Source organism: Chenopodium album, chromosome 7 (genome assembly GCF_948465745.1).
Source record: "Chenopodium album chromosome 7, dcCheAlbu1.1, whole genome shotgun sequence".
In the NCBI taxonomy this organism is placed as follows: Eukaryota; Viridiplantae; Streptophyta; class Magnoliopsida; order Caryophyllales; family Amaranthaceae; genus Chenopodium; species Chenopodium album.
Genome location: NC_137840.1, coordinates 2642961 through 2715049, shown reverse-complemented (window position 1 = coordinate 2715049; position 72089 = coordinate 2642961). Strand labels below are relative to the sequence as shown.

The 72089-nt window shown below is 35.8% G+C and overlaps 3 protein-coding genes, 11 non-coding genes and 1 pseudogene across 14 annotated transcripts; 1 reads left to right on the top strand and 14 right to left on the bottom strand.

Moving 5' to 3' along the window:
- Positions 1 to 26603: 26603 nt before the first annotated feature.
- On the bottom strand, positions 26604 to 27893 carry LOC145640793 (cyclin-J18 pseudogene; annotated as a pseudogene).
- Positions 27894 to 28097: 204 nt separating this feature from the next.
- LOC145641384 (small nucleolar RNA snoR114) lies at positions 28098 to 28187 on the bottom strand. The gene has a single exon (XR_014115415.1). It is a non-coding gene; the product is annotated as a small nucleolar RNA snoR114 (small nucleolar RNA).
- Positions 28188 to 28196: 9 nt separating this feature from the next.
- TRNAG-GCC (transfer RNA glycine (anticodon GCC)) lies at positions 28197 to 28267 on the bottom strand. The gene has a single exon. It is a non-coding gene; the product is annotated as a tRNA-Gly (tRNA).
- Positions 28268 to 28781: 514 nt separating this feature from the next.
- Positions 28782 to 28873, bottom strand: LOC145641382 (small nucleolar RNA snoR114). Its single transcript, XR_014115413.1, has one exon. It is a non-coding gene; the product is annotated as a small nucleolar RNA snoR114 (small nucleolar RNA).
- A 1080-nt stretch (positions 28874 to 29953) lies between these two features.
- On the bottom strand, positions 29954 to 30043 carry LOC145641386 (small nucleolar RNA snoR114). The gene has a single exon (XR_014115417.1). It is a non-coding gene; the product is annotated as a small nucleolar RNA snoR114 (small nucleolar RNA).
- A 9-nt stretch (positions 30044 to 30052) lies between these two features.
- Positions 30053 to 30123, bottom strand: TRNAG-GCC (transfer RNA glycine (anticodon GCC)). Its single transcript has one exon. It is a non-coding gene; the product is annotated as a tRNA-Gly (tRNA).
- Positions 30124 to 30281: 158 nt separating this feature from the next.
- Positions 30282 to 30372, bottom strand: LOC145641383 (small nucleolar RNA snoR114). The gene has a single exon (XR_014115414.1). It is a non-coding gene; the product is annotated as a small nucleolar RNA snoR114 (small nucleolar RNA).
- Positions 30373 to 30882: 510 nt separating this feature from the next.
- Positions 30883 to 30974, bottom strand: LOC145641381 (small nucleolar RNA snoR114). Its single transcript, XR_014115412.1, has one exon. It is a non-coding gene; the product is annotated as a small nucleolar RNA snoR114 (small nucleolar RNA).
- Positions 30975 to 31185: 211 nt separating this feature from the next.
- Positions 31186 to 31276, bottom strand: LOC145641388 (small nucleolar RNA snoR114). The gene has a single exon (XR_014115419.1). It is a non-coding gene; the product is annotated as a small nucleolar RNA snoR114 (small nucleolar RNA).
- A 2301-nt stretch (positions 31277 to 33577) lies between these two features.
- LOC145639866 (uncharacterized) lies at positions 33578 to 34213 on the top strand. Its single transcript, XM_081691192.1, has one exon. The coding sequence runs from the start codon at positions 33578 to 33580 to the stop codon at positions 34211 to 34213; it is 636 nt and encodes a 211-aa protein (XP_081547318.1).
- A 9519-nt stretch (positions 34214 to 43732) lies between these two features.
- LOC145641385 (small nucleolar RNA snoR114) lies at positions 43733 to 43823 on the bottom strand. The gene has a single exon (XR_014115416.1). It is a non-coding gene; the product is annotated as a small nucleolar RNA snoR114 (small nucleolar RNA).
- Positions 43824 to 44804: 981 nt separating this feature from the next.
- LOC145641380 (small nucleolar RNA snoR114) lies at positions 44805 to 44894 on the bottom strand. The gene has a single exon (XR_014115411.1). It is a non-coding gene; the product is annotated as a small nucleolar RNA snoR114 (small nucleolar RNA).
- Positions 44895 to 44904: 10 nt separating this feature from the next.
- TRNAG-GCC (transfer RNA glycine (anticodon GCC)) lies at positions 44905 to 44975 on the bottom strand. Its single transcript has one exon. It is a non-coding gene; the product is annotated as a tRNA-Gly (tRNA).
- Positions 44976 to 46053: 1078 nt separating this feature from the next.
- Positions 46054 to 58420, bottom strand: LOC145638803 (uncharacterized). Its single transcript, XM_081689840.1, has 21 exons — positions 58249 to 58420; positions 58069 to 58142; positions 57877 to 57954; positions 57608 to 57739; positions 55612 to 55662; positions 55357 to 55497; positions 55153 to 55275; positions 54900 to 54977; positions 54179 to 54271; positions 53960 to 54082; positions 53309 to 53392; positions 52495 to 52587; positions 52151 to 52330; positions 51225 to 51297; positions 49054 to 49157; positions 48697 to 48956; positions 48517 to 48603; positions 48188 to 48418; positions 47143 to 47221; positions 46932 to 46995; positions 46054 to 46526 (listed from the first exon to the last, which is right to left on the bottom strand). The coding sequence occupies exons 1-21, from the start codon at positions 58337 to 58339 to the stop codon at positions 46408 to 46410; spliced, it is 2358 nt and encodes a 785-aa protein (XP_081545966.1). The 5' UTR covers positions 58340 to 58420; the 3' UTR covers positions 46054 to 46407.
- A 2444-nt stretch (positions 58421 to 60864) lies between these two features.
- Positions 60865 to 63757, bottom strand: LOC145640792 (protein C2-DOMAIN ABA-RELATED 7-like). Its single transcript, XM_081692025.1, has 3 exons — positions 63493 to 63757; positions 62103 to 62198; positions 60865 to 61308 (listed from the first exon to the last, which is right to left on the bottom strand). Exons 1-3 carry the CDS (start codon positions 63598 to 63600, stop codon positions 61000 to 61002), a joined length of 513 nt encoding a protein of 170 aa, XP_081548151.1. The 5' UTR covers positions 63601 to 63757; the 3' UTR covers positions 60865 to 60999.
- Positions 63758 to 72089: the final 8332 nt, after the last annotated feature.

The following is a 72089-nucleotide window of genomic DNA, read 5'->3' as shown; positions in this document are numbered from 1 at the left end:
TACTAAGAATGCGTACCAAGGACAACTGCATTTTGGGGATGGTGGCCAATTTATCAATCCTGGCTTTGTCCCCAACGCGCCCATACAAACTCATTCTAATTTATCTAGGAATAATAATTGATTAATTACTTAATATGCTTGTAACAAATTCATTTCACAAGCTATTGAGTACTATTAGTACTGACATATTGTTATTGTACCCTATTTATGGCTTGGATAGTACTGACATATTGTAATTGTGCCCTATTTATGGCTTGGATAGTATGAAATACAAAAAAAAAAATAGGATTTTTGGACAGGAAGATGGACTTAGTTGTATGCAGTAATTCAGGTTTCATTAACCATTCACATTGCCTTTATCAATTTTATTGCCTTCATCTGTAGTTATACAATTTAATTACTCCTAAATACCAACATAAGGTGTAATGGTATAAAACATATACCAATATATTGTGTGATGGTATGATGTGGTATGATGTAAATACCAACATATGGTTGACGTTATGATGTAAATACCAATATATGGTGTGATGGTATATGATTAATACCAACAATAGGTTTTTTATTACCAACATACCGAGGCATTATTAATTACCATATTAGTTGTGGTTGTATTCATTTGAATTTGAATCATGTAACAAGTAAGTCTTGTGATGGTTGTATTGAATTTAATCACATTAATCACCGATTACCATAGTAGTACTAGCAATATATACATTATATTGCATTCTATTTTGGTATACCCATAAAAAAAATGGCATCACCTCTACTCTTAGGAAGCATCCATGGGTTGAGCTATATATTAACAAAATCATCAACCCATGGGACAATATACCAACTGAGCATCAAAAAAATACCATCTGTTCTGTCACTGGGATACTAACGTAACATGAACCCATCATCATCTAATACCATGATGTAAACCTAATAGCCTTCATAAACTACAAATGTATTGGCACCAAAAATAATTATAGGCTGCACTACACTAAGGAAATCAGTTTCCTACGTTGGTATCCCAATCTTGCACTAACTTCTGAACCTCCGCACGACGTTCATTCGACGAGCAACAAAGGTCACCCAACAAAAGTCTCGCTCTACCAATTTCTATTGTCTCCTACAGAGCATTTATAGACAAGTCAAATATTATGTTACTACTCCTATTTTGAAATATTAAGTTAGTACTCCTACTATATAATATACATGGACTTGTATAATCTTAAATAAGAGACAAAAACAAACTATTAGTGACTTACCCAACCAAACTTGGTTTCAAACCGTTCCACATAGTTCTTTATGCAAGCTAGCATTAATGGGCCGTCACTGAACCTGTAACATCGGCACGCGGGAATGAAATAGTAACATTAGTTGGCGTCAATAATCAGCATACTTAAAAAGTTAATTGGTTAAAAAATACAAAAAAAATTCTTACTCATTAGTAGGTTCTTGGATGTTAATAGGTTCTACGACCCATTCCATCATAAGTCCTTCCCAGTCGTCGTCCAAGTGCTTGAGAATTTTGTCCATTCTGCCCCTCTGATTTAATGAAAAAATGTTAGTTACCATTTCAATATAAAAAATTGAAAGCAATTAAACCATCCCTTATATACACACCAAATCATCTAGGACGTCATCGTGGATGAAAGCCGGTTAAAAATGAGAGGAATCTATAAGCCATATCTTTTCATCCTTCAGGTGAAAGGCTGCACACCACCAATGATCTTCCTCGAGAACATGAACAAATACCTTTTCCAAATGTCAGGCACATGAATCTCTTCATATTAGGTATCTTAATATGGCATATAATAATTCATTTATAAGAACTATAAATAGAGTATACAACTCACAACAAAGATATTCTTTGTCAAGACACCACGAAAAGCATCACAATATTTGTCAGTAATGTCTTTAGCCGAACCAGACTTATCCATTATGGTCATCTGCAAAATTGATATCCAACAAAAACAACCTTATATAAAATTGTGAATATAGCAACAAAATAAACGTAACAACATATAGAAATGCCACGTACTGCAACCAAAGGATCGAACATCAATATGTGACTACGCCCCTTGAACTGCACAGACCACTCTTTTGTGTACATCTTTGCAGCTACCCTTACATACTATGTCCCCACATGGCTGGATGGAGTAATAACACCATGGCAGAACTCCTTGCATACCTCCTGACCTTCACATACAATCAAAGTAGGACACTGCAAACATAGGACGCATTTATATTTTGTATATTAAGTGTAATGAAAACATACATCAGAGTTGCAGAAGTGGTCCAATACCTTCCCATATCTGAAGTCCATGAACGGACATAACTTAGATATCGTCGATCCTCCTTCGTTAGCACTTGACCCTTTCTACCAAACTGCAATCCCTTTTCAGAGGGCTTGCGGGGACGTTTTGCTACACTATCCCTTTTCCTTTTGGGGCGTTTTGTTGAAACATCCCCAATGTCCTGGTCAACAGGCCCCCCTTTACCAGTACTGATATCATCCTCCACACCACCAACACCACCCGCACCCCCAAATACGGCACTGAAATCTATTGTCTCAAGTACCTGGTTCTATAGACATGTCACCAACACAACACATACCTCAAATATTAAAATATTAAAATAAAAACAAAACTAATAAAAGGCACCAAACAATCAAGATGTTCAAGAAAAAAATCATTCCAGACATTGCTAGAGAGACATTTAATTGCAACTAATAAAACAACCAAGGTTATGTCTTTACAACAAGAACTTAAAAACCAACACTAGAGTATTTCAGTGTTACAGTTGTGGGACCTCATTCTAGTTGACTCACCATATCTGCAAGTGGTTCACTCATCTATTGTTCTACAATAGGCTCTCCAGTTTGGCCACCACCTTCAGCACGGCTAGCCTCAATAGGCTCTCTAGTTTGGCCACCACCTTCAGCACGACTAGCCTCAATAGGCTGTCCCCCGCCCATTTCAACTCCAAACTGAGCCTCTAAGTTAGCAACACCATCACCGACCCTTAAAGATCCACCATTATCCTTTGCATTTGCATTATCTTGGTTTTGTTGTTGGTCAACATTCTGATGATCAAGGTGTCCATCAAGAGTTCTCGTCTCTACATTGTGCTCATTGTGCTCATGAAGTTGTTTTTCCTCCGAAGACACCGAAACTACTATATCAGTGGCTTTCTTCTCAGAGGGTGGCCGAATAACCACCCGGTTCCCACAGCTGTAAAGTTGCTCAAGCCGAGTAAGCCACGGTTTGAACTTCTCCTCAAACCATTCAGGTGTCATAGCCTTCAACACCTACAATAAAATCAAGTAAACACAAGTACATGAAGAGGGGGGAAATCTATCTGCAGCTTGGAAGGCCCATTAAAAAGAGACTTATTGCTCCAATATGAGCCTCAAAGATGCGCCAAAACAATTCATAATTCCAACTCATGACTATCTCAAATAAATATATTCTATTGTCAATATTATCATAATGAAATATATTAAAAGGTATCTTTCTGTTCAATACTTAGAAGCTAAATTAATTACCAACATTTTCTGCAATTTGATGAAAGAGGAACAAAATCCTTCTACCTAAAACTTGTAAGTACTTTAATTGGACCAGATCAAGATCAACCATGCCCATTAATTGTAGCCCTAATCAAGATACCTCACATTTAATTAGCCAAAAGCCATCAGCCAATTTTGTTGTTGCCAACTACAGATTCTCATCAGATACCTCCCATATAATCTTCTATGGCTAATAATATTTTATTTTAAATTATTGCTAATTTATTTTTTCAATAAGTTTAACCACTTTACAGATTTTTAAAAAATGAAAATTTGGAAATCAAAATAACTTAATAACCATATGGTTAATAGAAGACGAATAAACCAGCAAGGACCCCAAAAATGTACAAGAAACAGAAATTACAGCTTATAAATATACCCCCATCATGTCCTACTACTAAATATAGTTTGCCTACCTCATTTGCAACCGTGACTTCAAAGGGCTCCACACTGTCTCGCGGGACCCAAGGATGCCTCTCCCCATAAGCCACATCCAATGACTACAAAAACAAGTGCACCACAATCAACACTAGCGGAAAACACATAAAATAACAACATATTACCGACTTAATTACAAACGAACTACTTACGTTCATCAACCCATAGTCTTTGGTTTTCTTCACATCCTTCTCATATCCTTCTCTAATCTTCTCCACGGTCCATACCTCAATCCTCGGATACACGCCCCACCTCATCGGAGTCATACAAAGCCGATCGAGGTAGAAAATATGAAACGAATTTACAAAAATCTCAGCCTTTAAAGAGTGTGTGATATAAAATAACGAAACCCAAAGACAGAGAAAGACCATTTTCATAATCATGTACATTTAAAAAGTAGCCTTACTTAAAAATTTACCCATATTGAAACATGTAGCCTTCACTTTAAAAAATAGCATGTACAACTTACTTAAAAAATAGAATGGTTCTAGTAAAACATTAATAAACATATAACTTAAAAAAAAAGAACTTAATACAGGAGCATGTAACACACTTCAAATGAGACATGGAGATGGAGTTTAGGACTTTAAGTCTCTCCTATCCTAATTCTAAGAACATAACTATTCTCAATACACTAACACAGACCACTGTCATTTTCACACAAACAACTATCAGTTGTAGCATAATCAAAATCTTTGACAGCAGTGAGAGAGTAAACCATGAAATGTCAACGTAAAACCAATATATAAACCAAATAAACTACTATATAAACAATAACTAACCATGAGAAAAAGAGAACAACCACTCGCCCCAGGAGCATAACCATAAGCTTCAAATCTTGCAGCAAAGTCCCTAGCACATGTCATGAGCCACTCATGCGCCAAAGTGCACCAATCATAATCCCGTGCTTCCACTCCAACACAAACTGGAGGACCCAGGGAAGCTACAAAATGTTTTCCTCTTGTAGTCGGGCATATCAGCCCCCCCATCATCGCTACCAAAAAACCAATCATGAATTCATATTGGTCCTTCCGTGTAATTACTGGCATTGTCAGAATTTTCTCAGCAGCCAGGTCCACAGACATTCCACACCTACCATTCTTGTCTTTAACACCATACAATTTATTAATTACAAAAGAAAATTTTTGTTCCAATGCCAAACCACCATCACTTACTTTCCTTGGAAGATCCTTACTTCCGGCAGGAAGACCTAAGATGCAACGCCATTGTGTAGGGCAGAGCAGCACCATCATTCCGTCACCCATTTCAAAAAGTCCTCTCTGACCATCAACCCTACTCATTAGCCAATAAGAAAACCCCCAACAAAACTTTCCATTCTACAACTTAATGACATGGAAAAGATCACCGAAGCCATATCTTTCGATTATAGAAAGCCTATCCTTATCCTTTTTCAACTTTTCCAACAATCCACCCATTGCTTCAACTTTGCACATGAAGTTTGCGGACTGGAACAAAATATTACAAATGCGTCATTAATATCACAAGGCCACCTAAAAGATCATTAAATTACGAAATTAAAAAAATTAACTTTATACCTTCCCAGAACAATAAGTTTTTTGTGTAACAACAACTATGCCTTTTTGTTTCACCATTTGACCTTCAGACTGAACACCTTGGCCTTGTGGCTGAAACACTTGTGGCCAAAAATCTTGGGATTGAAAACTTTGAGACTGGAAACCATGTCATTGCTGAAAAGATTGTGGTTGAAAATCATGTGGTTGAAATCCTTGCGGTGGAAACCCTTGTGGTTCAAACCCTTGTTGTTGAAACCCTTGTGGTTCAAACCCTTGTGGATGAAATCCTTCTTCCTGCAACAGCAAAGTGCACACATTTAAGGTTAACTGAGTCATATGCAAGACAAGCAAACAACTAAACAAGTGTTGTTTGCTCCAGTAGCAATCACAAAAGAGGTGGGGAAGGACTAGAGCTTTAGTAAGGGACCTAATAGAAACATAAAGACAACTCCCATATTATCCCAAACAATAACCTCGATGTAAGTAATGACTATAAATAAAAAAAACTCAATTTAAGTATTGTAATTGATCACAAGCAATTCAATATCAAAAGTAGCAAATAAAAGCGTCCACACATTTAGTTTCTAACAAAAATAAACTGGCTTAAAATCATCGATACTGCATAAACAAACAAACAATAATGTACAGGTAGTTCACACACACCTCGCTTATCAACTGGTGTGGGTGTACAGGAACTTCAGCCCGTTTCCTGCTACTAGACGACAGCGGGGCGGGAGATGTCGTAGGTGGTGCCCTTGGTCGTGGCCTAGATGCTGCCTTAGGTGGTGCCCTAGGTGGTAGTACAACATATTTTTTCCGACCAACACCCCTCCGCGTTTCCTCAACATTTGGAATGCGTCTTCGCCGGATCGGAATAATTTCCCTCATTGCTTCATCATCATCGAATATAACATCCTCACTAGTAGCGACATAATCCTCATCTTGAGAAAAGTCATCCTCACTGTCGGATTCCATATCATTATCATCATAAACAACATTTGCTTCCGGCTCCAAATTAATTTCATGCTTTCTTTTGCGAGGAGCAGGATTGCCAGAACAAGCAGGTTGATCCCTCATTATCTCACGCACACTGGCCTGCAAATACACAAATCAATAAAGTTGTACCCTAAGGGACTAACAAACAAGTTAAAATATAACAAACAGGTTAAAATTACACATAATACCAATAAAATATAACACTATCCAATTTACTCACCCCAATACTATTTCGTGGTCCAAATGAAGAGTCGCCCTTCTTAAACACCATGGCTGCGGTTGTATGACACACACACACACAAGCCATTTAGATGTTTTAGGACGATAACCAACACAAATACACAAATCAAATATAAATACACAAATAAGACAAACACCAGCATCTAATAGAATGAATATCAAATTTTTTAATTCACCCCGCCTAATCATACATAATAAAAAACAACACAAGAAAAACTCCAACATACTTGTTCCATTACTTTTATAAAATACTTCGTACATCTACATTAAAAGGTATTATAATAAACTCTTCTCATATAAACTTTTCTTACAATTTTTCGAAATATAATTCAGAACATACCAGCTATGATTAAAAGCGTTGTTGATGGTACAGATTACTATACCATACCAACACAACATAATTACCATACCAACACAACATAATTATATGTACCATACCAACAACATAATTATATACCAACACAACATAATTACCATACCAACACAACATAATTATATGTACCATACCAACAACATAATTATATGTACCAACCACATTATTAATGGTACAACAATAACTTTAATTACATATTCACCAAAAAAAAGGCACTACCAACCAACAAAAATAGTCCATGTATAACAAAAAATTCAATTTGGTAATGGGAATAAAGGGTACTAACAGTTCGAGAAAACCAGAAAACTTATTAAATTAAAGCTTTTTATTATTATAACAATAATAAAAAAAAATAACTAATCAAGAGTCCGAGAAACCCTAAAAACATGACTAATCAAATTGCAAATCACTTACTTTTCCATGAATTTGGGTTATATTAATACTATACTCAGATCAAACCTTCAAAAATACTCTATTTTAATACCACTGTCCACCATTTTACGACAACAACAATTTTCCCCCAAATTTCAAGACACCACTTTAAAACCCTACATACAACTATATAGCATAAACACGCATAATAGAACACAAAATTACTAAAATTCCCCCAAATTACCCATAAACCCTAACTTCGAAATTGCATGTAGAAAAACTTACAATTAAGGAGGAGATTCGCATGAATTAAGTGGTTGTTGTCCTTCGCCGTCGACACGCCGTTCACCGTTCGCCGTTCACCACCATCTTCGTTGCTTTCTTTCTCACACTTTCTTTCTCAGTCTTCTCGTGTTCCCCTCTTTTCTATGGGATATTCTCTCTCTTCCCTTTTTGTTTCAAATTTCAAAACCTTTTGTTACCTCTCTCTCTTCCCTCTTTTACTCCCTTTTTTTTAATTTACCTGCTGTGGGCCCCACCAGTCCTTTAGGTTTATTCAGATAAAACAACAAAGACAAGGGACAATTACTACTTTGTCCTTAGTTGAGTCCAAAGTGGACTCAACTTAGTAGAGACCAAGAAATGCTCCTGGAGCACACATATGACAAAGTTCGCTAACCATTGAGGAGCCTTGTATTTGCTCTAACTCTCTAAGATGGTAGAAATAGGACAATATAACCCTCAAACATTCTTAATGCAGTCAAAGTAACAGATAAAAAGATTCTCAACATTAGTCTAACAAACTATTGCCAAATATCAGAACTTAAAATGGGAATTCAAAGCACTTGCACATAATTTACTACGAGTTTAAAATAAAGCTACTACAGAAGAATTCGGCGGTAATTTAAAGTCTAAACCCAATCTTTTTTGGATATTTTCTCGGCAATGAAATCATCCCTTAAATATGCAGGAGCCAATGCCACGGACTTACCAAACACGTCGAGCCACTCCAATGCTGCTAACCAGTGTTTCTTCCTACGAAGAAAGGGATTTACCCTGAGCATGCGAATGACCTCCTTAAATCCAAGAGGAGGATGAGCAACGCCATCAAAAGGAAATAGACCCTCCTCAAAATGAGAAGGCCTCAGCCCAAGCCACCGGATATTCAGAAAATCAACATTACAGGCAACAAAATTTTTGAAGTCGTCCCTGCTCAGATCCCACCCATAGCATATAGGTATTGTAACACCCCAAATCTCCCTCTACGAAAATACTAGTATAATACGTATAATTATACTATAGAGATAGACTTGGGCGTATTACCGCCCCGTGATTACGCAAGGCTACTCAAAATACTTAACTCAACAACAAAACTTGCAGCAGTACTCAACTTTCTTTTATTAATACTTATAAAAATAGTAACATTGTTATGAGTGCTCAAAAATAAAGACAAGACCAACATTCCTAAACTAGGTGAAGCAAATCCCGGGACTCCCATATGCTCATTCATGACTCCACCTGAAAATAGTCAACACTGCTTACCATTACGGTAAACAGGGCGAACCAAAACAAATAAGAAATACGGATTAGCAAATTATGCTAAGTACGATAAGTGCAAGATAGTGTAAACTCAATTTATTTGCAAACATGCTTTTAAAACCAATTCCAATAATTAATCCAATAAATTCAAAACTCATTATTCCAAAACCGATTCCAATCATTCAATATTCAAAATAATAGTTAATAAAACCAATTCCTTTATTAAGAACCAATTCCTTTTAATCCAATTCCTCACCCAAGTGTGCACACCCCCCAAGCTAGTCTCCTTATATTACAAGGCTATTCTTAAGGAAAGACCCGGTCATACAAAGTCCAAGGCCTTATCAATAAACCAAATCCGCATAGTGGGATTACTATCATGCTTATAAAGCATTTACAATAATAATAATAATTCAATGGTTCAATAAATCCTTTAATATCCAATAGTTCCCAATATTATATTATTTAAACACGATAAGTAATCCAAACCATTCAAAACATGATTTAAAAATCAATCATTCAAATACTTTTGTTAAAATAAATACCTTCAAACATAATTTATTTCAAAATCAATTTAATTCAATCACCAATCAAATCATGTAAAACATGTTACGCAAACCAATTACTTTCAAAGGTATCTAGCCACCCAAACGTACCTTGATCCTTGCTAGAAAAACCACACAAAAAGAACCTCAAGAACCTTGATTGAACACACCCTACAAATAAATATTACCTTAATCAATATAAGGTTCACAAATAATTAAATTAAAACCTCTCAACTATATGTACATGAACCTTTCAACATAAATATTATTAAAAAATCTGATTTTATATAATCAAAACTACTCATAATAATTATTTATAAATCCCCCATAATAATAATAATAATAATATTTGAATAGAAGAGAATAAGAAAATATAAGAAACCAAGGAAAAGAGAAGAATTGGATTTGCGTTGGAAAGAATAGGCAGAACTTGCAGAGGCTATAACTCCTTCGATATAACTCCGAATTGGGTGATTCTTGAGCCTAACCTCAAGGATTTTTCGAGAGAAACAATATTCAGTGAAACGTAAATACCCCAAAACTGACCAGAAATGCCCGAAAATTGGCTTCAAAGATAAACGGGATGATTTGTGTAAAAAGAGGAGAAGAAAAGTAGAGAATTGGTGTGAATAAGTGGGAAGAATTAAGGGTCTATTTATAGTGTTGAGGGTGTAGAAAGGATAGAGTTTAAGGTGTGATATGATTACTAGAAAATGTGATAAGTTTTTGGGGTTTTTAAGGTACTTGAATCAAATTAAGTCTAGATTAATAGTTGGGTTAAAAGATAAGAAAATTTAAATGGATATACATATGGTTGGGAGAAGAAAGACAGGAACAAAATGAGATAATGAATAAGAAATTAGAGGTTATTATAATAATTAACAAACTAAAGTGATAACAATCAATAATAATAAAATAATTGAATAAATAAATATTTTAGATAATATCAAAATTAGTTAAATACATAATGTATATTAAATATTTCTCTTGAAATAGTTAGTAAAATATGGACCGACCTTAAAAAGATAATTAAACCTATATTATTAATTTAGAAATCCGAAAATAATTAATTATTCAAATGATTAAATACTTATATTTGGCGCCAAAATTCAAATATTATTTTGACCCCAAATAATGAATTTACTAAAACACCCTTTTTATAAAATAATTCTTAATTAATTAATTATAAAATACGTATGAAAATACGGGGTATTACAGGTATGTTTTCGGAAGGTGTGTCTAGGAAGGTTAGCAAGTCAAGGTGATGAGGGTCTAAGTCAGTGACAGCGACAATGGGCATTTCCAGGTATGATGCCCTAAGTAACCGGAGAAAAAAGTAGGACAATTTGTCCCAACTAACACGAACAACAAGGTATTCAGATTCACTATTTAAAGAGATTAGATTCTTATGAATATCATCATTAAGTGCCAAAAGGATTACATTCACAGGGGTGGAGACAAAGGCGACACGCCTAATCTTAGAGAAAGATATGGATCTGAATTGGTCGTTAACTAACACATATTTACCATTTATGTCTAGATCAGGCAACTCAGCAAACGGAAGCGGAGCTTGAATGGATTTTGGCCTCTTTACAATCGAGACTGGGTAGCCCGTGTAGTCATCATCCGTACCCATGTTTTCCTCATGTGCTTCCTCTCTAAATCGTACATACTTACATATCGACAACCAGTCTGTCTTCTCCTCCTCCTCCTCCTCCTCGATGACCTCCTCCTCCTCTTCTGCTATGGGTTTGTAACACATGGTGATAGTTAAGTATTTGCATCCATGATAAAAAAAAGGAACCAAGAGTCTTGTTGTCCTCTAAAATGTGTGGTGCCCAATACATTACTCAATTATCAAGATCAATTAAAACAAAGCCAAGGTCGATTGCTTTCTGGCAGACCCTTGCCTTGACATCACTAATAGTATCAGTAGCTTTACATTCTTCCAAAGTAAGCAATTGAATTTTAGAAGGGTGATACACATCTACTTCGACCTGCAGGTCCCAAAACAGATCATTATAAGACTACATAGAAGAAGTGCTTACTTCCCACTCAAATCGACGAATAACCAAAGGAAGCAATCATACATCCCATAATACCAAGTTTAAAAGGTCACAAGCAATTAAAGTTCAGGAGTTCATCAAATAATACTGAAGAATTAACTAAAACGTTTTAACATTAATCAAGCAATCCTTCAATCTATGACTAGACAATTCGAGCTGATAAGCAATGACCAAGTTTAAAAGAATGGAAAAGAAGCAGGAAGTTGTTTCAAGTATTATTGTATTATTATCAACAAAAAAGAAGCAAAAAATGACAAGAGAAGTGTAGGAATATGTTCCGTGACTTCTCATTGCTTAGCATAGGAGTATATAAACAAAGTACCTAGGGAATGATTACACAATGATAGTAAATACAACTACACATTCACATAGATTGAATATAACATATGAAAGTCATAAATTTTAATACCACTACACATTCACATAGGCTAATACACCCCCGCAATCATAACGGGAGGTGATCGGATGAATGCTAAGGCTGGCACGAAAGTCTTCGAATAGGAGTTGTGGTGTAATCCCCCATATTTTTAAAATATATTATAAATGAAATTATATATTATTTATAATATTTATTTGTATTTTTCCGGAATTTAATTTCAAAAGTTTCAATATTTTAATTTGGGTCGAAAATTATTTTGGTACAAATTTTTATACATACCTTCATTCTATAATTCATGTCCAAATAAACAAAGTCAAACTCATCTTACTTAATTGGCCCATTAATTTTATGAGGCCCAATCTTACTATTTACCCTACACCACTCTCTCTCCTATAAATACCCCATACATCCATGTAGACACCCATTTGTGTCTCCCCAAAACCAAACCCAGTGATAAGTACCTTTCACGTCGAATCATAATCGAATGAAACGAAAGTGTGGAAAGGTCTAGTATTGCGGAAAGTTTTAATTTCTTTTCTCTTCTTTCTGTTTTTGAAAACTTTATTTTAAGAAAACAGCCAATCCAGTTTGTTTGGTCCATGATATGGGTCCAATAGTGGTGTAGTTGGATGGGGCTTGCAAAGACCTTTCCGACAATATATTATAAGCCCAATTCCGATGAATATTGAGTAAATTATGGCCAAATTACCAAACTAGGCCCGGTTTGAGCTTTATGTACGGCCCAATGATCTTGGGGAGGGCCTAATATGATTTATCATTCCTAATGCAATTAGGAATGGTTTTAGTCTTCTAGAATCTTCTAGAAGGTTCTTTTCATTCCTAATTGTAGGGAATAATTTCAAGCTTTTAAAATCCCACTAGCTTGAACCTCACTGTGATCATACACTAAAGTACGGTGGCGTCCAAAAGGGAAGAAGATAGAGAAAAAGAGTCGGCAACAAGTTTTTTAGGAACTTGTAAATCGTTCACAGGATGAAGGTTACACCCCTTAACGATCCAAGAGATCGTCAACTCCATAAGGTCATGAACCAAATAAGGGTTCGGGGATGAAGGTACAAATCCAACCTAAAAGAGATTGAACCTGCCCTAATAATAGACCTCTACTTTATTCTGCTCGTATTCATGTGCGCTTTCTGACTAACATACAATCAATAGGATTAACCCTAAACCTGTTTAATCTATGTTGGTTGAATTTAATGCACAAATAAACTATTATTGGCGACCACTTGAATTATAATCATATAAACCCTAACAAGATTATTAATTATCTTATTAAGCATGATTATAGGTACCAATTCCCTTTAACATGCATAAAAGGCGTGATCAAGCAACAAATAAATATCAAGCAACATAAATAATAATCAATATCATGAATAATAATTATAATCATCATAATAAAATAATCATCATCAAAATAAATTATAACAATTATAATCACAATCATGTTCATGTTAATATTAAAGCATAATAAAAATAGCAAGATCCTAGGCATGATACTAACAAGATTAATAACAAACCCTAGCATGTCACTAAGCAATAAAAATCAAATCTTTAACCCTAGCTAACATGAATAAATATTAGGAAGAATATAGTAAGCATCATAACAATCATATTCAATATTAAAAATACCCTAGACATGATACTAGGAATATCATAATAACAATGTAAACATGATTTCTACATCGTAAATCAATAAATCAATTAAAGAACTTACTTTGATGCCTCGTACCTCTTTCTAATAACAAAATACACACGTTAGTAACTTCAAGGAAAATAATAAACAAAACAATTAAACTAAATAATTGAAATAGAGATTTGGGACCAAACCCTCAGAAATTAAACCTTTCACGTCTAGGGCGAAGGCAACTTCGAATATGGCTAGGTGTTTCTTGATCTTGTGAATGCGGAATTTTGTATGAGAAAAACCAAGTTTTGGGAAAGATGAATGAAAGAGATGAATGATTAAGAGATTTAAAGAATGCTAATGCATGAACGATTTAACTTGCATATTCCGCATACAAAATTCCGCATTCGCAAGATCTAGAAACACCTAGCCATATTCGAAGTTGTTTTCGCCCTAGACGTGAAAGGTTTAATTTCTGAGGGTTTGGTCCCAAATCTCTATTTCAATTATTTAGTTTAATTGTTTTGTTTATTATTTTCCTTGAAGTTACTAACGTGTGTATTTTGTTATTAGAAAGAGGTACGAGGCATCAAAGTAAGTTCTTTAATTGATTTATTGATTTACGATGTAGAAATCATGTTTACATTGTTATTATGATATTCCTAGTATCATGTCTAGGGTATTTTTAATATTGAATATGATTGTTATGATGCTTACTATATTCTTCCTAATATTTATTCATGTTAGTATCATGTTAGCTAGGGTTAAAGATTTGATTTTTATTGCTTAGTGACATGCTAGGGTTTGTTATTAATCTTGTTAGTATCATGCCTAGGATCTTGCTATTTTTATTATGCTTTAATATTAACATGAACATGATTGTGATTATAATTGTTATAATTTATTTTGATGATGATTATTTTATTATGATGATTATAATTATTATTCATGATATTGATTATTATTTATGTTGCTTGATATTTATTTGTTGCTTGATCACGCCTTTTATGCATGTTAAAGGGAATTGGTACCTATAATCATGCTTAATAAGATAATTAATAATCTTGTTAGGGTTTATATGATTATAATTCAAGTGGTCGCCAATAATAGTTTATTTGTGCATTAAATTCAACCAACATAGATTAAACAGGTTTAGGGTTAATCCTATTGATTGTATGTTAGTCAGAAAGCGCACATGAATACGAGCAGAATAAAGTAGAGGCCTATTATTAGGGCAGGTTCAATCTCTTTTAGGTTGGATTTTTACCTTCATCCCCGAACCCTTATTTGGTTCATGACCTTATGGAGTTGACGATCTCTTGGATCGTTAAGGGGTGTAACCTTCATCCTGTGAACGATTTACAAGTTCCTAAAAAACTTGTTGCCGACTCTTTTTCTCTATCTTCTTCCCTTTTGGACGCCACCGTACTTTAGTGTATGATCACAGTGAGGTTCAAGCTAGTGGGATTTTAAAAGCTTGAAATTATTCCCTACAATTAGGAATGAAAAGAACCTTCTAGAAGATTCTAGAAGACTAAAACCAGTTTTAATTCATTAATTCTCTCATTCTCTTTAATCATTCACCATCTCTTTCTTTCTTTTTTCTAAACTCGCTTTTTACATACAAAATTCCACATTCGCAAGATCTAGAAACACCTAGCCATATTGAAGTTGCCTTCGCCCTAGACGTGAAAGGTTTAATTTCTGAGGGTTTGGTCCCAAATCTCTATTTCAATTATTTAATTTAATTGTTTGTTTTATATTTTCCTTGAAGTTACTAACGTGTGTATTTTGTAATTAGAAAGAGGTACGAGGCATCAAAGTAAGTACTTTAATTGATTTTATTGATATTATGATGTAGAAATCATGTTTACATTGTTATTATGATATTCCTAGTATCATGTCTAGGGTATTTTTAATATTAAATATGATTAGTACGATGCTTCCTATATTCTTCCTAATATTTATGATTGTTAGTATCATGTTAGGGTTAAAGATTTGATTTTTATTGCTTAGTGACATGATAGGGTTTGTTATTAATCTTGTTAGTATCATACCTAGGATCTTGCTATGTTTATTATGCTTTAATGTTAACATAAACATGATTATGATTATAATTGTTATAATTCATGATGATTATGAATATTATTATTGTTATGATGATGATTATTTTATTGTTATTATAATAATTATTATTGATGATATTGATTATTTATTATGTTGCTTGATGATATTTATTATTTATTGCTTGATCACACCTCTATGCATGTTTAAAGGGAATTGGTACTTGTAATCACGCTTAATAAGATAATTGATAATCTTGTTAGGGTTAATGTGATTATAATTCAAGTGATCGCCAATAATAGTTTATTTGTGTATTAATATTCAACCAACATAGATTAAACAGGTTTAGGGTTAATCCTATTGATTGCATGTTAATTAAAAAGCGCACATGCATACGATCAGAATAAAGTAGAGGCCTATTATTAGGGCAGGTTCAATCTCTTTTAGGTTGGATTTGTACCTTCATCCCCGAACCCTTATTTGGTTCTAGACCTTATGGAGTTGACGGTCTCTTGGATCGTTAAGGGGTGTAACCTTCATCCTATGAACGGTTTACAAGTTCCTAAAAAACTTGTTAGCGACTCTTTTGCTCTATCTTTTTCCCTTTTGGACGCCATCATACTTTAGTGTATGATCACAGTGGGGTTCAAGCTAGTGGGATTTTAAAGGCTTGAAATTATTCCCTACAATCCCCAAATTTTTCCCCACACAAAAAGGTTAGTCTTATTTTCTCTCCTCTTTATTTTATTTTCTTATTTTCCTTTTATTTTTCTTTTTCCTCTTATTTTTCTTTTTCCTTTTATTTTCTTTTATTTTATTTTCTTTTCTTTTCTTTCTTATTTCTCTTTTCCTACGTGAGTTTCACTACTCACCACCACTGCCGCCCAGCCACCTCCGGCGCACCCCCCCTGCCGCCGCCGCCGGCGACGACCCTGCCGGCCCACCAGCGGCCCAGCCGTGGCCTTCCTTCCCCTTATTCCTCCTTTGTTTTTACTACTTGTTTAATTATAAATGTATTAGTTTTGGGTTTTGATTTTTATAGTATAAAGTTTATATTTTTAGTATCAAAATCATGTCTTTGATGTTTTAAACTAATAATTTCAGATTATAATTCTGTTATAAATTTTCAGATTTTATAATTTTAAAACCTAGGGTTTAAATTTATTTAAATTGGGATTTTAGGGTTCTTATGACTAATTAAATTGGGGCTTTTGTTCCTATTGTAATTATAATGATTAATTAACCATAAAAACATGTTTTTAATGGAGTTTTAAGGACTTTTAATCTAAATTATATTGCTGGAAATTTGGTTAAGTATTAATTTATTGTTGTTGCTTGTTTTCTAGGAAGTGATTATTTCTTAGGAGACTTTTAAGTGATTAAAAGTGGCACAAAGGATTGTTTATACGAGGTACGTACATGTCTACTTCGTTGTAAGTAGTATCATGTTTAGGTACCAAAGAAAAGAACTTAGTTTCATGATTAGAGAACACTTGGATGGAAATTGTTTGGTTATACATTTGATTTATGCATGTGCTTATGTTTATGAGACATGTTTTGGTGAATTGATTATGTTTGTATGGAATTATGGATGCAATCATGTTGAATTATATTGGTTTAATTGTTTGTATGGAATGTTGATACAAGCATAATTTTATTGGATTGGTTTGTTAACCACATTTGGATTATTAAAGGATTGGAATTGAATGGTTTAATTGGAATGAATTTATTAATTATTCCACAAGGTTGGTATTTATTTTATTACTCAATCATGAATTGTTAGTATGTTGAGTAAAGGTGGATTAAGCCGAAATGGCTAGGTGAGTTGACTATGTTCAACAATTTGGATAATTTGGAAGTTTAATGGAACTAAAGGTCAACTTGTGATGTGATCACCATTGTCCTAAATAAGATTAAAAGTGAATTGATGTATGATTGTTATGTATGGTCTTCTTGAATGAGTCGGCTATTAATTAAAATTGTAATCACGTAAAGTGAAACATGGATGAGCAATAAAACTCTGGAAAGCGTGCACTTCTAGAGTATTGACAATTATGGGTTGGGGTACACGATGGTAGCCCGTGGCTTTCCGAGGCTTGTTTGATCAACATGTCCTCTTTTCTTTTGGTATTTACATTTTTATTTTATAATGAAAGTTAGATGGGATCCTAGACTAACTTTGTGAGAATGGAGTCGCGCCCATTCTTGCATCGCGCTAAACTTTTATTTCAAATGGTCATTTGAGACCAAAATGATTTGGTGGATTGGACAACCTCGTCTATTGCTTACTCCAAATTAAATTAATTAATTAAATATAAAGAGTCAGATGTTTAGAATTGGTCAGAAAGTATGTTGAGTCAATTAAATTGTTTAAGTGTGGAGTCTTGATTAATGAATTCGTGTTGTATGTTTATTTACTTTAATTAGTTGAGCATGCTAGGTTTGGTACGTTGTAGCTTGTATGTACTCAGCTTTGCTGATTGCGTGCTTTTGTGTGTTTTCTTTTGGTCATGGCCTTCGCCTTTCAATGACCCTGTGATGATCCAATTATTACACTTGTATTATTGGGGAGCAGTATTGCACAGGTTAGCTTGATGATGTGAAGTTCGGGGATTTGACATACGCATTGTCAAGGGATTGGTGTGATTGAGAGTATTCATTCTTTGTGTTGAACTTATTTATGTTTTACTATTTTAATTATGTTTTGGGATTTTTTATTATTGGTTGGTTTTAAATAAGGGCCTTTATGGTACCAATTTGTAAGCTTTGACTTATTGGTTTTCTAAACTATGTTATTTTAAATACTTAAGTTTGTTTTTCCGCTGCGATACTTTGATAAAGCCTTAACGTTTTAACACGTGGCGGTAACATGTCAATAGTTCTCTACTATTTTATTTAAAGTAAGTAGTTTGGAAAAGGGAGAATTATTGGGGTGTTACATGTGGCAGTCCCTTTGTAAAAATGTCAGCTATCTGGTAGCGAGAGGGGACATGGAGGACACGAACATGCCCACGACTGATGTCCATTTCGATAGTAAATACAACTACATATTTACATAGGCTTTGTATGGAAGAAGTCTATGGGTTGTCAAGATTAAGGAAAAAAAACAAAAGCAAAAACTTTAAGGACAATTTTGTATCGGCAACAAACTACAGCACCATAATTCATGCCAACAACATCAAATTGGCAACCAAATAAAATAATGGAAAAATTGTCAGGAACTACACGCTTAATAGGGGTATTTGGAAACAACTACCCACTAAAAAATTTTATCAAAAAAACTACCCCTTAAATTTAAAAAGTTAGAGTAGCACTACCCATTTGCATTTTCCAGCGAGAAAGTCCGGCGTGTGGGGCCCACTTTTTCTATTTTTCTTCTGAAAATTCCTAATTGAGAAGTGAGAACAAGTAGGGTGTGCAATTCATAGGTAGTTCTTCTCTTTTAATCCATTAATTATGAATTTTGATGTTAGGGTGTAACAATTAGAAAAATTAGGGTTCTTAGAAATTGGGGATAATTTGAAATTGGTTGAATTTGTTGCTTTTAATTCAAATTGGTTATCTTAGGGTTATGAATTAAGGTCCAATTTGTCATTGCATCGTGTCTTTTTAGAGAAAAATTGAAAAAGTGGGCCCATGTGCCGAACATTCTCGTCGGAAAATGCAAATGGGTAGTGCTACTCAAACTTTTTAAATTTAGGGGTAGTTTTTTTGATAAAATTTTTTAGTGGGTAGTTGTTTCCAAATACCCCTATTAAGCGTGTAGTTCCTGACAAATTTTCCTAAAATAATTGACCCAAAAAATGTTAATTGCAAAATAATCCAAAGCCAAAAATTAAATACACATACACATATATCATTGAATGAAACAAGGCATGATAATGATATGAGAAAGATGGTATACCAGGAAACCATAATTCAGGTCCAATTTCAATTTCAACAAATTAACCTACAAGCAACATCAAATGATTGCAATTTAAATTGCATCAAATTAAAGCAAACTCACCGTAATCAACTGTTTTTTGCGTTTCTCAAACCTTGATTCTCGATTTTTTCCACTCCTTTTCCTTTTCTTCATTGAAGAAACTCTAAACCCTGGCCTTTTATCCATGATGTGGAGAGGAGAATGTATGGTGAATGATACTAAATACTAATGCTGAAGTTGAGACTAAAGAGGGAAAGAGGCGCGCCCCTCGGTCCGTCTTTATAACTGTTCAAATTCATTGAACAGGTAATTGACTCAAATTTATTTGTATGGCTAATAATGTACTTCCTCCGTTTTTTAGTTGACAATGTTTAACTTTTACACTATTCACCTATTTCACTTTGACTTGCTTTTATGATTTATAGATACAATAAAATATAATCATGTGGGATCTTGTTTGAATTGTCTATATGTATATTTTAGTAATATCCACTTTTTATAATTTTACAATGTTGATAATTGAAGTTATTAAGCGTTAAAAACATGTGTTGGCAAACGTGATAATAGAAAGGTGTCAATTAAAAAAAAATAGAGGAAGTAGAACGCTAACTGGAAAATTAATATGTAAAGAGATGAGCATAGTTAACATTAAAATTTAATGAGTTACGGAATTTAGTCTCATTCAATTCATTTTTTATTGTTTTATGTGATTATTAATAAGAGCGAATATATCTTGGGTGAGATAGTGTCACACAACTTAATTTGTGAGATTTTTATAATAGTTCGTATAAAGGTTTTTATAAAAAATGCTATCATAGTCAAGACATCATCCCACATAGTTTTTTATTGTCATTAGGGGTTTTCCGCGTGCGTTCTAGTTGCCTAGTTGGTATCATAGCTAAGTTATTTCTTATTTGGATATCGCCATTTTAGAGAATACATAAATTTAGGGATTGCTTCACCTTGGTGCTCATATAAAAGAACCCAATTCAGTGAAAAGTGCACCTGCAAATGAGAAGACAAGGCTAGGTTATGGACTTATGGTTAAAAGAAATACTCGACTCAAGAGCTCTGAAGGCTACTCAGGCGTATGGTTCCATAACAGGGACTCAAAGATCAAACCCTGACTTTTAAATTTAGTTGATCAACATCTGGGAGAAATAACGTTAAAACCATTGTTAAATTTGTTCCTATTATTCAAGTATATGTTAAATTAAACAGAGTAATGTTTGCTTTTACAAGTATACGCTGCTTTTTTTTTTTTAATATATCTATTGTAATATATAAAGTAAGAAGGGGTTTTGGGGGATAAATTTTCACTTTCCCAAAATACCCTTTTCATTTTTTTATTAAAAAAATTTAAACTACCACCTTTAAAAAAAACTACCTATTTTTTTTTTTTTTTTGGAGATAGTTCATACTCTATCATTTATCCTCATGAACATATATTTTTTTAATAACATATGATTTTATAATAACTATATTTTCTTAACAACAATTTTTAAACCCACTAATTATTTTATTTATTAGAATAAGCAATAAGGTATTAAGGTGGATAACATTTTGGAAAAAAAAAATCAAACTTAATACTCCCTCCGTTTCTTATTTCTTGCTACAAATGGGGGTAGCACAATTCCCAAGTCAACATTTTTAAGGGAATAAAGACAAGGTTAATAGCATGTGATTAAGTTTTAAAATGGAGGGAAGTAAAAGGGACCACCCTTTTTTTTTAAAGTTTGACAAGGGCTGATTTTTGGGAGGGTGTACTTTTCCCTCCCAAATTTTCACCAAATTTTTAAAAATCAGAATTTAGGCAACCAAATTTTCCCTCCTCTTTCTTTTTCCCCAAGGAAGAGAGGGTATAAATAGTTCAAAGCAAAAAACAGAGTATCATAATTGTCATACACCACCATTTTCATTTACCACCTAATGAATACATGAGCTTTAAATTCAGCAAAAGTTAGCACTAAAAAAGTTCTTAAACTACCATAAATACAACCAAATTACTTCCTAAACATAATTAGTGCTAAATTAGGGGCAGCGGCATCATTCAGATTTCTTCCAAAAGCTGGTTCCGTTTGAGTTGTCCAAAAAGTTGCATCCTCACCATCATCACCATCGCCATACCTGGTTTAGAACAAGGTAATATCTGTTACTGGAAACGGATATGGAAGATTTTTTTTCATTAGAGCAGTTGCTAGGAGAAGAACAACAAGTTTTATCAAGTGACTCATCACTGTCCAGTACAGATTCAGAGGATGAGTATGCTGCAGAGTGGGCATACTCTTAGATTTTACAGAATCAACAGACACAGCAACAAGGAGAGAAGAGGAGAGACCTCACCATTGAACAGAAGAGGCAAATAGTGGATGTCATTCTGTTAAAAATGCAAGGAGGAGATCTGCCAAGGGGTTTTTTTATCACAACAAGCAAGAGAGCATGACATTCACAGATCAACAATGTCAAGATTGTATGCAGACATTAAAAAACAAATGGCCCAGGGGAATGTCATTGATGTCAGATCAAAAAAAATTGGGAAGGACTGGTCCAAAACCCAAAGAGTACTCTGATGAATGGTTGCAATCTGTGCCATTATACAAAAGAACAACAGAGAGAAGCTATGCAGGTGCACTGAATGTTTCACATTCAACAATTCACAGATTAAGGAAGAAAGGAAGACTTAGGACTCATACAAGCACAAACCATCCTGCATTGACATCCAATCATAAGGTGGCAAGGTTGAAGTGGGTTTTAAGTCATATAAACCCAATTCCAACTCAAGGGGACCCAAAGTTTGTTGACATGCAAGAAGTCATTCACATAGATGAAAAATGGTTCTACTTGAACCCTGAAACCAAAAAATTCTACCTCCTTCCAAAAGAGGAAGATCCATACAGGTGCCAACAGAGTAAGAGGTTCAAGATCAAGGCCATGTTCATGGCTATGATTGGGAAACCAATATAGGCAAGAGATGGGACTCTTTTGCATGATGGAAAGTATGGTATCTTTCCATTTGTGATAAAACAAATGGCAAAGAAAAAGAGCAAAAACAGAGAAGCTGATACATTGGAAACAAAGGCTGTACAGAATGTCAACAAGGATGCAATCAGACAAATGCTAATGGAGCACATCATACCAGCAATACACCAACAATGGCCAGAGATTGTCCCTAAAAATGTCAAAATTCAATGGGACAATTCAAGGCCTCATCAAATCCCTAAAGATGAAGAATTTGTTGCTGCTTGTCATGGTAATGGTTTTAATATTCAAATGGTTTATCAACCAGCTCAGTCTCCTGACTTGAATGTTTTAGACCTAGGGTTGTTTAAAGTCATTCAGTCCCTACAATATCAATCCTTCCCCACAACTTTGGATGATTTAATAAAAGAGGTTACCAATGCATACAATGCTTTTGAGGTAAAAGCAAACAAGTACATATGGCTGACATTACAGTCAGTCATGATCAAGGTCCTTGAAAAACAGGGAGGAAACAACTTCTCACCTCCTCATATGAAGAAGAAGAGGCTTGAAAAGTTAGGTGTACTACCTAAACACCTACATGTGCCTAGGCAGTTGATACATGATGCAGTTAATTATCTAGACACAATGTTCATCCCAACAACAAATGGAGCAGAAGAAGATGTACACATGGAAGTTGATGCTGACTAAAGACAATGGAATGCAAAGTCCCTCACAAGTATGTATGACTGCCACACATAACCTTCTTAGTATTTTTCTCACTTAGGTAAGAATTTCTGTTTTTTATTTACATGTTACTAGTATTACTATGTAATGCTTAGGTTATGTGTATTTTGATTCAACAAATGCAACAGATGTAAGGCAGTCATGTAAAGTAAGGGGATTTGTATTTTGGAAACTGTGGACTAAATGGTAAGATCTTTTTGACTTTGATATGAATGCATGCATGGAAAAAACCTAATATTGATAGACCATCAGCAAGGGTATGTGTATATCACTCAGTTTAGCTAGGGTTGTTACCTCAACACCAGTGCCATAAGGCAACTGATGGAGCTATGCTACCACTAGCAACTGCTATTCAAATGAGTCTCTTCATCACATGGCTCAATCTAATAAGGCATAGTCAAACAATACCTAGGTTGGGACTCGAAATCAAATCAAATAGGTTGGGACTCATAACTCCAACACTTCATTAGACAACAGGATAGCATGACAAACAAATGTAGAGGGTAGGCGTAACACAATAACATCTTAGGGGGGTAGATGAAACAAAGACATATATGCACATACATATTCCATAGGGCTGTCTATTTGTATAAGAGTGGGACTCTTAGTAATTTAAACTCAAGAACAACACAGCCTCACCAGTACTGGAACATTCAAGGCATCAGAAAACAACCAACACAGTGAGTACCACAAGCCTTTTGCAAATAACAGTCTAACCAAATTCCTAACATAACACTGCATCATTCATCAATTAAACAATCCCCTGGCCATATGCACACACAACAACCAACACAGAGAGTACCACAAGCCATATGCACACACACTTCATCACAAGACAAACACATCCAACACAATAATAAGAACATTCCTTGTATCACTACAAAAATTTGGCCTTTTAGCAACAGGTGAAATCCGTTGCTAATTGCTAAAAATTCGTCGCTGGACATAGCTAGCTATGGATTTATCAACGGAACCACTCCGTTGGTAAAAACCTTGTCGCTAAATGAATTTAGAGACAGAAAAAAAAAATCCGTCGCTGGACTTAGCAACAGAAAAAAAAAATCCGTCGCTGGATTTAGCAACGGAAAAAATAAATCCGTCGTTGGATTTAGCAACGGAAAAATAAATCTGTCGCTAGCTTTAGCAACGGATTAAAAAATCCGTTGCTAGATTCAGCAACGGAAAAAAAAAATCCGTTGCTAGATTTAGCAACGGAAAAAATATTTTGAATCGAAAAAAAAGCTGCTATTTGGGTCGACCACACTCGGGTCAACCCGACTCGGCTTTCCATGTAACGCTCCTTGAATCTCCAATCGCAATATTATTGTTAGTAGGAGTCGAACCCGTGACCTCAATGTCAAATATTGATACTCTTACCAACTATACCAAATATTATTTGTTTACTTTTACGCACATAATTGATAATAAATGAAATAAATATTAGAGACGGAATTTAAAATCCATCTCTAGTTTAGAAACGGAATTTAAAATCCGTCTCTAATTTAGAAACGGATTTTCAAATCCGTCTCTAATCTAGAAACGGATTTGAAAATCCGTTTCTAAATTAGAGACGGATTTGAAAATCCGTTTCTAGTTTAGAGATGAATCTAACTTACATAATTCGTCTCATATTAGCAACGGAAAAAAAAAAATCCGTCTCTAACTTAGCAACGGAAAAAAAAAATCCGTTGCTAACTTAGCAACGGAAAAAAAATCCGTCTCTAAATTTAGCAACGGAAAAAAAATCCGTTGCTAGATTCATCAACGGAAAAAAAATCCGTTGCTAATTTAGCAACGGAAAAAAAAAATTCGTTTCTAATTTAGAGACGGATTTTCAATTCCGTTGCTAATTTAGCGACGGAATTTTTAATTTTGTTTCTAAATTAGAAACGGATTAATTTAGAGACGGATTTTTTGATTCCGTCTCTAATTTAGAAATGGATAAAATTCCGTCGCTAGAATTCCGTTTCTATATGGACATTTTTTTGTAGTGTATAGACAACAATCATAGAGGGACTCATAACACAAGTAAACCAGCAACAATAAACCAAAAGGAGGAAAAAATTAAGATGAAATGAGGAGAAGAAAGGTTATACGCTGCAGGGTTAATTGGCAGAGAACCACTCAGGGTGCATATCCCTTAGAAAATCCATGTAATCCTCATCACAGAGAAGCTCAGGATCAACAGGCATCCCATATCTTACCCTTTTCATCCTTGAGAGGGACCCTTTCTTCTGCTGTTTGGCTGTCACAGACTCACCACATTCGACCGCCGCCTTTGCAGGGGACTCAATCACCACCCCTTTAGAAGACCCAGCACCTTCCCCCTACACAGATCCCTGCCCTTTAGTTTCCTCTTCCAGATCTGAAATCTCAATAGGGTTTTTCTGGGTTTTCCCGGCCAATTCAGACTGGACCTCACTCTCTTCATCAGAAGGCACATCAAGCTTCGCACCACGGCGAACTCTACAAGAAAGCGGCCTCATCCGAGCACGGCGCATGGGTTTTATCTTCCCAGAACCTCTTTCACAGATGTATCGAGTCGCACCTGGAGGGAGGTCATCCTTTGGTGGTTCAGGGGGGAGATTCTCAGAGCAAAACAAGGAAGGGTCGTTTTTTTCAGAGGAACTCATGGTCGTTGGAGAGGAAAAAAGCAAGATCTTCAAGGGGGATAAGGTGGAAATTTACGAACAAGGAGAAAGCGGTGAGTTACAGCAGAAAAACTAGGGTTCCAAAAATACAGGAGAGAGAAAGTGTCGAATTTAAAGGGAGATGAGAGAGACGGTGAAGCCATGGAGTAATTGTTGGTAGTTGAAAAATCCAGAGATGAATTGAATGAGGTGATTGGGGAGATGAAGAGTTTTGTTCTTCAATGAGTATGATACATATACAGGGGAGATAAAAGGGTTCTAATTTTTTTGGTGAGAGTGGTTAGTAAAAGTTGAAGACTTAACAATCTCATTGTTAATTAGTAAGGGGCAATTAGTATTTTAATGATACATAAACAAGGTTAAAAAGGTAAATTGACCAACTAAAATATACTAAATAAGGAAAAAAAAAATTGTTGCAAGAAATGTGAACCTTCCTAAAATGGCAAATGTTGCAAGAAATAAGAAACGGAGGGAGTAGATTTTTTTTATATTGCACACGCACGCATCCGTCTCTTGTATTAACAATATAATGTCATTGTACAATTCGGCGGGAAATACAAATTACAACTTCAATTTATTATCCTACAAACATACATGTTGAAGTATGAGTTTAACAACCCACATCACATCCTCTTCTCTACAACCACTCACAAAATTCACCCAACCAACAACCGGAAACTCGCACCGCTGCTTCGGCACCATCATTGCATAAACCGCCACCACAATCGCCGCCGCAAGATACACCGGTGATTCCACAAACATCCTCGAAATCTCATCATTCTCGTACATCAAATCCATGACATCGCAACAAACCTCAAAGCTCACCATCTCACCAATTTTAGCCACCTCTTTAAGCTTCATCAACAACTCTTCAATCACCAAAAACACCGAATTCTTCATCGTTCCGACCTCGAAACTCAAGGATTGCAGAAACAGGATTTCGGCGTCTACGAAATCGGTTTTAGTGAAATGCTGATCTTTGATGTGTTGATCGCCAATTGATTTTAGGGATTTGAGAGAAAGAGGGGGAGAATCGTAGGTTTTGCTGGAAATCCAGAGTGAGATGAGAGAGAATAGCTGCAATTGAGGGAAATTCAAGGGTTTCTTGAGCAGCCAATGGTGTTGGTGGTTGTGGTGGCGGGAAAAGGAGAGAGAAGGGAAGAAGCGGTGAGCGAAGAGCGAGAGCGCGGAGTATTTGACGATCGGAGTTGTTTTGAGGTGTTCGGAGCATTGGATCAGGAATTTTACAGTGTCGAGGCGGTGTGATGATGCCGGAGGAATCAACTCGCTGGCGGTGTTCATCTCCATTGATGAATATCTCTGAAACTTAAAATGTGGAGTAATTTATACTGAAATCACAAAGTTTGCAGTAGGTTTAAGATAGAGCTATGTGAAATGATGTTTTGAATGTCGTCTGAAGTATGTTTCTGTAATTGGTTAGATTTAAGATTTTTAAATAATATTTTTTTTTATTGAGATAAGAATATAAAATACTTTCCCTATTCTTTAGAATTGAGCATTCTGAAAAGCAATGAGCGGTTTTGGGGGAGTATGAAAAGGCAAATGTTCGTCAAAAAACTGTGAGAAACGTGGCTGATCCAATCTGTAAGAGTTGGAAGGCCCCTGCTGCAGGTTGCTATAAAATTAATACTGTTTCAGAAATGAGAAGTATGGGTCAGAAGGGATTTTGCGTGATAGTGTGGGGGAAGTAATGGCTGCTACTTATCAAACGATGGATGGAGGTGGAAGTCCTGATGTCGCGGAAGCTTTGGCAGCTAGACATGCTCTGCGAATTGCTCTCTAAGCTGGGCTAACTCGAGTGGTGCTGGAAAATGACAGTATCAAACTCTATCATCACCTAAAGAGCAATACAGGAGAGTACTAGTTTTGGGTTTGTTGTAAATGACATCTTAGAGCTAGCAAAATGCTGTACTTTGGTAGAGTATTCTCATATCAGTAGAAATGCAGACAAAGAGGTAGTCATACTTTCAGTAGATTAGCAAAAACTTGGAGAACTAAGAATGTGGATTGAGCAATTTCCTCATAATAAAAAATAAAAAAAAAAACCAAGCTCAGTTGCATACTTCGCTTCTTCAAGTAGATCAGAAGGTAGTGGCGAACCCTAGTGCCACATGATATGCAATTTTCATCACTGCTTGCCTAAACTTGCACCAGCCGGGAATCGAACCCGGGTCTGTACCGTGGCAGGGTACTATTCTACCACTAGACCACTGGTGCTTATTAAATACTCCCTCCGTTTCAATTTGTTAATCCCATATACTATTTTAGGCGTTTTAAAAAAATATACTCATATTGAATGTATTTCACTTTTAGCTTAGTTTTTATTTCCTATTTTATTCATATTAAATTCTGATTGGTTAGATTAATTGATTGTGAACTAATGACATGACTTTAAGTAAAGAAATTACTCCCTTGATTTATGCAAATATGACTAAAGTTTTCCTAAAAAAAATTCAAAAAAATTAAATAAGGCAAAACTATTTATGAATTGTTTTTAAATTTAATGTTAGATTCCAAATATTATCCTTTTCTTATTTTATGTGATTGATTCCGTATGGGACTATCATATTGAAACGGAGGGAGTACTTATTAGTTATTTTTGTACGTTAACTACAGTTAATAGAAATTTGTTCAAGAATAAATTTTGTTAGGGACGAAACTATCAAGTTAAGCAACCAGAAAATAAAAAAAAAAAGTGGATATGTATTAAAAAAAAATTAAAATAATAAGCAAGCTCAGATGCACACATTGGTTCTTCAGGTAGATCTGAAGATGGTGGCGAACCCTTTTGTGCCACATTGTGCGCAGTTTTCATCATAGCTTGCATATTTTTGTATTTGCTGGGGTTAGAACCCTCGTCATTGGCATGGGTGGGGTATCACTACCACTAAACCACTGATACTTGATTGATGTTTGTCAACTACTTTTATAAATATAGGATGTCCACAATACAAGGTTTTTTTTTTTGGGATGAATTACCTAGAATCGAGAGAGAAACTCTAACAACTTGAGCTAATGAAAATAAATACTACCTCCGTTTCATATTATGTGCAACATTTACTAAAAATATATGCTACATTTTATTTGCAACAAATGTTTTCTTTCCTTTTATTAGTTGTCTTTTCTCTCTATCTCTCTCCTCATCACATGTTTTATTATATTTCTCTCTCCATTTACCACTCACATACAAATTTTGTCTAGGAGTCCGTGACGATGTTTTTGTTGCACATAATATGAAACGGAGGTAGTAAATTTGTCAAAAGCTATGATGTTAGAGATAGTAAGTTAATGGAGACAGGAGACGTTCATAAGCAGATAAAATTTTCATTTAATTTCTAAGTGACAATAATTTTTTCTTTTGTAGAAATCCTAACAATTAAATATGTGATTTTTGGTAAACGAAGGGAGCAGATATTGTGATATTATGATAGAGTGCAAACATTAAAGCAAATAACTTGGAATTTTATATACTCCCTTCATGTTTTTTTAAGTGTTACACTTTAAATCAGCATTTTGTTTTAGGCAATTTAATCGACTTAAATAAAATAAGAAGTAAGTGGGGTAGTTGGAATATTTTTTTAAAAAAAAATAGTGGGGTTAACATTTTATTAATATAATAAAAAAAAATAGTAGTAGTGGGTTTGAGGAGAGAGATATAATATTTTAATGTAACTTTTTGCCAAAAAAAAAGAAGTGTAACACTTATTAAAATACGACTGGATTTGATATAATTTTAAAATGTTAATTGAATTGGAAGATTTTGATCGTTATGTGTTTTTTGAATGTATGTGACAACATCATTTTTAAAGGCAAAATCATTCAATCAAATTTAGACAACTTATTTATCTAACAACTTATACAAGAAATAAAATAAAGAAATGGGATTTTCAAAGACAAAAAACCAAGCTCAGCTGCATACATTGCTTCTTCAAGTAGATCGGAAGGTAGTGGCGAACCCTAGTGCCACATAATATGCAATTTTCATCACTGCTTGCCTAAGCTTGCACCAGCCGGGAATCGAACCCGGGTCTGTACCGTGGCAGGGTACTATTCTACCACTAGACCACTGGTGCTTGTTGAGTACTTTCTAGTTATTTTTGTATTCAAAGTATGTCTAATAGAAAATAATATATTTGTTAAAGAATTTTTTTAAGGGAAGTAATTAACTAATTAAGCAACAAATGAGCAAGAGAAAGTAAAGTGAGCTATGCAAAAAAATAAGAAAATAAGCAAGCTCAGATGCACACATTGGTTCTTCAGGTAGTTCTGAAGATGGTGGCGAACCCTTTGGGCCACATTGTGCGCAGTTTTCATCATAGCTTGCATATTTAACTGCTGGGAATCGAACCCGGGTCTCTGAAGTGGTGAGGTACCATTCTACCACTAAACCACTGATGCTTGAATGATGTTTGCTTACTGTTTTTGTAGACACAGTATGTCCAAAATGCAAAGTTAATTGATATTTTGGAAAAGAATTATTTGACTAGTAAATGTTAGTAAATAAGAGAGTTGGTAGATTTTTTGTGTAAACAATGGAGACATGAAAATGAACACATTGAATGAAAATTTTGTTGCCATGTTAACTCCTACTAGCTCCACCACCTTGGAATCAAGATTGGTGCATTATTGAATCAATGAAAGAATACGACGTTTTACAGATATGATAATTGAATTGATGAAGCCAAAAACTGCCTAAGGATAGTTGATTAATACTAAAATAAACATCAGGATGCAGCACTTCGTCGTATTGGCTCGAGCTTTAGTACACACTTTTGATTGTTTTGAAAGCCTTGCTGAATGCATGCAACAAAATCAAAACAGAACAAATAAGCAAGCTCAGATGCACACATAGTTTTCTTCAGAAGAATCTGAAGATGGTGGCGAACCCTTAGGGCCACACTGTGCGCATTTTTCATCACAGCTTGTAAGCTTCTGTGCACCAGCAGAGAATCGAACCCGGGTCTGTGCCATGGAAGTTACCATTCTGCCACTAGACCACAGGTGCTTCTTGAATACATTAGCATTAAAAACAAGTGTTTGCTGATAGATTTGCCAGAAATGCAAGGGAAAGTTTTTAGAAAGAGATGTACAGAAAGCGAAAGGAAAATGAGCTATGCAAAAACACAAAAATAAGCAAGCTCAGATGCACACATAGCTTCTTCAGGTAGATCTGAAGATGGTGGCCAACCCTTTGTGCCACTTTGTATGCAGTTTTCATCACTGTTTGCAATTCTGCATGTTTTTTTAAAGACCTGGGGTTCGAACCCGGGTCTTCGTTGTGGTGGGATACTATTCTACCACTAGACCACTTACACTTGATTGATGTATGCTAGCCGTTTTTGTAGATCTAGTAAGTCAAGTGAATTGATTATTGTAAAGAGAGCATTTGAATTTCCCAAAATTAAGGGATTTAGTGCTTGTACATCTTTTTTGGTAAATATTGGAAATATAAAAATAAATAAATTGATTAAAAGATAGTGTATTAGTGTGTTAAAAGTACCAACATGACATAGATTATGGAGTGGCTTGAACAAATGTAATTTTATTTTTGTATAACGGACATGTATTTTGTATAAATAACTAACATAAAAATACAGGAATATTATTTGTAAACAGAGGGAATAGAACTATGATAGGGTGCAAACATTATAGCTAGCTAATAACTTGAACTTTATATAGTTCAGAATAAATTAGAAGATTTTACAGGTATATAGCTGACTAATGTTAAAAATAATAAGATAATATAATGATTATATTACAAAGATATGTAAAATCTGTTATAGTTGCTGTATGGGATGATATCTAGGTGGGACCGATATCTTGTAAAAGCACGTGACCAAACTCTGAATAATTGTGAAAAGGCGCCGATATGCACCAGAAAGCAGACGTATCGGCTTGTCAGAATTCGGCACGTGGCAACAGAAGCTCGACACTTGGCGCATGAGGCTTTGCATGGATGAGAGCCACCTGTCAAGGTGGATCATTATAAATAGTAGGTAAGACCTAATTTATGAGGGCATTAATTACTCTCTCTCTCTCTCTCTCTCTACTTTCTCTCTCATACTTATCTTCTTCTCTAAAACACTTTCTGACTTTGTCATCGGAGTGGTTATCCCCGGACCACCCCGAGGTTAGCTAACTTCTTCTCATTGTGTAGGTTCTCAGCTTGCCGATAGGAGTATCAGGATCTCAGGTCCGAGTTCTTGGGGAATCAGATCCAGACAGAAACAATTTGGCACTAAAAGGAGGGGAATTTGATCACTTCTATCACCTAAGAACCTCACACAAAAAAAAAAATATATACATAATAAAAACAATCATGGCCGGAAACAATGAAACACCAGTGACAAGAAAGGTAGTGAATCAGTCAGTAGAATAGCCTCAGGTGGAGATAGTGGATGAAACCCACACCTTAGAGGATAATCAGTTTCACATGCCGATAACATCCCCTGCAGGCGGAGGGGAGGCAGAGGATCCTATGGCAGCATTCACACCAGATGAATTGGAGACAGCAGCAAAGGTGATGAGTGCAATGAGTAGGAAGAGAAAGGAGGCTGAGGCGGCACAGGCTGAAAGGGGGGCCGCTCAAGCCGATAGAGGAACACCGCACCGTAACCGGGAAGAGCAACATAATCAGTTGACGAACTCGCCTAGGAGATCCCGACATGAGTCGCCGATAAGATCGCACACAATGTCACGGCGGGTTGAACAATCCTCAAGTCACACTGTGAGTACGAGAACCCAACAGCAGAGAAGTTCGCAAGTGGATGGGCAGGCAGTGCGAGCAGTGGTGCAGTTAAGGGCATCTCCTTTTGCCCAGCATATCTTAGAACAGCCAATGGAAAAGGTGAAAATGCCGACTTGCAGGTATGATGGAAGAGGGGATCCGACAATATTTATAACGTCCTATGAGGGGCACATGATGTTGTATACCAACTCAGATGCAGTCTGGTGTAAGGTCTTTCCGACTACTCTGATTGGGGCTGCAGCCGATTGGTTCAACAACCTTGAAGTTGGGTCAGTAGATAGTTTTGAAAGATTGACCGAGATGTTTGTGGGTCAGTACGTCAGCAATAGTGTGAGGCAGAGAACCTCTGGAGAATTGATGGCTGTGGAGCAGAAACCGGATGAATCCTTGAGGGATTATATTAGACGATTTAACAATGAGGCAAATACAATCCCAAAACTGCAACAAGAAATAGCTGTGATGGATTATATTAGTAAAGCTCATGATTACATTAAGAGTGAAGAATTGATGAAGACAAGTAGCAGACATGTCGTTGCCGGAAAGGGCAAAGCCAGTATGAAGGGACATCGTCTGGAGGAAGTAGGCCGAGAGCTCCTGCCCCAGGAAGGGGAGGAGGAAGCCGGCAAGATTCGAGACCAACAAGGCTGCCAATGAGATATAGCACTTACACTCCCCTGAATACACCAAGGGCAGCAATCTACTCAGTGAATCAGAATAGAGAAGATTGGTCAAGGCCGATTCCCATGAAGGCAAGGCCAAGGGATGTGAAGAAGTATTGTATGTTCCATAGGGATGTGGGACATTATACAGAGGAGTGTACGCAATTGAAGGATAACATTGAGGAGTTGATCAGAAAAGGGCATTTGACACAATACCGGCTGAACACAAGCAGGAATCAACAACCGGCACAAACAGTTGAGAGGCAACGGATAGAGGCAAGGCCTGAAAGGACTCAAGGAGGAATAGTCCGACAAGGGGATGTAGGAATACCACCGTTGTCTACTGGAAGGGTAGATGTGATAACAGGGGGACCGATTCATGGAGGGACGATTAGTGGAGCAAAGAAGCATTTGGCTGAGCATCGTCACCTAGTTTGCGCCTTGGATGTGGACAATCGTCCTCGGCCAGCATCAATACCTCAGGTAGTGTTCACAGAAGAAGATGCAAGGGGTGTAGTGTTCCCACATGATTACCCGTTAGTCCTAATAACTAAGATAAACGGGGCTGACATCAAAAGAGTGCTGGTGGATGGAGGTAGTTCAGCAAATGTGTTGTTTGTGCAAGCTTTTAATGAGATGAATATAGGAAGGCAGTACCTGAAACCGGTATCATATCCCGTAATCGGGTTCAATGGATCAACAGTGAGGCCGGAAGGGAGCATTGTGTTACCGGTTAAGCTGGGTGATGGGCCATAAGCAAAAGATGTGATGGCAGAGTTTCTGGTGGTGGATGTTAAGTCAGCCTACAACGCAATTATCGGCAGACCGATAATACATGATATGCAGGCCGTTGTATCAACTTACCATCTGGCAATAGCTTATGTGTCAAATTTAGGAGCTGTGAAGAAGGTATATGGAGGTCAGGTGATGTCAAAAGCTTGTTACGTGACAGCTTTGAAGAACCCAGTTGGCAGTGCTCCAATACCATGCAATCCGATAAGGGAAGGTGAGCCAACAGTTAAAGATTTAACCATGAAAAACTTTGATGCAAGGCCTGAGGAAACACCAAGGCCGTTACCAGGGGAGAAACCGTCCAAGTTGAATTGCAACCAGGCGACCCGAGTAGAACAGTGAAGGTTGGGACTGATATGGATGTGGATACAAGGTGTAATCTGATAAGCTTGTTGCGTGAGAATGCAGATGTCTTTGCATTTTCGGCAAGTGAGATGCCGGGGATACATCCAGAGGTGATGGAGCATAAGTTGAATGTTGATAGAAAATTCAGGCCGATAAGGCAAAAGAAGCGCAATTTCTCAACTGAGAAAATAGAAGCAATTCAGGTTGAGGTAAATAAGCTCTTAGCGGCAGGGTTCATTGAGCCTTGCACATATCCGGAATGGTTGGCGAATGTAGTAATGGTGAAAAAGCCGACAGGGAAGTGGCGAATGTGTGTGGATTTTACAGATCTAAATAAGGCTTGCCCTAAGGATTGCTACCCATTACCCCGGATAGATAGGCTGGTAGACTCAACCTCTGGTCATGCTATGCTCAGTTTTCTGGATGCGTTTTTGGGATATCATCAGGTCAGCATGCATAAGGCTGACAGGAATAAAACGGCTTTTATAACAAATGTCGGTGTGTACTGTTATAAGGCAATGTCGTTTGGGTTGAAAAATGCAGGAGCAACATATCAAAAGTTGGTGGACAAGATATTTGAGAAGCAGAAAGGCCGGAATGTTGAGGTATATGTAGATGATACGATAGTAAAGAGTAAAGAAAAAGAGGACCATATAGCGGATCTGAGGGAAACATTTGAGACGTTAAGGAGATATCAGATGAAGTTGAATCCGGAGAAGTGTATGTTTGGGGTCAGATCAGGGAAATTCTTGGGCTTTATGGTCAGTGAACGGGGGATAGATGCAAATCCAGATAAGGTGAATGCGGTACTCCAAATGAAACAACCAAAAACCATTCGTGATATACAGAGATTGACTGGAAGGATGGCAGGATTGACCAGATTTATCAGCAAGTCAGCCGACAAGGCGCTTCCGTTTTTCATGGTACTAAGAAAGAACAAGGCATTCGAGTGGGGAAAGGAACAGAGTGATGCCTTGGAAGTAGTAAGGAATCATCTCAGATCTCTTCCCACGATTACCAGGCCCGAGAAGGGAGAAGTGATGCAGTTGTATATTTCAGCATCACCAAAAACGGTAGCGGCCGTTTTGATAGTAGAAAGGAAGAAGCAGCAGAAGCCGATATACTTTGTCAGTCATGTATTGAATGCGGCAGAACGCAGATATCCAGTGATAGAGAAGATGGCGTTAACAGTAGTAGTGGCGGCTAGAAAGTTGAGGCCTTACTTTGATGCACATCCAATAGAGGTGTTAACCAATCACCCTTTGGAGAAATCATTGCATAAAATGGATACATCTGGTAGATTATTGGCATGGGCAGTCGAGTTGTCGGAGTATGAAATAAGCTACAGGCCGAGAACGTCAATTAAGGCTCAAGCATTGTCGGATTTCATTGTTGAAACCACATACACAGACGAAGAGGAAGAATTGGGCACATGGCGGGTATCAGTTGATGGTTCAGCTACGGCAACGGGGGCAGGGGCTGGAATTGTGATAACGGCTCCAGATGGGAAAATGTTTGAATATGCCATGAATTTTAAGTTCAAGGAAACAAATAATGAAGCCGAGTATGAAGCTGTAATAGCCGGAATGCAGTTGTCAATCGCAGCAGAAGCAAAGCGGCTGGTTTTAACAACTGACTCCCAACTGGTATCAAGCCAGTATAGTGGAGAGTATGAAACTCGAGAGCCAGCAATGGTGAAGTATTTGGAGAAGATGAAACAGTTAGCAGCACAGTTACAATATTTTGAAATAAAACTGGTTCCGAGACTGAAAAATGCTCAAGCAGATGCGTTGGCAAGATTAGCAAGTTCAAGTTTTAATGACTTGGAAAGGACGGTCATGGTGGAGGTTTTAAAGCAGAGAAGTATAGATGAGATGTCGGCAGAGGTTTTGTGTATTGATGTTGGGAACCAGTGGTATGATAAAATACTGGCATACCTCATCCATGGTGCAGGGCCGGCGGATAAGGGGGGGTTGAAAAGATTAAGGAAAGATAGCGTGTGGTTTGTCATGTACCAAGGTCAGTTATACAAAAGGGGGTTTTCACTGCCATTGCAAAGGTGTATAACGGATTTTGAGTCAGCAAGGTTGTTAGAAGAATTGCATGAAGGTAGCTGTGGTAACCATCTCGGAGCAAGAGCCTTGTCCAGAGAAGCAATGAGAAGGGGATACTACTGGCCGACGATGAATGCAGATGCAATAGCTTATGTTAAAAGATGCGAGAAGTGTCAAAAGTTTTCCCCAGTTATCAACTTGCCTCCTAATGATCTGACTCCGATATTAAATCCAATCCCTTTTGCCCAATGGGGAATGGATATAGTTGGCCCGTTCCCATCGGCCACGGGTGGAAGGAAATTTCTGATAGTGGGGATAGACTATTTCACAAAATGGATTGAGGCAGAACCAGTAACGAAGATAACGGCATCAGAAGTGAAGAAGTTTATATGGAAGAGTGTCTTCACAAGATTTGGGTTACCGATGGCGATGGTTTTTTTATCATGGAACCAAATTTGATTGTAAGCCAGTCAAAGATCTCTTAACGATGTACAAGGTAAAATTTGCTTATGCAGCAGTATGCCATCCACAGTCTAACGGCCAGGCAGAAGCGGCAAATAAGCAAATTATAACGGCAATTAAAAAAAAGATCGAAGATGCAAAGGGTTTGTGGGCAGATTTGATACCGGAGATATTGTGGGCAAACAGGACGACAATTAGAGAGGCCACAGGTGAATCACCTTATACTTTAGTGTTTGGAACAGAGGCAGTCATACCAGCAGAGGTTGGGTTGCCGACATTTAGGATTCAGCATTACTGTGACGACCAAAATGATTTACTCCTACGACAACAGTTAGACTTTTTTCCAGAGCTCAGAGAAAAAGCAACAGTTAAGTCAGCTGCATATAAGGAAAGAATGTCGAGGGCCTACAACAGAAGAGTGTCTCATCGGCCGTTAAGTGTGGGGGATTTAGTACTGCGAAGAACAGCGGCGACCGGTAAGGGAAATGAAGATGGAAAGCTGACTGCAAGTTGGGAAGGACCTTATCGGATTAGAGATGTTGTCATCCAAGGATCGTTTTATCTGGAAACTTTGGATGGAACACCCCTAAAGAATGTATGGAACACGGCTGTGCTGAAGAAATACTACGTATAATGTACAATTTTCATGGGAAGCTGATATCGAAAAAGGGTATCAGTGATGAATAAAGAAATATTCAGACAACGTATATTGGAATAGGCATCCTCCATTTAACAGAACACCGTTAAATGGGACGGACAGCTCAAAACCGCTTCCGTGAAGTTAATAGATATACAACCTGATCAGTTGTATACGTTAACTCACGAGGTTGCTGGTTCAAAATATAATACCGGCCAAATCAATTCGAGTATACGCCGATATGAGGCGTAGCTCAGAGAGTGATCGCCGAGAGGGTACCTAACTGGATGAAACAACAAAGCAGTAGGTGACCAATGTTATAATCTGGACCAGCAACGAATGATAACTACCAAGTATACATAGTTCTAACACGAACTATGTACACTGGGGGGAGTAAAGAATGAGATAAATATCGTGCATTGATAGTTTTTAAATGACAGATTGTTATGATATGATATCTTCATAATTTGATAATTGTTGAAAGTTGTCGGATATCAGACAAATCATCAGGTAAATCTTTGTTTTTTGCAAACTGTCTTTTGCATATCTCTGTCTTTTGCATATTGTGAATTACAAGGCAATGTAGTTACGATAACATTGTTTAATTAAGCAAATTAGCAAGTGATAAGCAAAAACAACTTAGTTACGATAAGATGTGTTTAAATTTGCAAGCAGTTGATAAACAACGAAAATGAAAATGAGTTAAGTTTACATGACAGTAAAGTTGACAATCGACAGGCATCACCACAAAAAAGGGGTATATGCCGATAAAACGGCATTGTCAAAATAAATGTTAAGACATACAAAAGGCAATAAAAAGAGAGTTACAGCTGATAAGGCCCAATAATACAAGACCCACAAGAAGATGTCGGTGATGACTGCCCGCCCCTTCAAGCTTGTGCGTTCTCAGGCACTGGAGAGTTTAAAATGCTGGGATCTTTAGGGCCGTCATCAGCGCTGGGCACCAAATTGTACAAGTCCTCTTTAGAGAATTGCTGTGTCTCGAATCCGGAAGGGATCTTGTAAGCTTCCTCATTGAAAGCTTTTTCAACTTTGGCCCAATCTTCCTTCTTCCAACCGGCAGCATGGGCAACACATCTCTGAGCAGCAGTCCAACCTCCATCGAAACGATCTTGGAGCTTGGAGCAGAACTCGTTCGAAGCTAAATAACGGCCCACGGCTCTCTGACGAATACCAGGCTTATCAGCTTCCATTTGTTTAACCTTCTCCTCAAGGTTTTTTATTTTAGCTCTGGCGTCGCCGAGATCCTTTTCAACTGAAGGAAGGCGCTCAATGGCCTTATCTTTTTCAGCAATTTGAGTCTTCAGACTCTGCACTTCCAATTCTAGACCATCAACCTTCTCAGCCTTAACCTTCAGTTTCGACATCTCCTTGTCGTCTCTTTCTTTTATTTTCTTCAAATCATCTAAGGCTCTTTCAGCATTATTGATGATTTTCTGCATGGCACTTTGGCTGGAGGAGGCTTGATGATGCTTCTCCTGATAATAACGGTACATCTCAACGAGCTCTGTACCAGACATGACGGCCTAAAAAAATGTAAATAAATAAATATATGCACAGTTAAGAATAAGACAAACTGAATAAGTCTATAGCAAAGCTGTATACCAAACATAAAAATATGTAAAGGAAAAGTTAGAATACCTTCATCATGTTGTGCATGTGAGTAGCAGCAAGGGGGCCGATTGGACCAGCAGGTCTGTCCATCGGCAGAGTAAGATTGCTCAAAAGCCGATAACCGAGATTCCCACCTTGCATTGGGTCATCGGTAATCATAGACTCATTCCGGCCGACATCCATCCTGGGTTGCCAACGGTCTCCGGAATGACCAGCAGGGACAGCGAAACCCTTCAGAACTTCGTCTGGAAACCTTCCAGAGACTCGTTCAATCCATTGATTGGACCGATAAGTCAGGGCCGGAATGCTTGAATCAGAGCCAACCGTAGTAGGGGCAATTGTGACGGTTGGCTGAAGCTGACGAGGGGACTCGGCGGTAGTGAGATCTTCGATCTCAATCCCCTGAATAACCTTCTTTACAATGGTCTCAGGGCTCTTAGTTTTGGTGGTGGGCGGAGTCTTCTCGGACTCCGACTGGTCCTTCTTCTTCCCACCACGCCCTTCAGATTGTCTGGGGCTGGAGATCACAACAGCTCCACCTCGCCGATTGGCCAGAGATGTCGTCTTTCTCTTTTTTGCATTGTCATCAGCCATGATCTCAGCTCTTCTTTTGGCACTGATAGCTGGAGCGCGGCCGCAAACGGTAGCAAGGGTATCGTAGGGGCTTGAAGCTTTAGGGCAACGTCTGAGAACCCTTTTCCCGTCAGAAGATAAGCCGAGTTGCCTGTTGTCCAACTTATCAATACCTGAGAGTAAAAAATGAAAATTCAATCAGCCAGGTGCAAACAATTTTGTAAAAAAAAAAAAAAAAACAACAACAACAACAACAAAAGAAAGAGGTCGATAAAATAAACAGTACCATAATGGTCAGTCCAATAGAGACCGACACGAGATAACGGCGCGTTGCCCAGAATGTAACTCACATTCGGCACCCACACCTTAGGAACTATGCGGACCTTGCCGTCACCTTCATCAAATTCTGAGACGTCAAAATGATTGACGGCTCTCTCCTCATGTTTACCGAGATCTCTCTCGGGAATTGAGTCAAAACGAGGATGAGGCGGGAAAAAGGTTCGTCTCAAAGGAAAGTCCTCAGGAACCGACATGAAAAAGAACCTGACTTGCCAACCCTTGCAAGTTGTTAGCTTAGGGTGGACGGTATATTTGTGAGGTTGGGTATACAAAGACCACCACCCATCTGACTGACCATCTCTCTTCAGAGTAATCAGTCGTCTAAAAACGTTAAGGGTTAGGGGATAGTTTCGATACAGCATAACCCAGATGGTGGCAATAACGGCCCGAAGAGTGGGAGGAGTCACCTGAACTAAACAGACGTTCCAGGCCTTTAGGATTTTTGCCACAAAGGGATGTAAAGGAAAGCAAAGGCCGAAGTCTAAATGCTTCATATAAACGGCCACGGAACCTGCCGGGCAATCTAATATCGAGGCTCCAAAAGGGGGAATTGACAGCTCATACCCGTCAGGTAAGTTGAAAAATTTCTTAGCACGACGGCAGTAATCTTTTTCAATTGCCGTTTTCCTAAAATCGTCATTTATTTTTGCCTTAGCCACTTTTCCATCTCTGGCAAGAGTAATAGGTTGTCGGAATTCAGCTCCGTCAGTTTCAGAGTTATAGCCCTCGTCCAGGTTCTCTTCCTGGATAACCTCTGCCGTCATGTCAACAATGTCTTCCCTACTCTCATTGTTAATACTACCTTCTTGAGTCTCGTCATCTCCTAAGACCGAATTGACGGCTGAATCATGAACGGGAGATGACGGACCTTCCTGGGGGTTTACAGGGATATCAGCTACTTGTTCTTCTTCAGAAGAACTCACAACTTGACCTTGCCCAGGTCTTTTGCTGGATTCAGCTGCCTTAGCGGCCTCGGCTGCCTTAGCTGCTTTGGCGGCCTCAGCAGCCTCACGGGCAGCAGCTCGAGGCTGATAACTGGTACTCTTTACCCTCGGCATGGTGTTTATACCTATATTGCCAACGTTAGTGCCGTATTGATTAAAATAGCGTTTCCCAGCAAAGCCGCGTAAATGATAACGAACACTAACAGGCTCAACGTCAAGAATTTCAATATCGGCAGGAATATCAGGATTAGTGGGATAATAGGCACGTTCGCAGTGGGCAATAGTCCTATGTAGCATAAAAGCACGTTTTTCTCCTTCAGAAGATAACGTCTCAAATGGATAATCAATATTATCAGAAAGGGAAGATGAATTACCCTGATTACTACCGGTTTCTTTGCATAAGGATTGCCTAATTAAACGACGCCTGGCATTACTAAAGTTAGAGAAATTCTCTTCGATACTATCTTCAGACATTTAATTTAAAAATGAGAAAATAAAACAAACATGCAAAATCAGGGGTTAGGGAGCGGCAATACCTTCGACGAAAGTCGCTGATACAATGTACTTAAAAAGCGAGAAGTGACGAAGAAGAAAAGCACGCCGAATATACTGAGAAGCGCAGACCGAAATCGAGAAAAGTAAGAAGAGTAAACCTTTGATTGAAAAAAAAATTGACACTGAGAGAAAACTTTGGGAAAATGAGGAATAAAATGAAAAATGGCGGAATTTTGATCTAAAAGAAGAAACTGAAAAGTCAGTTGAAGTGAAAGGCGGTTCAGAGATCCAACAGCCCTGAATCGACAATCAATTTCAAAAAGCAACAGTAGGATTAGCGACACGTGTACTAATTTTCCCGCTTCAAAAAAAAAAAAAAAAAAACGGTTACATTTCCATATTGTAATAAGTGGACCTTGTCTGCTATCAGCACACAGGGTCACTTGGGGGGGAAAACGGAGTTTTTCGCTCCCATATATTTTGTAATAAGTGGACCTTGTCTGCTATCAGCACACAAGGTCACTTGGGGGGGAAAACGGAGTTTTTCGCTCCCATATATTTTGTAATAAGTGGACCTTGTCTGCTATCAGCACACAAGGTCACTTGGGGGGGGGGGGGAAACGGAGTTTTTCACTCCCATATATTTTGTAATAAGTGAACCTTGTCTGCTATCGGCACACAAGGTCACTTGGGGGGAAAAAAAGAGTCAATAGAGTAATGTGTCGAGGAAGTATAAAAAGTATAAATTTGAGAGATAACACCAAAGATAATGCAAGTGAATACACTATGGGATTATAACACTATACAAAAGTTGTCCTGAAAATTACAAAAAAAAAATAAAAATAATAGTAATAAATAAAAATAAATCTTCTCAGCAAAAGAATATAGAGCTTAAAAGAACATAGAAGCAAATCTTCTCAGCAAAAGATGTAAGTCTCTGAGGTGTCCTCAAACTTCATCCACTGTGACATCTGAGTGGCAGCCAAATTGACATAGTCTCTGAACTTCATCCGATGCAGTGTTTGAGCATAAGCCAAACGGGTATAACGAACTGCAGCAACGGCAGGGATAGCAATAAAGTTTTGTTGATGCACAGTGCTTGACAGAGTACAAGAAACGTTATCACATGAAACTTCCAAGATGAGGTAAAATTCGAAGAATGAGAAGTGGAACCCAAAGTTTGCTTAGTTAGGTTAAGTTTGTCGGCTACATTAACTGAGAACGATGATGTGTGATCATGCGTCCTCACTTGGGGGGCTAATTGTATGGGATGATATCTAGGTAGGACCGATATCTTGTAAAAGCACGTGACCAAACTCTGAATAATTGTGAAAAGGCGCCGATATGCACCAGAAAGCAGACGTATCGGCTTGTCAGAATTCGGCACGTGGCAACAGAAGCTCGACACTTGGCGCAGGAGGCTTTGCATGGATGAGAGCCACCTGTCAAGGTGGATCATTATAAATAGTAGGTAAGACCTCATTTATGAGGGCATTAATTACTCTCTCTCTCTCTCTCTCTCTCTACTTTCTCTCTCATACTTATCTTCTTCTCTAAAACACTTTCTGACTTTGTCATCGGAGTGGTTATCCCCGGACCACCCCGGGGTTAGCTAACTTCTTCTCATTGTGTAGGTTCTCAGCTTGCCGATAGGAGTATCAGGATCTCAGGTCCGAGTTCTTGGGGAATCAGATCCAGACAGAAACAGTTGCACTAGACTGGTGGATCAAAATCTTCTTGCCTGAGTTCAACACTATCTTTTGAGTATGCACTAGCTTTAAAACCACTAATATAGTTGCATTGTTGTTTATGGTGGGTTGGCCACTGTCATACTCTCATAGTAGCGCCTTACTGTACTGCTTCCATCTTTATTTGTCATTTGATAACTGCTCAATTTATGACTGCTATTGTGGATTAGCACTCGTGATAGTCTGCACACCAAAAGATGTCATTGCTAGACCGCAAAGGCGCTGAGCTGTGCAAAAACACAAAAATAAGCAAGCTCAGATGCACACATAGCCTCTTCAGGTAGATCTGAAGACAGTGGCGAACCCTTTGTGCCACATTGTATGCAGTTTTCATCACTGCTTGCATGTTTGTTTTTTACTCTTTTTTATAGCTGGGGTTCGAACCCGGGTCTTTTGCGGTGGTGGGATACTATTCTACCACTAGACCACTTGCCCTTGATTGATATTTGCTACCTGTTTTTGTAGATGCAGTATGTCCACATAGTGAATTGAATTGTAAAGAGAGCATTTGAATTTCCCAATATTAAGGAATATAGTGGAAATATAAAATTCTAAAAAAAAAAAAAAAAAATTGATTATAAGATAGTAAGTGTGTCAAAGGACCCACATAACATAGAATATGGAGTGAGTGTGAGATATATAGTTAATTAAGAGGTCCATACTACATGACTTAAGCTGTTGAGCAGATGTAATTTTACTTTTATATGACATAAATGTAATTTGTATAAACACTAAAATGGAAATACAGGAATCTATTTTGTAAGCAAAGGGAATATAACTGTGATAGGGTGCAAACACTTTAAGCTAATAATGCTGTGTTAGTCCTGCAGAATTGAATGGTTGAAGCTGAAATTTACAGGAATATAGCCGATAGTGCTCAAAATGATACTTGGTATAATGATGATTATATTACAACTATATGTAACTACTCTGTTATAGCTGCCACCATTTAGTATAGTTGACAAGAGGGTTGCATTATAGTGGGTTTGCCACTGTCATTACTGTACTGCTTCCATCTATATTTGTCATTTGTTAACTGCTCAATTTACGATTGCTAATGTGTATTAGCACCCCTGATAGTCTGCACACCAAAAGATGTCATTGATAGCCCACAAAGGCGGCACTCTTAGCCTCACGTCACATTTGTTTGGATGTAGCACTGCACAGTATTGGCTTGAGCTTAAGGTCACACTTAATCACTTATGAAAGCCTCTTTGAATGCAAGCAACAAAATGAAGTGTATGAAAATACGAATGGCAAAAATATTATGGTAAAATTTAAGCAAAAGAATGTGAGCAATGAATTCTTAAAAATAAAAGGGCAAAGCTCAGATGCACACTTTCTTTCTTCAGAAAGATCTGAAGATGGTGACGAACCCTTGTGCCACATTGTGCGCAGTTGTCATCACTGCTTACATGTTTGATGCACCAGCCGGGAATCGAACCCGGGTCTGTACCGTGGCAGGGTACTATTCTACCACTAGACCACTGGTGCTTGTTGAATGTTTACTGCATTTATACACAGATATAGTATTACAATCATTTAATTTAGCATTTGTACACAATATTTAATTACCAAGTTTATAACAAAATACAAACAATATTACTTATTGAAACCTATTTACTCTTGTTAGAATTTTTTGTTTTTTTCCTTTTTTTGAAATGAGTGAAATTACAAATTACTCTTGTTAGAATTTAGCAAAATAGATATTAAATCAGAATTAAACATTAAGGCTCCGTTTGTTTTAACGGAAAATATTTTATTGGAAAATAATTTTCTCAATTTCCATTGTTTGGTTTGTAAAGGGATGGAAATCAATTTTCCAAAGATGGAAAATAGTCCTCCCAGAAGTGAAAGATGTTTTCGGTTTTCCTTCTAAAAGGAAGTTATGCCACATTTTCCTCCCTTCTCCTTGCGTCCCTTACCTCCCATCTCATCCATCTTCTCCCTTCTTTTGTTTTCCCTTGAAAATTATTGTCCATGGAAAATCATTTTCCCAATAAGTTGTTTTCCATTAGAACAAACAGAGCCTTAAAAAAAAAAAAAAATTTGGTCATTACATTTTACATGTTGATGACCACATTTATTGTTCAAAAAAAAAAAAAAAGTTTAGTAGACTATACTCTCATTAATTCAGTTCACCAGTTTTAATTTTGACTTCAAATGAATCTAATTTGTAACATAGTATATGAATATGTCAATGAGCTGAACAAAGAATATATCGTTTTAGAACTGAGCTTGATTAGAACACCAAACTTTCAGGAAAAAAGTTTAACTAAGCTTTGATTAAAACACCAAAATTAAAAACATGTTTTACCATTGTTTCTTTTTCAGTAGTATATTTTCATAGTATCAACTATAAATAGATGTTTTACAAATACTTGCATATACTGTAATCTAGTCATGTTTACTTAAACAAACCAATTTAGGCAAAAGTAGCCCACAACTGACGATTTTAAAATAAGGTACAAATAGGCTAGCACATTCATGATGCAATAACCCTTGAAGCCTTCTTCTAATGTGAATCCATAAAAGCATCAGAAATTGTGCAGGAAATGAAAGGGACTTTGACTAATGAAGCATTAGTAAATACTATATGGCACCAGTAAGAATTTTACAATGTGAATCCACAATATCAAAATTTCTTTCGTTTACCTTTCTGATAAACTCAACGGTGTAAAAGCCTATCAAAACACCTACATTCACTAATTTAACAAAATTCTATGCCCTCAAACCAGTGGGTTCAGATGTATAATATTAAGAATAACTAAGCTAATCTACGCCATACAAGCAAATACAAGAAAAAATGAATTTTGAAGAACAATTTCTGAACCAGTGCTTCATTCCCGATCACAGCGGACAGTTATGTCCTGTGCTGCATTGAGAATCTGCCATTATCAAATTTCAACCCCTAGTTACCATCATTTCAAAGATTTGACAACGGAAACCTTTGTTCTGGCCACTTGGGGTATGCACGCTTGAACAAGCTCATGCACACAGTGTCATTCTGTTGAAGGACTCCATTGAAAAGGCATTTCATTGCCCCTGCAACCAAACAGAAAACACATCAATGATCCTGATCTCCCACGCGAAAAGAAAATAATAGTTGAAGTATATACTTATATGTATAATGGATACAATTTTTCTGAATATCGTTTAAAAAAAATGGTCAAATTCACAAAAACTGCTTTGGGTTTAGGTAATTTACATGTAATAGAAAATATAGCCACACTTCAAAATCATCAGTGCTTGACAGCAAGGAATTTTAGAAACATATTGACCTAGTAGCTTGGTACTCAAGAAGATGCAGGCATACAACAATAAAATTAAATAAAGGAAAGCTGCAACAGGTTCCTTTGAAAAATCTCCTCTCAACCCCAGTCGTGTGTCTGTGTAAAAAAGAGGAAACTACAACTCGATAAATTGGGACATTGAGAAGACGAAATTTACCATGTGTACCGACAGTCTCCTTTATACGTCCACGACGTCCGCATTTAGTCCATAATTCTACAGGCTGCAGTATATAAACACTCAAATTAGCTCAACCAGAAAAGCCATTAAACTTAGCTAAATTAATCAATTGATATCTCCCTCACAAAAAAGACACTACAAACTGGAAAGGGGCAGTTGGGATGGAGAATTAAAAGACAAAGTACCGTACCTTGAACCATTTTACATCTTCGGGACTGTGGAACATATATTTAACTGTTGCTTTGACTTTAGAAACTCTTTGGGGATAACTGCATCAAATTAAGGTTTTGCACGTTACAACCAAAAGACGGGATTGGGAGAAGAAAACAAGTTTGCTACTAAAAAACAATTAATCTAGTGATATCAACATAAAAAAGAACCATTTAAAGGTATTGAGATAAAAATAATGACAAACTAAACAGAAATCTCAAAAAAGAATTAATAACAGATTCTTCAAAAATATATACTGTATGATCACATCTCAATGACTGGTTAAATTAAAATATTACGACATCACATACTAAGTGAGCCCATACATTAATAAATAAATAAAAACAAGTGCACCCTACGTTACGCAATAAAGAAAAATATTACAACCCCCCAATGCTACAAAAAGTAGACAATAGATCAGAGCAACAAGAGATATGATACAGATTAAATTCAGGCACCTGGGCTACTAGTAGAGGTGATCATGGGCAATTGGGCATGGCATTAACCAAAATACAAAACAGAGCAAGAACGGGATTTTCTAGACAAAAGTGGGTTTTGGTCTTTAAATGAATTTTTAGGCCTGTCCAGAGCCCTTTTTTCGAAAAATCAAGCCAGTACAACCCCAAAACTAAAGTGGGACCCAACTTCAGCCCAACCTAGACAGTTTCCAGGCCAGGCCAGTTAAGATCAGGTCTAACTGTCTTCACATTATCAATCTATAACAAAAAAGGCAGCTTTCTAAACCAAGTCCTTTGATCTTAGCTCAACAGTTCAAACTAGGTGTTCTTAAAAATGCAACAGTAACTTTAACAAACAAGAATGAGCAATTACAAACTTCAGGAGCACCTAGTTGAAAATATAATTTGCTTCTTTGGAAATAGTAAACAACTAAACATATCTTTGCAAGGAGGCTCACAATAGAATTACCCAGATACTTGACTTAACAAAGCAAAGAAATAGTCATATCAACTTTACAAGCATCATAAAGATCTATACATCTGATAGGAAAGTGAAGATATACTTACCCAGTTAGAATAATCTTCTTCAATATTATTCTATCTGGATCAACGCTAATCAAAGAGCCAACAGCAGCCAAAACAGGTGAGCCCATGACTCCTGATTTCTTCATGGCTACCAAACAAAGAGGCGGAAATGAAATTGGAGCATATATCGAAGCTACAGAAAAGCGTCCGGCATGAAGAAACTTCTCCATCTTGTGCTTGTCTGAATTGAAGTTATCGGAGGAAAATACTGGCCTTCATAAGACAAGTGAAGGCTTTTAGTATCATAATAAATTATCCATAAAATAAAATATATAGATTCAACAACTGGGATTTTTTCCAGAAAAAATTACCTTGCAACAAATTGTCGGAAACCAACATGAAATATCAATTCCTCTTTCCCTTTGATTGGTTCATGGTAACTATCGTGCTTTTTAATGCTATCAAGACAGTAAATTATGTGATTATGAAGTAGGCAGAAATAATCAGATATGATAAAAACAGAAGAGCTAACAGAACTAGATAGTAGATACCTGAAGTGAAGAACAGACATCTTGGACTCATGTTGCAAGAGCCCGCATGATATGATGGGCATCATTTTTGCACGCAGGCATAAATATGAAGCAACAGTTTGTGGTACTTCTTTTATATAGAGCCTTGCATATGTACCAGGAGACAAAGTCTCATCCTTGCTTTCATTGTCCCGTTCCAAGGCTTTGGCAAGCACATGTTTTCGAGTTCTTGCGAAATTATCAAAAGCAAATATTCTTGAATATTCTTGAGGTAGGGATTCCTACTCAGAGAAAAACAGAGAGAGAGAGAATTTAGATTGTAATGATCATCAAAAGTAATAACAGTAAAAGTCATGTCAAGAGGCACAAAAAGATCACCTTTGGATCCCATGATGATGTTCTAAAGGACTTCAGGCCTCTATACTTGGCAAAACGCTTTCTAGCAGGCACATCAATTGGAGTATCAACTTCATCTGGGTATTCTGAAGTCAAAGATGCACCACTAATAAGCAAAACAATTGGTTCCAATAGAAGCGGTGAAGTATTACAGAAGCCATCAAAGAATATTTGCGGTTCACAAAAGTTAAATATAACAAATATTGATAGCAATTGACTCAAAGTGAGGTCTACATTTACTCTTCAGTAAGGTATAAATAGAATAAATACTTCTTCATATGCAATATAGATACGAAAATAGCTAGTATACAAGGAACAGTACAAGAACCTTTAACCATTCTAAATCACCAGGCTCACGCCAACATATTCAAGGTCATATCTTCATTTGAAAAAGAATAACATTGGATACCTGATACATCTAAAGTTCACATAAAAGGTAAAGGAATCAAGAAAGACAAAGGGGGCAAAGATATCACGAAAGAGAGTTCATTAATATCGTTTTGTTTACAAAAGGGACAACACTCAATACCACTTTCTACAGAAGTCCATCCCATTTCCTCTACAAATAAGCCCATGTCTTTCTCAGCTTCAAGTTGCTTTGACCCAATCTCCACGCACTCACCAACTTTAACCCAAACCTTTACAGACACATATATTTCTCACCTTCCTTCACACAACACTCATTAAAGTCGTTGGCATCTTGTGTCATCCATTTAACTCAACCACAGCAATACGGTACCGCTGTCAAAGCCTAGATCTACTTACTCTCATGTATACACAGCTTTTAAGGTGGTTGGGAGGATTGATAGTGTTATGTCGGTAGCTATTGTGAGGCTATTTCCTGGCAATGGTCGATTTGTAGAAGAAAAGAGGAGTCTTGGGTGGTCATGAACTGCAATGTAGTGGTAATCTCGGTTGTGGTGGAGACAGTAGGTACGGTCATTGTCATCTCATGTCAGCCATGATACTTCAGCCATATCATCCCATGTGTCATCTATGTCAAAGCCTGGATCTATTCTCATCTATATACAGCTTTTACGGTGTTTAGGAGGAGCTTTCATGTTATGTCAGTAGCTAATTGTGAGGTTATTGCCTAGTAATGGTGAAGTTTTAGAGGGAAAGAGAGGAGTCTTGGGTGTTTATGAACTGCAATAATATTAACAGTCCAATGTCTGTGGTAGAGACCATAGATGTGGTGGCAATGGGAAGCCACAGAAGGTGGTAATAAGATTTAGTTGTCAGAGATGGAAGAACAAAGTCACGAGGCGAAGGCGTAAAGAAGAGTTAGAGGAAAGAAAGGCATTCTCAAATCCTGGATTGTAGCTGTAATTTAATGTAAAGGAATGCCTGGGAGATCCAAAAAGAAAAAAGAGGAAAAGGAAATGAGAAACAATAGGGCAGTCAAACACCCACCAAGGAAATCCCCTTTCCTTTTCTTAAATCCCTCCCACCAAACAGCTCCCTTTTAAGTTAAGAGTTACAGCTTCACAAAGGAAATGGAAAAATTTGAAGTAGATAACCATTAGCTTTAAAAGATAAACTGATTTGTAACCAAACACTTTACCACAACCATCAATTACTAAGGAACGACGAAAATTACCCTAATACCCCTCAAAACTGAATTACTCAGTTGTTGAGTCCTTGAGGGGGCTTATAGAGTGTTGGGATGATAATTAGGGGATGGAGGTCAAGAGAGGAATGCGTGGAAAAGATGGTGATGAAAACGGAAGAGATAGAGAAAAAGAAGAAAGAGAGAGAGAGTGCACACTGTTGAAAAGAATCAACAAGTTTTTAAACATGCCTTAATTACTCTAAATAAGTGAATTTAATATTGAGATCCCCTCAATAGAAAAGCTTGAATAATGAGCAATAGTATTGATGTATTTAAGATAGAGGATAGTATGGTCGAACACCAAGAGATTAAACAAGTGATGGGCTAGTTTGCCAACAATCTCATCTATTAGTAGAATCACCATAAGAAACTTAGCATTCCAAAAATAAAAAATGCTGCATGAGTATGTTCGATTACATGTTCACACCTATTAAAGCATAGTGCCACAATGTCTAAAACTTAGAATTTGCTAAATTAAAATGTATAAAATAATCGATGACTACAGAGCAATTAAAAAACCATCTGGAACAAAAGGAATTACCCTCATCTTCTGCATGAGCATCTTTTAATCTCTTGATATCATCTTCTATCTGCTCCCTAGTCATATCCCCATCCTATAATGAATATGGCATTAGTTATTATAAATGCGATGAAACAGGCATAAAAGATCTATAAAGACAAATATAAAGTAAAGAGGCAGAAGAAATGGTAACCATCTGATAACAATAACCATAAATACATTAAGGAAATAGATTTCTGCAGAAATAGGTTTCTGCCTTCTGCTGTCATTTGTGTAATTGTAATTAGTTAACGGACATTTATTTATTTAGCGTGTTACACCAAATACGAGCTAAGCATGGAATGCAGCAACTTCTATCCAACCTTGTTTCATTCCATACTGCACTGCTTTCCAATTTTAAACTACATCAAAAAATCAAATTTTATTTTATTGAAGGGGATATTAAGGTTTAGGGGTAACCACATTTTAATGAGGATAACACATGGAAATTAAGAGCTTGACAAATGTAACTAGGTATTAGTTAGAACACAGAGCAGCCACTAAATAAAAATAGAACTTTTATTTGAAGAACTATCTTATTGTTCACCCATTACGATAATAACACATTCACAACTTCCAGTAACACAAGTGATGCATACAGGCAAAGCTATTCAGCACCTACACATACATAAGTGCCCAGCTGCCCACAAGCCACAACAAAGAACAAATAAAAGCACATAAATCTTCCGTGAGCATGACTCAATATTGATGCCAGCACTTATTGAGGGTATTGCTTTCCCTCGATGTTTCAAGTCCCTTTCAACAGGCTTTTGTACAACCCTGGTCAAGTAGAAGACTGAATACCCTCCAAATGATGTTTGACATATCTCGACTTTGTAAGACATCCCCTTGCTGTCTTTCTAAAAAAAAAATATAGATGAATACAGATAGCTCACAGCTAAACTTACCACCATCATTGAATCAGTCTCTGTCTCTCCATCTGATTCTCCGAGATCAAGGGAACCTTGATCTTCATCAAGGTCATTAGAAGCAACACCAATTTCTACCCCATCCAAGACCATGCCACCCTCTGACTCGTCATTACTTTCAACATCATCCTCATCACTCTCATCCACAATCCAAGCAGCCTGAAGAAATCAGATATTTGTGAATTGTTAAGCACCAAATATAAGGTATCAAACCAAAACAACCAAGACTTGAATTTATAGAGAAGTTCAAAACCACATGAGCTCTTCTCTAGAGATTCAAGCAGAGAAGAGAAAAAGAAGAATGACAAAAGGCTGAGACAAACCTGATATTCCGAAGTACCAGGTGGAAGTTTCCTCTTCTTCTTATGCTTCAGATTTTCCTCCGCCTCAGCCATTTCTGCTTCAGTTGGCCATGTCTAAAAGAAGATGTAAGATTATGAAAATGGACAATAAAATCAATTCAGATCACAACAAAATTATACTTCCATCCCTGATGCATTTCTAAAACTGATACTACCCCAAATTGAAACAAAAATGGATCACTAGGTAACAGATTGAAAAAGTATTGGATCAAAATAAATTCGAGTATTACGTGCTGTCGGAAAGGGATGTATCAATAAAAACATTACTAAAGCATCTTCTATGAGACTGACAATCAAAGACTCTAATGGCTTCATGGAATGGATTCAAGTCATAAATAAAACCTGTTGGTATGTATTGACAATAATAAGCTATATGAACTTATATTGTATTATGCAGTTCCTACAGTTTATCATGCCAACAAGGATCATTCTGAAGTCGTGAGCAATAAGCAATGTCAATAGCGAGCCTACAAGATTTGCTAGCTGAACTGAACGAAGATATCAAATAAAAAAGAGCAAAGCTGAACGTTAGTCAAACAACATTTCATTTACAGAGCTGAAATATTTCAAACCATATTTGCACAAATACACATGAAAATATGAAAGTATAAACTCAGCAACACAATTATTAGCTCACAATCAATACCTGAGATATCAAGATAACAATCAAATAGATTGAGAGGGGGAAGGGGATGGACTAAGGAGCAATATAAAGACTAAATTGCTGACTCTGAATATCAGAGGGAAAGGAAAGCACCAGAGGTTATCCACCAACCTGTTCTCCGGCAAGAGGATCTGGAACATTTTCGACATGTAATGGTTCTTGCTTTGAACTATCAGGCACTAACGAGCTGATCACCTACAATGAAAAAATTGAAATCATAGTGAGGGTATGAAACAAGTACTGTAGCAAAAAGAGCAAATTTAAGGCTCATGTGAAATACCATCTGGAAAAAGTATTAACAAATGGAGAGAACCTAGTACAGGAAGGAGAAACTGAAAAAATTGATAAAACAATACATACATTATTTTATCAATCTTATTCCTTTGGTTATACGAGGCTAAAAGGTTTTACCTTCTCCTTTAGGTATAAAGATGCAAAGGCATTTTGAAGCACGAGTATGGCAGAAAAATTACAATAAAGGAAAAATGAAATAATGTAGGATCAGAATTTCCTAAAGGATGGTAAATCACCTTCCAAATCAAGATTACTACTTACATAACAGCATGTTATATGAGATCATTCTCCAAAAATCACTAAAGAATACGTAAGAGGCTTTTACTTTAGCCTTTTTTTTAATACTATGAGATCATTCTCCAAAACTCATCTCTAATCTATTACTTTAGCATGCCAATAAAAAGAGTAGTTTTTTTTTTCGTTTTTATGTAAAGGAGAAACTAATAATTACATGACAATGTTACCAACCTGCAGATCAGGCACATCATCAGCATCCATTGTGTCGTGTTCTTTCCTGGGATTTAGAGCATAAGGGTCCCTGAGGATATCAATTTTTCTTAGTTGATAATCACCTGCTCCAGAGACATGGACCTAGTTCACCAGAAAAATTAGACTAAAGCATTAGGCTTTGAACTGTGAAACATAAGTTTTAAAAAGAATCATGGAGAGAAAACTGCAAACAACTACCAGCTGATTTACAGAGAGATTACGAGCACGAATATAACCGGTGACGCAGAGGGTACACTTTCCAGAAACAGAATCATGATCAAGCATCTCAAGCTGCAGAAATTTGAAAGAAAATCAATATAAAGGTTATGATTAATTTAACTAGAAGTGCAAAACAATATCATGAAGCAAAGAGCGCTTCTTATTATAACTATTAAATGAAACATCTGCAACAAACAAAAAAATCAGATTATTTGGTTAATCAAGGAATCAATCTTTTCTGTGAGTTTGGTCTGTAAAATTCAATCTATTACACTAGGTAACAGAGCGGTACGGTCTACGGCCATGGTTACCTCTGTATCATCTCTAACAATGGCTTGAGGCCATAACTCTATAGGTTTCCCTAATACAAAATTCTGCCTCCTTTCCCTTTTATTCCCTATCTCTATTTATAATAAAACTGAAGACTTAACCTAAAGAGACTAGACTACCCATAATGCCCCTCCAAAGATTAGTTTATTATAGACGTTTTGACTTACATCCTCACATTATTAATGCACTAGCTTTTGCTAAAAGATACAAAATAAAAAGACGCACCTTGCCCTTGGATAATACACTAGTAGCAATTAAAAAAACATACTGATGAAAATGCATCACAATTCAAGATGTATCTACTTTATCCCTTTTGGCTGGATGCTTTCATATAGCAAGGTAATTAAAAGTTACAAAGTCGGAAATTAACCTTTTGAGAAGCAACATAAGCTCGCTGATTTCTCCAGTGAGGAGGTTTCAACCTTTGATCCTTCAGAATGTACAAGAACTGCACCAACAACAATGAAATACAGCTTAAGTATTGTAAAAACAGTTCACTGGAAGAAGAAAATTTTTATACAAGTCAAAAGCCCATCCCTATTGCCCTAGCTATTTTTAAACATATATCACTAAACTATAAAAGCAGCAAATCACAACTGTAATACAGAACTTGCAGACATTACCTTGTGGAGATCATCTTTAGTATCTGCCGGATAAAATTTACATTGCTCAGGAAATTCAGAAGCAAGACTGGAATTACATATTTTCTTAGATTCATTTCTTCCTTTCAAGTCACTAGGTAGATCCTGAAGCAAGAAATTTTTATTACCAAACAGAAACAATTTCTTTCTTTTAACTAAAAGTATACCAAAAATTTGTCTGCTTACACGTATCAATACGACAGTGCTTGGTAAGCCTATGGCTTTGAAAACAGAAAGACACTGCGCTCCAAATGAATCGATGTAATCAGATGAACCGCCTTCACATGGAGAGCTCGCTGATGTGACAAAAGCCACCAAATCAGCAACCTAAGCAAATATGTCCACATATAATTAGTGACAGCTACAAGCATTTACATAGCATTTTGAATTAATGTAGCAGAATTCAAAAGAAATGAAAAAAAAGAAAGAGCAAATGAGTACCTTGGCCATATCCATGCATGAGGACAGATCCCCGTGAGGAGCTTTCAGCACCTACACCCAACAATCACTATTAAATATGCTTTGTAACATGTGGCAGAAAATGCAGCAATCACAAGAAAGAAAGAAAGAACAATAAAAGAAAAATAAAATTGTAAAATAAAAAATACTATTGTATTTCAAACACATTCTGAACAGGCTAGTAAAAAAAAAGAGAATGGAGACTAAGAACACGATCCTCTATGAAAAAAGTCCCATTCAATACAGCAGTGACATTTGATAATGATTTCTTAAATTCATTGTTTGTAACCTTGGCCTATCGGTATCTTTAAGCTAAACATCCCCCTACTCAGACCTCTGGTGCCTGAGCTCTGAATTCAGATTAATCCACAAATACTTTAACCCTATGTCACTCAACCCCCAAGCAAGTGTCACACTTGGCCACTTTAAAGTATTTTGCGCAAGTTCATGGCCCAGAAATGTGGAGACCATAATGAAGCTTCCAGTATCCAACAAAAGCACTTATGATGGAGTGAAAATTATGACTAGCATTAAACTTTTATCCCAGAAGACATTATTGTGCAGGGGTTCTTTATCTCACAGTTCTTTCTATAGCTAGCAGGTTCAAAAACAAATTTAACCGAACCACCTCCTCCCTCAACCCCTTGTAATAAAAACAAAAACAAAGGGTTGCATATTACAATGATTTCTTATTTACAAAAAGTAGTGACAATGATTAAGCACATGGGCAAAAGTGCTTCTTAGTATCTTAATTATTAGAATAACTTTCACTTAAAGTATCTTGTTTTGGGTAAGGTTGAATATAAAATTACAGTGAACATTTAAATAACAGAATAAATAAAGGAAAATTCTCATCTTCCATCCCCAATATCAAAGTAAACTCAAGCCATATTCTAAATTTCAAAGACTTTCAATAGACTTGAAAATTGTCCATCTCCAGCTGCATTGACAAAAAACTTTGTCCCCCTAACCTTCTGCGCTGTTTCCTTGGTATTTTTGGCTAAACAAAAGTAAGTCTTCTTCATTTCTTAGTAAAGATTGGAATAGCATATGGCAAAAGGCTTTTAACGAAAAAAATTTCCTGGGTGCATAGTATCACCAAAATTTTCAACGGTAACCCCATACATCAAATGACACTTATTGTCTTGCATATATCTGATTTTATTACTTTTCCCTAAATCCTTGGGACAGACTATTTTCTCTTAATGACAACAACAATAATTCACTCAAAAACCCTAAACCAAGACAATTTTTAACATTCTTTTCCCAGGTACATAATATCACTGAATTCTCAAAATAAGCCCTTACATCAAATGAGAATTGTTTCTTGCATTTAATTGATTTCATTAATTTTCCCTAATCCTGTACTTGACTAATTTTTCTATTTTCTCTGACAACTCCAATAATTCACCCAAAAACCCCCTAAACCCAGGACAACACAGCATATCTCACCACCAACTGGTCTGGGGAGATAAAGATGAATGGAGGCACTACTTATTCACAATAAAAGCCTCAACTATATTAGTGCATTTCTTACAATATCTAGCTAATATAAAGAACATTCAAATGATTCAAATGCTTGGTGTATGAGATCAGTAGCATAAAGCATGCTCAAAATCCCAACCAAGATACAATCTAATTGTAAGGACATACTTCACGCAGAATATTAAGCTGGAACCACGCACCATTTGTTCCATATTTCATTTCATTTCAATGAATGAACTAGTAATCTGTAAGGTAGTGTCACGTAATCACAACTTGATTCATTAAGAAAGAAATAAGCAGTGAAGCAAAGCAATAGTGTCTAGGGAATTCAAATTATAGTCATCATCTACATAAAGATTGAAAAATTAAACTCAAATGTAAAACCTTCTTGATATCAGGCACACATTTGATTTCGCATTCTAGGAAAAACATGATCCACCCCAATCAATCAACATAAACAGCCAAATCGGGAGTAACCCAACATAGACCTTACCGTGGCTCTCATCTTGTACTCGGAAGAGACAACCGTAGGGAATGCCTCATTACTGCATTTTGTTGATAGTAATCCCAACAAATCCCTTTCGACCGAATTCAAGTCAACATGAGCAGACAGACCAAACAGAACCTAAAATTCAATCAAATTTTCAATAAGCTACAGCATTAAAGCATTCCAAATTCATAGAAAATAAAATTCAACAAATTTCAAGCTTAATTCTTTAATTGCATCATTTACAAAAACCAAAACAAAATTAACAAACTCACAATAACACGAGGTGGACTAGCTGATCCACTCAATGCCCTCTTTTCATTCAATGCAGCAGCCCGCTTTTGATCGCGTATCTAACAAAAATAATCAACCAACTATCAATTGCACTAATTCAATAAAAAATTAAACAGTCATATAATCAAAATTGCACAGACAAAAAAAAAAAAAAAAAAAAAAAAAAATGGTACCATATTATTACGCTGAATTCGAGCAGCGCGAGCGCCTTTGCCAAAACGGTCCGATTTTGCATTTTGATGCTTATCTAAATAAATACATAACAATAATCAAAAATTAAAACCTTAAAAAGGAACGAATAATTGAGGCAAATTGAAGGTAAATAAGAGGAAAAATTGAAAGAAAAATGAAACCTTTAAGAGAAGTTTTGTGAATATTGCGAGAAGATTTGGAAGCAAAACGAGTTTTGTGAGCTTTGTTAACTTGAGCTCGAGAACCTCCCATGGCTGCTGCTGCTGCTGCTGCTTCTTCACGAAACAGAGACCATTTACGGATGAAAGGGGGAAAAAGAGAAAGAGAGACTGAGAAACCCTAACAAACTTTAAGTTTTGCTAACCTAAAACCCTACCCCCGCCAAACTCACTAATCTTCACCGATACAGTACAATTAAATTACTAAGGGTTTGTTTGGTATCATTTTTACTTTGGCTTGTTTGGCATCAGTTTTGGTTTTCAGTTTCCTATTTTTTGAAAACCAAAAACCAAAAATAGGAAACAAGAAAAAGATGTTTCCACTTTTCTGTTGTCGGTTTTCAAAATTATCATAATTTTAATAAGTTTATATAATTTTTTATTCATTATGGGACTCATATCATATACTTTTAGAAAACAAAAAACCAAAAAACAGAAAACCACAGCAATGCCAAACGAACCCTTAGTTTTTAGTTTCCTGTTTTTTTTAAAACTAAAAACCAAAAACAGGAAACAAGAAAAGGTGTTTCCACTTTTCTATTGTCAGTTTTCAAAATTATCATGATTTTAATAAGTCTAAATATTTTTTGATTCATTATGTGAAATATATAATCATCAATCAATCAATTACATACTACTAAAAGCGAATCTGTAGGAACACTTGGCAACATATTATTAAAAAAATTCCCGCCAAAATTACTTTCTAAATAAAATCGTTATTATATAAAAATAAAGATTGCATTTAGATTATGACCTTTTTTTTATAAAATCTAAAATAAACTTCCTAAAATATCAACTTGCACATTATAACTATAAATATTTTCTCTCACATGTTTTAATTGTTTTAATATATTTCATGGACTTTAATACCTGATGAATCGATTCATTAATTTTTATATAATTATATTATTATCATAATTATTCAACAACCGTGCATTTGCACGGGGGTTTAACCTAGTATACTATTAAAATACAAAAAACCAAAAAACAGAAAACCACGACGATGTCAAACGAACCCTAAATTATCCCCTGTTTTACCTCCCGTCTCTAAATATTTGCAAGATCGCAACCGTTTGACTTTACACTATTTATAAGTTGTACTATGTGACCGTATTAATTTTGATTATGAGTTAGTGTTATTACTCCTTCTATTCTAGAATAATTGACACAATCAAACTTAGCATACATGTCAATGCACTAATTTAAACTTAAACTAGTGTGTGAACTGTTTGAATAGCTAGTGTATGATGTGGACGTTGCCTCGGATGTTACTGTTTTTTTACCTCATATGTATTTATTTTCTAATAAAGGAATATACAATGTTAATTGTGTGCAATTTAAAACACTAATAAAAGTTGGTTGAGATGGTAAGTGTATAACCTTAATTGGTTAGATGTTGCGGGATCAAATCTAGATTAAACCATAATTTAACATAATTTAGTATTAAGCGCAAGGATGTCCGTCACTCTTAAGTACCATTGGTGTCTACCCAGTTAGCGCCTGAAGTAGTTTTACCCCATTTTTTTGAGGCAATGATCCGTTCAATGCATAATCAAAATAAAAATAAATAAATAAATAAATAATTGTCTTATGTTTTGTATCATTGGTACGTAGTGTACTAGTGTGTTGAACTCAGGGCTAAAGGCAAGTTGAGTGATGATAGGTTGTATGTGTGTTATTTACCGCTTATGCAGTTATGTATGTATTCAGCATTATTGATTGTTGTATTGTGTGTGTCTAGTCTTGTCGATCTTTGTATTGACCCTACAACTCATTTCTTTTAGCGAGTAGTAGGGATAATATAAATAAAAGCTTTAAGGTAATGTAGCATGTTCATGTTACGGTTTAAGCGAAGAGTGAATCTTATTTTAGTTCTATTATAAAATGAATGATTTATTTGCTTTTAATATTATTTATTTGCTTGATGCAACTAACGCAATGGTTTTCAAATATTGATTTGTTTTTGAAATTGCATACAAAGGTTCCAAGTTGTAGGTTTGATTTTCGTGGAATTTGGGATTGACATTACTTACAATTTTGGCTATTGATGTTTTTTTTTTTTGGAAAGGTTTTGAAAATGTCTTCTATTGTGTTTTTAATAAAAGTCTTAGCTTAGGGTTCTGTTCACATTATTGAACTGAGTTAAACTGAAATGAATATTTTATGAGAGGAGGAAATTAAGAATTGAACTGAACTGAACTAAACTAAATTGAACTGAACTGATATTAAGATGAAGTGAACAGACCCTTAGTCCTTATAACGATGGCGGCAATGACTTAGTTATTTCTTATTCCGTACTGTAAAAGGGTAAGAAAAGGTATTTCTTTCACAATCTTTTAGCAACATGTGTTATTATTGTTGTTTAAGTAATATATCGTTCTTCAAGAACACGATGTCAAGTGCATGATATAATAATACGTAGTATAATCGATCAATACAATTGTTCATATTTATATGAACTAAATGGTCCATTTATTTTCAACTTTTGGATTCCATATTTGATTAATAATCAGATACAATAATGCACAATTTTCACCTTATGCGACATACAATGCAACGAGAAACAAACGAGCATTGGAATTATATTCCTCGTGGAAGCAAATATGATACGGAGTATATAATTCTGACGCTTGTAATGTAACATGGAGATTTGAGACCAAAAACACACTATAAATACACACATACAATATATCATCAAGAATTTAACTTAGGTAATCCTTTGCAACCTGGAAGATCAAGCCATTCAATTTTGATTTGTATTTTTCCTTTCTCAACATTTTGTAGCTTTAGAGTCATTTCTTGAACCATTTTGCCTTTGCCGGTCCAAACTACCTTACTTTCATCGTCTAAGCAGTTACTTTCATCAGGTTGTATCTTTTTTACCGCGGTTCCGATTGGGAGGTCTTTTATCCCCATTTGCATACACTCTATATATGACTTAATGTCGACATTGGCATCACCCATTTTATCCGGCCTTGAGAACCTATCCTTGTCAAACACATTCTGTAAAAAAAAAAAAAAAAAAATGCAAATATACAAGTTATTATCACTCTCCAAAAAGATAAAGTATTTATGAATTGTCTTCTATGTATCGGTCAAATCATTTATGAATTATGATACCACTAATCTAAACTAATACAAAGTATATTAAAAGGCGTTACTAAGAACGTCTATGTGCCGCGTAGACCACGCCATGTCACGTACTCCATCTCTCATTACGCCACACAATCACTACTCAATAAGGGGATTTGAACACCCAACCTATTATGAGAAGGATGTTTATTTAACCATCTAAACCAATTATTAACTATGCTATAAACATGAAAATAAATGTATATAATTGATTATCACAAGGTCCAAATAAAAAAATAAATAAATAAAACATTATGAATATCGAATAGAGTACATATAATCACAAGGAATAATTAAAACCTGGTGCAACGCCCGGGCTAGACACTAGTTATAAGTTTATAACATGCACAAGATACAACCAAGATGTTTTAATTCACTTGGATTAAGTTTCACTAATTGATACTGTGGTCAATTGGTCATATTAAGTTCGTCTAATAAGTTGTTCAAACCATCTATATGTCCTTAAAAAAAAGAAAAAAACAACCTTCATCCATATATATTCACGATCAAATCCCTAAGATAGTATTTTTTTTATTTTTTTTTTTTTTGTTTCAACATGAGTTTAGCGTGAAATTTCAACTAATATAAGTTGCGTTCATTATTAAACAGAAATCCTAGTTGTTTAGAATTACCAAAAAATAACGAGAATATAAATATTAACTCACCAGTGTGATAGGCATATCTGGATCAGTCACTGAAAGAGTTAAAACATCATTCCATTCAGGGTTGCAATTATTCTTTATCACACGAGTCTTCAATTTCTGTACCAATCAATTAAGAAAACATAGGTGCCAAAATAAGTCTTGATCATATTTAAATGTAATTTGTTTGAAGACAAACACTTAATTGGGTATGTGACGAATAAACCCATTCCCAAAATATACTTTATAACTACTTTTAGATCTCAAAAACACAAAAATGAAAATTTTGAAACAAAACAAGTAATATGGAGTAATGCTTATGAGTCAAACATCTATATGATCTGAGAGTGCGTAGAACTTTTTTTTTTCTTTTTGAAGACCGCCGCGGGAAAGATATTATATTAAATCAAGCTCCGTCAAAGATTGTAAACTTTGGGGGAAAGAGTTCGTACAAACAAATTCATCACTAGAGCACGTATCCCACCTAGTAACTAGATGAGCAACGGTATTTCCCGCTCGTCGTACATGGACACAACTAAAAGAAGTAAAAACACCACACATACGAATGACATCTTCATTAAAGTGCGTAGAACTAATCAAAAGCCCCTTATGATATTGATAGGAAAGTTTTTCCTTGGTTGGAGTTTAATCTCAAATTTGAATCTAGATCTATTGAAATTAAATAAAATCTATATTATATTATATAGGATTTTTTGTGAAAAACTACCTTTTAAACTCCAGATTTTGCGAAAAACTACCCTAAAAACAAAATGTTGTAATTAACTACCTTATAAAATATAAAATGTTGTAATTGACTACCTTCTACCGGGATGACACAATTGACTTTTATTTCCCGACGTTGACCATGTCACGTGAGGGTAGCGTGACCCTTTAATGACTATTTTCCTTAAATTTTCCCGCTTTACACCAATTCAGCCCATATAATTATCAAAGGGGTTGCAAATAAACAATATAAAATATGATTAATCGTATTGTTAAGGAAAAGAGTTGGTATAAAGCGGGAAAATTTGGGAGAAAGGGTGGAATTAAGTCATTAAAGGATCATGTGACCCTCACATGACATGTTCAACACCGAAAAATAAAAATCAAATGTGTTATTCTAGTAGGAGGTAGTCAATTACAACATTTTATATTTTATAAGGTAGTTAATTACAACATTTTATACTTTATAAGGTAGTTAATTACAACATTTTGTTTTTAGGGTACTTTTTCGCAAAATTCAAAGTTTAAAAAGGTAGTTTTTCACAAAATATCCTATTATATAATAAGATCTATATTAATCCCAAACTACATAAACTCAAGATTAGATAAAAGTATATGTAATGCTAGTGTAAACTAAAGAAATATTTGACTTAAGATGTAGTTAGCAAGTACTAGTTAGATGCAATGTTACCTGTGAACCAGAAGTAATAACAACATAAGGGTCGCTACTAAAAGCGTCACAAACTTTGAGATCAATGCCTTTCTTCACGGTGATCTTCAATGCGCCCAAAATATTCATTCTTTCTTCTTGCTCTTCTGTTTTTCTTGCTTCTTAGATGTTTTGATGATCTATGATTTGATGAGAGCTTTAATTTAGACTTTGAGAAATTCAATGATTTACTTTGTTTTATATGACATTTCTACTACATTATTAATTTAGATGAAGGACGAATTTTCAATGGTTAGATTTGAGAAATTAATATCTTAATACAAGGTTATATGAACATGGACTAATTATATTATAGTAGTGGACTAGTGGCCTAGTGGGGGCCTGGGGGTAATGTGTCGATGTGCGTTGCACATTTGCCCTTGTTTGTTCCTTAAAAAGCATTTCGTGTATAACAAGATCACTAATAAGGAAAATGTTACTAAAAATTGATAAGGGAAATTTTTTTTATCAATAATCTAGTTGACATTTGACTTATTCCTAAATAGTTGAACATTTAACGAATTTTTGAGTTAGAATTGTCTACGTTAATTTAATTATCAAAATGTAATTATAAGTGAAAATACTAAAATATCCTAGACGTAAACTTTTGGTGTAAAATACTTACAAAGCACGAAGTATTAAATTTACGGAGACCCACTTACTAGTACCAACTTTTTATCAAGCAAAGTTGGGTCTAGTGGTAGTGTTTGCATCTCCTAATCATGAGGTTGTAGTTTTTTTTTTTTTTTTGAGGGGGAGCAAAGAATTATTATTCAATAATAAGAGAGTCCATGAGTACAAAAGGGGAGACTTCCAAAGGAACACTAAACTCCCATACTCGTTCTACATTAAAAGGAATATATCTGGCAAGGTTATGCGCCACTTCATTTCCTCCTCTCAACACATGAGACCAGCATACTCTTTCAAAAACAGAGCTGAGATGCATTGCATCACAGAGCACATCATCCAAATCAGTTAGATGAGAAGCCCCCTTAGACAAACGATTAGTAACCACCTGGCAATCAGACTCCACAATGATCTTGTCACATCCAAACTGCTTGCCCAGCTTCAAAGCCCACACGATTGCCTTTGCTTCGGCCACATCAATTTGCCACCGAGCTCTCCACCTTTTGCACGCAGAAAAAAACACCTTGCCTCTGTGATCACGAGCCACAACTCCAATTCCCACCCAGCATTCTCAGATAATGATGCATCAGTATTGATTTTGATCCAGCCTTCTGGTGGGGGCACCCACGTCTTAGAGCTCGAGGTATTAGCAGCAGCTCTAGGGGTAGAGTAAATAGCGTTATGATATTTCTCATTCTCTTCCACCCATCTCTGTACTCGCGCAACTAAGACTGAATTGGGAGTAGACTTACCTTGAAAGATTTTCAGATTACGATCATGCCAGATACCCCACGTCAGGTATACACCAAGGATTTTTTTGTCTGCCTGAACATCTCTCCAGCTCTCAACCAGATTGCAAGGTGAATCCATGTACTCCATTTTCCTTAACTCGTCACAGCTCAAATCAGACCACAAGCCTTGCACTCTGTCACATTCAAAAAACGCATGCTTCCAAGTTTCAACTTCCTTTTCACACCAAGGACATATATCATCATCAGTCAAGTGTCTGTAACGCAGCAAGCTCCTTACGGGAAGAGTTTCTGTACAGAATCTCCACAAGAAATTTCTAGCTTTCGGCCTCACATTCATTTTCCAAAGGTCCACCCAGGCATTGTGGAACTGATCTAGATCGCAGCCTTTACCAATCATATAGGCAGATTTCACAGTATAATCCCCGTTCTTTGAAAAAGCCCATGTTATTCTATCTTGCAGCTCTGTCTCCTTCAATGATATGGATAGAATGCAACTAAAATCTCGATCATTGAAGATATCTCTCGCCACATCCAAGTCCCATTCCATGGTCTCAAAATTAATTAATTCACTGACCTTAGAAATATTATCAGACCAAGAGCTTGTTGCAAATCTGTTGTCATCATCAACTAGCCACGGATCAGTCCAGATGTTAATGTTCTCACCATTCCCTACCCTCCACAACAAACCCTCCTTTACAAGGGCTTTTGACCCCCAAATGCTACGCCATGAGAAACTAACCCCGTTACCCAAATATGACTCTAAGAAATCACAATTGGGGTAATATTTTTCCTTCATGACCCGGCTTAAGAGGGAAGTGGTGTTCTTTGCTAATCTCCAAGCTTGTCTACCAAGCAGCGCCTCATTAAAAAACCGATAAGTCACGAAAGCCCATACCACCAAGGCATTTGAGAGTGCAAAGGGAATCCCAGCTTTTCCAATGAATCCTCCTCTTCGCCTCGGTTTGACCCCACCAAAACTTTGCCATTGCCGAATGGATTTTGTGAGTTATCTCTGCCGGGAGTTTATATACTCCCATCAAATAAGTGGGGATAGCCTGGATGACCGCCTTTAAAAGTATCTCCTTTCATGAGGTTGTAGTTAAGATTAAACATTCAAGCCCCATTAGAGGCACTTTGGGGCGGGGATTACCTATTATCCCCCCCCCCCTAAAGTGCTTAGCCTGCCATCCCGGGCCAGTAGGGCCTGCCATACCAATTTTTTGTTTTATTTAAATATCATGTCAGCGGACCAAATTTCCTAAAAGACTCACCAGCAATGACATGTGTCATCTTCTGGTGTGTCCTTAATATATTTAAATTAAATTAAAAATTGATAGATAATATACGCAAAATATTTTCTTCCAAAATTTAGGAAAAAATCCTAAAATAATATATTTACCAACTTAGATATATAACCATATCTTTATATATATAATTTATATAAATTCCTATATAAGTAATTACTCCACTTTTTAATGATAATTTATACTACATTTGTTTCATATTTTTTTATAACTTTTGAATATTTTATATCTCACAAAAAATACCCCAAAGTTGCAAATAAAATGAAACGGAGGCAGTACTAAAAAAAATATCATGAATAATATCTTTCAACCTAACATAATTGGTGAATGAAAAATTATCACAAGTAAAATTTAAAAAGAAAATGCCACCGAGGTTCAAAATAGAAGAAAGTTTGAATAAAAAATGTAATATGCAATCATAATAAAAGATATATATATATATATATTAAGTTGTTTGATTTGGGATAAAATAAGAAATTGATTTTGGACCAAATTATTAACAAAGAGTGAAAAACTGTGTATGGCACTCGATCTAACCTAGTTTTTTGCATTATTTAAATTTCATGTCAACTGACCAAATTCCCTAAACTTTGGTTTTTAAATAATTTTTAAAAAATTTGCCACATCATTTGGTCAATCCCTAAACTTTGTCATATCATCAGCTTAATATATAAAATGCCACACTTTAAAATTGAGGGATCAAAATGCGGACTTTCATTAACTTATTGTAAGACGGGTTAAAGTTGCCTTAAAACTATTTAAAGTTACCTTTATTTCCCTACTTTTTAAAATGTTTTAGTTAACTCTTATGAATAGTGTTTAGATGATTATACCTCTAAAATGTTTATTTACTTATACAACCTCATTAATATTATTGCCTTATTTTTTAAAACGCTTTCAAATAGTGTGCTTTACACACACACACACATATATATCCTAAAAATATTTATTTTTAATCCTAACCAAGTACCAACAACTAAAGTTATGATAAACGTTTCATTTAGGCCCCATTCACTTCACCTTATTTCAACTGAACTGAAATTATTTTTAATGAACTGTAATTATTTTTACTGAACTAAAATTATTTTTTTACTGATTCTCTGTTATATTTCTTCTTTAAAGTTACTGATTTTTATTGAACTAAAATTATTTTAACGAACTGAACTTATTTTTACTGAACTAAAATTATTTTTACTGAACTAATTTACTGAATATTATGTTTTTTAAAGTGAAGTGAACAGGGCCTTAATATACTAAAGGTAAGTTTTTGTTCGTAAACTCTTTAAAATATTTTGGGAAGTTTAATTTAAATTTATGTAAGGCACACACGCACACAATTTTTCTTATATATATATATATATATATATATATATATATTGGTGTTTAGAGAGCCACAAAGGCGGGGGTGAGAATCGATCCCACGATCTCTTGGAATCGGGAGGAAAGCTCTAACCACTTGAGCTATCCCTCACTCTCAATTTTTCTTTATATATGCTAGATGGAAGAGTTGTGTCAACTGTCAAGTCGATCAAGTAATTGTATTTTGGGCTTTAAAGTGAAAAGAAGGGTGACAAAGGGTAAGAATAAATTTTTCATTTTAATATAACGCTACCAAGTGTCTCTAGATAGATTTAAAAAATAAAATAAAAAATAAAAACACCTCTTAAGGGGTCGTTTGGTTCACTAGGAATTAGGGAAGTGTAAATTCCCATGAAATTTCAATTTGTGGGAAATAAATTCCATCATCAAAATCATGGAAATTCAACAAATTTATTTTGTTAAAAATGGATCGAGGAAGTAAATTTCTATGGGAATTTCAACTTACCAGGGGGGGTAAGGTAAGTGAATTTCCATGTTTTATGGGAAGTCAAAATTCCCATGAATTTTGATTGTCCCCATTTTCACTTTTTTGTGTCAACCAAACAAGAGGGTGAAAAATGAAATTCGGAAATTTTGACTTCCCACAAAATTTTTAGCCAACCAAAAAAGGCCTTAGTATGAGTACTTGAGCAGTATGCTAAAGCTCAATGCAATGTATGATGATTTGCTGAACCTTGGTCAAATTTTCAATAATTATTTTGTAAAATTTATAAGAGGACTAACCATGATAGTGCAAATTATTACTTCAAAGGGAAAGCACAATGTTGGATATGCAAAAAATTCGGCCATGTTGGAAAGAATTACAGGTTCAAGAAAGCTGATGTAAAAATTGCCAATTTTGGCAAGGAAGATAATGAAGAAAACTTGTTCAGAAGACGAAAATAAGGAGGTTGCTAATGACAGGTGCATTAGCAGAGATATTTGGTGACATGAGCACCAAAATTAGAGGAAAAAAAGGGTAGATTCGAAAGGAAGAATTTCGGAGATACCTGATGACACGAGCATCAGTTGGAAAGATAGTAACACAGGTACCAAAATAGATCAACAAATAAAGGTTGGTAACATGAGTACCAACACAAAGACCAGAAGAAGAGTCAACATTTAGAAATTGTCGGTGACAAGAAGAAACAACATTAAAGGTTGTTGGTGACAAGAGCATCAACAAAAAACTAAAAGAAAATTTTGAGAATGAGGTAATCTAGAAATATCTTGTACAAACCTAGAATAAATATCTAATAAGAAGAATCTAGAAAAAACTAGACAAAAGCATACTACCTAAAATAATCTAGATAGAAGAAGAAATATGTAGAAACAAATTGAAGGAGTAAGTCGTTGGAAGTAACGGACATTATCCACTGTAAATAGAGGCATACATACTTGCATGTAATTCAAGGCATGCAATAATACTCATCTTTGCAACCCATCACGTACTACTTCTACTCCCATTTCTAACACATTCCTCCAAAAAAAAAAAAAAAACAGAGTGGAAGAACATTACTAGTCTATCGAAATTATGCATAGTGGAAGAACATCAAATATTACTTAGACAAATTGTAAAGACTAATTTCACTTTTCAATCGACATTACAAATTAAAATATAATAGGAGTAAACCGCCGAAATTATGCTAATCAAAATTGTTGATTACTAACAAAATCAGCAATTTTACTAGTCTATCGAAATTATGCTATTCAAAATCAGCTTCTTATTTACTTACGAGTTTTCTTAAAAATGAAAGAAAATGGAGTTAGTATCACCTTATCAGCATCATTATTCCCGTAATTCAAGGCACATACCAGCAAGCACATCAGGATTGTCCAAATTCCAAAAGCTGAAAGCAGGAATATGATGACATTATTTGAAATATTGTCGGAGGAAAGTGCACGGATAACCTCTGCAATCACATTATTGTTGCGATTATTTGCAGGATTGTCCAACTTAAAATGTTTTTTTTAATATTATCTTAATCACACTCTTTTAAATATATTATAAGGCGTTTCTTAGAACGTCTTATAAGAAAGATGTTATCTAATCATTTAAGCCAATCATAAACCATGCTATAATTATGAAAATAAATGTATATAATTGCAAATCACAAGATGTGATTGACAGGGTAAAGTCGTATCCCCTAATCAAAAATAATTACCTAAATCACTAACTAAAGTAGATAGGGAAGTAGGGTCGATCTCCACAGGGAAACAAGTCTTTTTACTCCTAATTAAATATTATAATCTAAATTATTTAAGTAACCAATATTTATGAATGAGTAAGAAACTAAACTACTAAGGATTGAGAATAGGAAGAAAACAATATATACAAGGATCTAGGGCATAGGTTCACCAATAAATAATACTCCAGGGTAAAACAGGGTAATCAATCATTGACATGGCATAGATAACATGATTAACAGGCTCTCGCAAATTATTAATCAACATAGATCTAACAGGCTCTCGCAATTTACTAGATCTAAGTTCTTATTGAAAATAGCCTTTAATATCAAATTAACATCTGCTCGATTCATCAATTTAATATTGCTATACTTTTACAAGCCGCAATTGTAAAACATTAAAACAATCCAATAAGAAATTATCATGCAATACCAACAATCAATAATAGTCAATCATCAATGCATCAATTAACCAGATTGTAAAGGGCTCTCGCTACTTATTACAATCACACAATTAATTTATCGGTATTAAACCTCATCTCTCGAATCTTGACTTAACCATTTATAAATTAACTTGCCTATTGAAACTAGACCTAAACATCAATTCTCATCTCTCGAATCTTGAATCAATATTATCAAACTCATGCATAAAAGATAGGCCTAATCTAGTCACAGAGCATTAAATCAATCAATAGGAAATTAATCTAATATTGATAATTAACAACAATAAATTACCCCTTCATATTATTTATGGATCTCCAGAAACCCTAAAAAGGAAACTACTCACACATAACTAATATAAAGAGAATAATAGTATAAAAGTAATAAGGAAACAAAATAATAAAATCTTAATATGAAAAGAAAACTAAAACTAAAACTAAACTAAAGAAAAAGAAAACTAAAAAGTAAAAACTACCTAATGATAGCCTCCCCCCGTAACTACTACTACTCCCTTTTTATAAGGAAAAGGAATCTTATTAAGAAACAAAAAGATAATCCTAGCTTAACTCAAAGTCTCAAACTATGATAAAATTGCCAAAATTAATCTAGGAAAACAAAGTCCCAAAATCAGCTTAGCAATCATGCGCATTCCGTAGCCCAAAATGATTCTTGATTGATTGGGCCCGCCAGACATTACGCCCAACAATCAATCTCGTGGCTTCTTGAGCTGCTCTTTTGGGATTGGGCTCCTCAACCTTGGACCCAATTTTCTTTCTTGTTTGGTCCGTAATAAAATAACTTGTAAGATGATGGACCTCTTCACATATCGAGCCCTTAATCACCGGATTAAATTAATCTAACTCGGCCTTGGGCTTAAAATATTTGGTCATAAAATATGATCCGACTCCATTGTCTTTGTAGTGGCTCAATAAGCTCAGGAATTGTCGTAAAGCTGCAAATTCCTACAAAATAATACCAATTCTACAAAAACACTAGAAAACGTATATTAGTAATAAAAATAGCTCCGCAGAGCTCAAATAAGCACAAATATGACCGTGGGACGGGGAATAAAAATATATATAAAATAGACTTATCAGTGATCTAATTAAAAAAAAAACACCATAAATATCAAATACATATAATCACAAGGAATAAATGAATTAGCAATCTGTAAGTATAAACTTTGATATTTTTTTTTTTTTTTTTTTTTTTTGAGTAGTTATATACTAACTATGGCTTGAATAGTTGTTGGAGCACGTGCTCGATAAGAAGATTCAAACCCTCAACATTTTATAACAAAGATGAATATATATATATATATATATAAGCGCACGAACAATTTATTAATCAAGAGACAAAATGTTCGAGAATAGAGAAACCTCCATAGTACAATGATTTACCCAAAATTATATAAATGTACATTACAAATTTCAATTAATAGTCTCGTTTTAAAAAAAGTTTCAATTAATAATAATAATAATAATAATAATAATAATAATAATAAATTCAAACAAATAACTCAATTTTGATTTGATAAGTTTAATTTCAGTTTTGATTGCTTGAAGCTCCATAATCATTTGGTGAAGGACTTAGTGCATCCTACAACCTTTGGTATGATTGTAAATGATATATTGCAACTTGCTCTGATGTGTCAGGAAGTATCTTATTCCTTTGTAATGAGAAGTGGCAATTGCGTTGCCCATAGGCTTGCCAAATTATGTAATCAGTTTAGTGAGCTTATAGTTTGGTTAGAAGAATTCCCAACTGATGTATATTCTTTAGCTATGGCTGATTTAAGCCTCTTGGTTTAATTAATACGAAGTAAAAGCGTCAAAAAAAAAAAAAAAAAAGAAAAACAAAAAAAATTCAGTTTTAAAAAGCGTTTAATAAAATTTATTGATTTGTACATC

Coding starts and splice junctions, on each gene's coding strand:
- LOC145639866 (XM_081691192.1), top strand. CDS start 33,578: ATGTTCCATAGGGATGTGGGACATTATACAGAGGAGTGTACGCAATTG.
- LOC145638803 (XM_081689840.1), bottom strand. CDS start 58,339: ATGGGAGGTTCTCGAGCTCAAGTTAACAAAGCTCACAAAACTCGTTTT. Junction 48,957..49,053: donor CATCATCATGGGATCCAAAG/GTGATCTTTTTG, acceptor TTCTCTGAGTAG/GAATCCCTACCTCAAGAATA. Junction 48,604..48,696: donor ATGTCTGTTCTTCACTTCAG/GTATCTACTATC, acceptor CTGTCTTGATAG/CATTAAAAAGCACGATAGTT.
- LOC145640792 (XM_081692025.1), bottom strand. CDS start 63,600: ATGAATATTTTGGGCGCATTGAAGATCACCGTGAAGAAAGGCATTGAT. Junction 62,199..63,492: donor TTATTACTTCTGGTTCACAG/GTAACATTGCAT, acceptor TGATTGGTACAG/AAATTGAAGACTCGTGTGAT. Junction 61,309..62,102: donor CAGATATGCCTATCACACTG/GTGAGTTAATAT, acceptor TTTTTTTTACAG/AATGTGTTTGACAAGGATAG.